The sequence below is a fragment of the Amia ocellicauda genome, chromosome 7 (genome assembly GCF_036373705.1).
Source record: "Amia ocellicauda isolate fAmiCal2 chromosome 7, fAmiCal2.hap1, whole genome shotgun sequence".
NCBI classification, from domain to species: Eukaryota; Metazoa; Chordata; class Actinopteri; order Amiiformes; family Amiidae; genus Amia; species Amia ocellicauda.
In genome coordinates this window covers 20,157,500-20,229,588 of record NC_089856.1, presented here as the reverse complement: position 1 = coordinate 20,229,588, position 72,089 = coordinate 20,157,500, and the positions used below count along the sequence as shown (strand labels likewise).

The following is a 72,089-nucleotide window of genomic DNA, read 5'->3' as shown; positions in this document are numbered from 1 at the left end:
TTGTTGTTTTCAGAATTTGTTGTTTTCTGTAACAGCACTTCTAGATCTTACAAAGAGACTGATTGACTCACAGTGTCCCCATTCACCAAACTCTCATTAGAAATGGGATAATACCCTATTTGTTTTAACACATTTGTCAAAACATGTATTTTGCACTGAACTGAGCTGCCATCAAATACGACATATCTTGCTAAACACCAGGACCCTAGAATCACCAGGGGTCTGTATGTCAACACAGGGTGATTGATTACATTTCATCTCTGTATCCCCACTAGTGGTGGCTTTAACAGAGTTTTTACCCCGTTTACCTCTTTTTACAGTAGCGGAGCTCGGTTGGTTCACTTTCACACATTGCACCCCCACATCGGTGGTGTAGTGTGCAGCCCGGTTTGTCTTACGCAGGGCTTTTCTGGGCTCTGTGTTTCCCCTTAGTGTTTTTGGTGGCTGTCTGCCCCACTGTAGAACGGACCTCCCCTTATCAGCACGATCAGTTCTCTTCAGCTGTTTACCTCTTGACAGGCCTCTCACGGGGCCCTGTTGAGGGACTGATCGTTCTGGCTGTGCAGCATTTTTAGCTATAAGAAAACAGACATGGTAATTACACTTTATACAGTGACTTTTCACTACATTTTGAAAAAATAAAAAAATATAATAATAATAATAATAATAACATTGGTAAAAACCAGTGAATGTTACATACCTCCATTAAACGTTTGCTCTGTGACTTGGGTTGGGTGGGGGAATGCGTAGTTATGAGGGTTAATCACGGTCTCGTTGACAACTGTCAAAACAAAAATAAACATGGTACCGTAAATTTACACATTATATTTTAGAAGATGTAATTAATTCATAATATGTAACAACTTGTTCTATGGCATACCATGAAATCTGAATAAAATGGGGGCATTGAACACATTGCTTTGGCATACCTTCAGAACACGTGTCTCCTGCGGTTTGGAATGCGCTGTTCAGGATGTAGGCTTTGGGAGTTGTGAGTTCCACTGTCCGTGGTGCACCGCGGGGTGCTCGGCCCAACAGTCTCGGGTCTGTTATTCTGTGCTGTAGTATCTCGGTTCTCTCCAAGTCCGGTGTTTCGCCTTAAATTATACAAACACCTATACATGAACTATGCATGATATATTAACACTTTTATACCCAACTCTATTACTATAAAAAAACATTCTTACCATCAATACATGATAATACATTTACTAGCTCTTCCTCATCAAATGTACACCAGTCAGATGCCATGATGATGAGTGTGTCCATTCATATATTATGTCTGCTGTGTAAAATTAACCGCTTGGAGTTTCTTATTTATCGGTGGGCAAAATGGTATTTCATATGTATTCTAAGAATCACACAACATTTTATTCCACAGAGCATACCAGGAAACCACCAAAAAAAAAAAGTTTTTCTCATAACAGAATTCAGTTGGGGCGGTATGTTGGTGTCTATTTCAGTCCAATAAAGTTTATCCCCGCAGACATCTGTATCTATGTGTACTATGGTCATGGTCTCTCGTTCAAAACAACATGTACACACAGGGAGAGATAAAAGTGTTATCACATATTTGTTCTGGACACTAACGTCATGGGTCCAAATGCTGACTGTACCCACGTGTCCCCCATACACATACCCAACTCCGCCCACACCCCGCCTCCTCTGTAGAGCCACTGCCCACCATTTACAGTATAAAGAGCACGCTGGTAAATGCAGAAAACATGTCACCCGATCGGGACAGAACAGATCTACGGTAACCGGTGGAAATCCCATAGCACACTATGGCTACACCTGCTAAGAAGACACCCCCTAGCGACCACACTTCTAATGAAGATGTGGGCGCGCCTAACTCAAAATTAAGACGGACGGACCCAAAAGAGTTAACACTTTATTTTACTTTGAAAAATGTGTTTAGATTTTTTACAAAAACTTACCCCCACGCATTTACATGTTGTTAGGCTGTATGTGTGTATATATGAATTTCAATGAAAAGTGAATTTAAATAAGTTTTCTTATTTGTATCTTATGAAGACGAAGGTGTCAACACTGGTGATGAGTCTGAAGATGATGACAAGGATCATGAACATGGCAGTAAGGATAAAACCTCAGACACTGATGGTGGAGTTGGACCATCAGCGGAAAGAGAGGTAAATATAGAGGTCCTAGAACTGTGTATAGTCATGTACTTCTTTACTTACCACCAACACTCATTACAGTTTTAAGTGTTATTTTCTTTTCTCTTCATTAGAATAATGGAGTACCTGACACCAGTGATATTGATTCCTCTGTCAGCTCTTTAAACCCCAAGCAAGATTGAACATTAAATGCTTATGTTCATGCCTTTCTAGAACCCACAAAAGTTTTGATTCAGACAGGGAAGTTGTAAGATATAATTGTAAAAACTATGATGAACATGTAAAACTAGTGATGACACATACCATACCTGTCACAGATCCCTAGCCCTGTCTCTCTTTCCCCACTAGAGGCCACCAATGTTCCCTTGCCATTTTCTGCTCCCTTCACTGCTTTCCTTTTTTCACTCTGTCAATTAACATTCCTCCACACCCTTGTGCACTTCTGCTCCTGTCCTGTGTTCTCATTGGTTCTGCTCCTGCCTTCCTAGTTTCTGCTCTCCTTTATAAATCCCTCACTCGGGGTGAAGTGTTGTCAGCTCTCCCTGCATCACCAAGCCTTGTCCTCCTTAGCGCCTTAAGCGCCTCCCCTCTCCCCTCTCCCCTCTCCCCTCTCCCCTCTCCCCTCTCCCCTCTCCTCTTGACCTCCTGGATTTTGACCTTTGCCAGTGACCTCGCCTTTGGATTCTCCTTGGTTTCTGTCTGCTCATTGCAGTAGCTCTGCACTTGGGTCCTTTCTCACACAGCTTTACGGTCCTCCCATGAGGCAACCTTGACAATACCAGTGTTGCTCTAGTGTTACAACATTGTATAAGCCGTGAATTAGTTGATAAGTTGTGAGGCTTCTCTAATAGGAGACCGCAGCCAAGCACAGCATCTCAGTATCATAAAACAATATAACCTAATATATATATATATATATATATATATATATATATATATATATATATATATATATATATATCTTATTCTCTTTTTATTTACTAAAATGGTATCATAAAACAATATAACCTTAAAAATATATATGTATTTAAAACTTTTCTTATTTTTAAATTTACTAAAACCGTATCATAAAACAATATATATTTAAAAATGTATATATATTTAAAACTTTTCTTATTTTTTAATTTACTAAAACAGTATCATAAAACAATATAACCATAAAAATATATATGTATTTAAAACTTTTCTTATTTATAAATTTACTAAAACCGTATCATAAAACAATATATCCTTAAAAATGTATATGTATTTAAAACTTTTCTTATTTTTTAATTTACTAAAACAGTATCATAAAACAATATAACCTTAAAATTATATATGTATTTAAAACTTTTATTTTCTTATTCTATTTTTATTTACTAAAACAGTATCATAAAACAATATATCCTTAAAAATGTATATGTATTTAAAACTTTTCTTATTTTTAAATTTACTAAAACCGTATCATAAAACAATATATCCTTAAAAATGTATATGTATTTAAAACTTTTCTTATTTTTTAATTTACTAAAACAGTATCATAAAACAATATAACCTTAAAAATATATATGTATTTAAAACTTTTATTTTCTTATTCTATTTTTATTTACTAAAACAGTATCATAAAACAATATATCCTTAAAAATGTATATGTATTTAAAACTTTTCTTATTTTTAAATTTACTAAAACCGTATCATAAAACAATATATCCTTAAAAATGTATATGTATTTAAAACTTTTCTTATTTTTTAATTTACTAAAACAGTATCATAAAACAATATAACCTTAAAAATATATATGTATTTAAAACTTTTCTTATGTTTTAATTTACTAAAACAGTATCATAAAACAATATAACCTTAAAAATATATATGTATTTAAAACTTTTATTTTCTTATTCTATTTTTATTTACTAAAACAGTATCATAAAACAATATATCCTTAAAAATGTATATGTATTTAAAACTTATTTTTAAATTTACTAAAACCGTATCATAAAACAATATACCCTTAAAAATGTATATGTATTTAAAACTTTTCTTATTTTTTAATTTACTAAAACAGTATCATAAAACAATATAACCTTAAAAATATATATGTATTTAAAACTTTTATTTTCTTATTCTATTTTTATTTACTAAAACAATATCATAAAACATAACCTTAAAAATATATATGTATTTAAAGCTTTTATTTTTAAATTTACTAAAACAGTATCATAAAACAATATAGCCTTAAAAATGTATATGTATTTAAAACTTTTCTTATTTTTAAATTTACTAAAACCGTATCATAAAACAATATATCCTTAAAAATGTATATGTATTTAAAACTTTTCTTATTTTTTAATTTACTAAAACAGTATCATAAAACAATATAACCTTAAAAATATATATGTATTTAAAACTTTTCTTATGTTTTAATTTACTAAAACAGTATCATAAAACAATATAACCTTAAAAATATATATGTATTTAAAACTTTTATTTTCTTATTCTATTTTTATTTACTAAAACAGTATCATAAAACAATATATCCTTAAAAATGTATATGTATTTAAAACTTTTCTTATTTTTTAATTTACTAAAACAGTATCATAAAACAATATAACCTTAAAAATATATATGTATTTAAAACTTTTATTTTCTTATTCTATTTTTATTTACTAAAACAGTATCATAAAACAATATATCCTTAAAAATGTATATGTATTTAAAACTTTTCTTATTTTTAAATTTACTAAAACCGTATCATAAAACAATATATCCTTAAAAATGTATATGTATTTAAAACTTTTCTTATTTTTTAATTTACTAAAACAGTATCATAAAACAATATAACCTTAAAAATATATATGTATTTAAAACTTTTCTTATGTTTTAATTTACTAAAACAGTATCATAAAACAATATAACCTTAAAAATATATATGTATTTAAAACTTTTATTTTCTTATTCTATTTTTATTTACTAAAACAGTATCATAAAACAATATATCCTTAAAAATGTATATGTATTTAAAACTTATTTTTAAATTTACTAAAACCGTATCATAAAACAATATACCCTTAAAAATGTATATGTATTTAAAACTTTTCTTATTTTTTAATTTACTAAAACAGTATCATAAAACAATATAACCTTAAAAATATATATGTATTTAAAACTTTTATTTTCTTATTCTATTTTTATTTACTAAAACAATATCATAAAACATAACCTTAAAAATATATATGTATTTAAAGCTTTTATTTTTAAATTTACTAAAACAGTATCATAAAACAATATAGCCTTAAAAATGTATATGTATTTAAAACTTTTCTTATTTTTAAATTTACTAAAACCGTATCATAAAACAATATATCCTTAAAAATGTATATGTATTTAAAACTTTTCTTATTTTTTAATTTACTAAAACAGTATCATAAAACAATATAACCTTAAAAATATATATGTATTTAAAACTTTTCTTATGTTTTAATTTACTAAAACAGTATCATAAAACAATATAACCTTAAAAATATATATGTATTTAAAACTTTTATTTTCTTATTCTATTTTTATTTACTAAAACAGTATCATAAAACAATATATCCTTAAAAATGTATATGTATTTAAAACTTTTCTTATTTTTAAATTTACTAAAACCGTATCATAAAACAATATATCCTTAAAAATGTATATGTATTTAAAACTTTTCTTATTTTTTAATTTACTAAAACAGTATCATAAAACAATATAACCTTAAAAATATATATGTATTTAAAACTTTTCTTATGTTTTAATTTACTAAAACAGTATCATAAAACAATATAACCTTAAAAATATATATGTATTTAAAACTTTTATTTTCTTATTCTATTTTTATTTACTAAAACAGTATCATAAAACAATATATCCTTAAAAATGTATATGTATTTAAAACTTATTTTTAAATTTACTAAAACCGTATCATAAAACAATATATCTTTAAAAATGTATATGTATTTAAAACTTTTTTTATTTTTTAATTTACTAAAACAGTATCATAAAACAATATAACCTTAAAAATATATATGTATTTAAAACTTTTATTTTCTTATTCTATTTTTATTTACTAAAACAATATCATAAAACATAACCTTAAAAATATATATGTATTTAAAGCTTTTATTTTTAAATTTACTAAAACAGTATCATAAAACAATATAGCCTTAAAAATGTATATGTATTTAAAACTTTTCTTATTTTTAAATTTACTAAAACAGTATCATAAAACAATATAACCTTAAAAATATATATGTATTTAAAACTTTTCTTTTCTTATTGTCTTTTTATTTACTAAAACAGTATCATAAAACTATATCCTTAAAAATGTATATGTATTTAAAACTTTTCTTATTTTTAAATGTACTAAAACAGTATCATAAAACAATATAACCTTAAAAATATATATGTATTTAAAGCTTTTCTTATATTTAAATTTACTAAAACAGTATCATAAAACAATGTGGTCAATACTAACATTTAAGATCAGTTATAAGAATTAATATGGCTTGTATTTATTGAATGCCTTGTAGTTTAGTTTTTTTTTTCTTTTTAGAATTGATCCAAGACATGTGTAGAGGAGATTCAGACATAAGACATAAGAAAGTTTACAAACAAGAGGAGGCCATTTGAACCATCCTACTTGTTTGGTGTCCATTAGTAACTAAGTGATCCAAGGATCCTATGTAGTCTATTTTTAAATGTTCCCAAATTTTCAACTTCAACCACATCGCTGGGAAGTTTGTTCCAGATTGTAACAACTCTGTGTGAAGAAGTGTCTCCTGTTTTCTGTCTTATGCCTTGAAGCCCAATTTCCATCTGTGTCCCCAGGTCCATGTGCAAATCTGGAAAAGCTCCTCTGGTTTGATGCGATTGATGTCTTTCATGATTTTGAAGACTGTGAAAAACTAGACGGAACCGGTGACCAAGGATGGTGGAAAAAGTGGCAAGGAGAGCAAAGTTTGTCACAATAAATTTGTCAAGGGTATTTTGTGTCTACCTGAGCAATCAGGTCTGTGCAGTAACTTATAGATGTGCAAGCACAAGAACAGGAACTTTGTACAAAAAACTCCTGGCTTACACCATTAAGACAGACATCAGAACAGCTACAATAAGCTTGCTTTGCTTCCTTGCACAGATATCACAAACTACACAACTACAGGTTGTGGTAAGGCCTATTTTATCCCCTTCCTGTAGCTCCTACCATGATTGGACTGGTCCACTTTCCTCAAACTATATAGGTAAGGCTATCCTGTATCATATGCATAAGCTTTTAGTAAAACAAAAAATTCTACCAGACATATACAAAAACAGACTATTGTCATACACCTCAATATTAGTTTGTGCATTATGAACAAATAGCCTTTATGCTCGATGCCCCCTGCTTCTGCATGAATGGCCCAGATCACTGTCTGAAGGCAAACACTGGGTGTCACTCCTGAGGGAAACACAGGGAAACTCAAACCAGGAAGCATGAGCTCAACTGCAGTCCTGCAGCGTTTATCTTTCCTAAACAGATAAAAAAAACAAAAAGAAAGACAAGGAATAAAATACTTTCACAAAGCGCACGTATAAGCATATAGCAAATTACTTTTACCAAGGTCGGATGTCTGGTTTGTTTTCCCCCATGGCTTTACACAGAAGCTCCGCAGATGCTGTTTGTGCAAGGTAAGGGTCTTAATTTGTTTATATTGAAGTTAATCGCAATTCTGCTGCAATGTCTTTAGCACTGAAGGACAGTGTTGGTTTAATACAACACAATCATCGCTTGTAATTTAAAAACACTAATGTGTTCGTGATGAGGTCAAGACAATCGCATCATCACACACCCCCTCCATTTCATGCAGATGTTTCTGATATTGCTCCCACGTCTTGCTGTAAATGACCACGTCGTCAATGTAGGCCACTGCATACTTCTCTGCTCCATTCAGCACGTGATTCATAAGGCGTCACAGTGAACTGATAAAACTCATTGGGAGCTTTGAATGCTGTCAATTCTTTAGCTGCCTCCGTCAGTGGGACTTGCCAATAGCCCTTACACAAGTCCAAAGTGTATAAAAACCTTGCCTTCCCGAGTCACTCAATGAGCTCATCAACCTTGGGCATTGGATAGGGATCAAAAGTGGAGATGGCATTGAGCTTGAAAAAGTTGATACATGAATGCAGCTTGCCATTCTTCTTAGGTACAAAGACCACGGGACTGCGCCATTCGCTGTGCGGCGGCTCATTGATGCCCATCCGCAGCATGATTTCGACCTCCTCGTTCAATGCCAGTATGAGCGTGGCTGGTACTTGATAGCAGGTTTGACTCAGCGGACCAGGGGACACTAGCTGAATGTGATGTCTTACTATACTGGTACGACCTGGGTCTTCCTGGAATAGCCCTCTCTGGTATAAGTTGTCCCAGAGTGCTTTGCTGCTGTGCAGACATGTTCCATGGAGGCCATGTTGATGCTCCCTCTGCGGTGGGGTACTGCTCCTTGAGCTCCTCTTCCTCCTGCACCTGATGAGCAAACAGCTGTACAGAACCAGATTCCATTTTCGGAACCCATTCTTTCAGCAGGTTAATGTGATAGACCTGTCTTTTCTTTCTCCTGTCTGGCAGCAGGAGTTCGTAATTCACTGGCCCCTTTCTACTCATGATCTCGTAGGGGGCCTGCCATTTAGCAAGTAGGCTACTGTCCGAAGTGGGCAGCAACAGCAGCACCTGCTGCCCTGGCACGAATGCACGTCTGCTGGATGATGCGTCATACCAAGTTTTCTGTTGGTGTTGGACCTTTATCATGTTCTCCTGAACCAACTCTGTTAGTTTATCCAACTTCTGCCTCATCCGGATGATGTAGGAGAGAATGTTAATTTGTGGTTCCATCTTCCCCCCTTCTGAAGAACCCAGTCTTGATGCACAGAGGATAATATGTATTTATTTAACATGCTAGGCCTGGAAGAGCCCGACATGGAAGCTCTCCACCTCAGCAGAGTCTCTCTCTGAACAGCAGAAGTTAACAGCTTTTTATACAATGCAGGACATGTGGGTCTGTGGGCAGGTTACCCAAAGTGTTGTCTTGAGGTCAGGTTTCTGAATGTTTGTGGTTGTCTTCCTGGGGGGAGGTGTGGAATACGGAATACCAGATGGCTTCCTTTGATATACTGGGAAAGGTCCGATCCCACGGATTGTCAGTCAATCATTAACAAAGACAGTTCCTGCCAATCTGGGGAAGCAATTTAAGTCAACAAACAGCTGTGGGCCCTCTCTCTCTCCTTTCTGATCCTTTTATTATTGACAGGAGTGTCTAGAGGGTATGCCCTGAACAACTGCCTTAGTGACTGTTGCTAGCTTAATAAATCTACTTTGCTCAGTCTGCATACTATTATTAATATAAAACATAATACAGTTCATATAAAACATTATCCAGGGTTCCTCACTTTCCCAGGGGACCTCGCACGGGACGATCATACAAGAGCTCAAAAGGCGAGAATCCCGTTGAAGCTTGGGGGACCTCTCGGTATGTAAACAGCAGGTACGGGAGCCACTGGTCCCAGTCGTATCCTGTTTTGGAGACAAACCTTCGCAGCATGTTCTCTAAAGTTTGATTGAAACGTTCAACCACACCATCAGTCTGTGGTTTTAATTCCCTTAATCCCTAAAAGTTGGTAGACCTGCTTCATTAATTTTGAAGTAAAATGTGTTCCCTGGTCTGTTATGATCTCCTTTGGTATACCTACCCTGGAAAGTAGCTGGAGCAAAACATTGGCCACCTGTCTAGACTTTTTTAATGGAACCACCTCTGGATACCTGCTTGCATAATCACAGACAACCAGTATGTAACGATTCCCTGTACTACTGCATTCCAAGGGCCCAACATCATCCATCACAATCCTATCAAATGGCACATTCACAATAGGCAGACTAATAAGGGGAACCCTATCCCCGCCAGTTTTCTGGCATTCTGGACAGGATTTACAGAACTGAGCTACCTCGCTATACCAGCCTGGCCAAAAGAAATGCATGGAGACTGTCCCTCATCTTTGCTTGACCCAAGTGACCTGCCCAAGGTACGGTATGCCCTAATCTCATGACCTCCTCCCTCAGATCTTTGGGTACCACCAGCAGTCCCCCCAGCTCATCTTTGTGAAATAGTTTCCCTTCTCTGATTATGAACCTCTCAGCCTGTCCTTATCGCTGTCCTTATCCCTCTCAGCCTTCTCAAAACAGGACTTCAAACTCACATCCTCCCTCTGCAATGAAGCTATATCCCCAGGCAACATTTCCATGTCATCATGCACCTCTGGGTTCCGAACTGTCTCCACCAACTCAGTGCCTTCAAACTTCTCTTTTCTATACTGACATCTTGTCTTTCGCCCTTGATTTTCCTCTACTGAAAAAGGCAGCACATCCCACATGTTTTGCGTCTTCTGCAAGGCCTTTCTTGGCCTGTGCTCTTGTCACAACTAGTACTTCGGCCTCTGACATCTTGCCCTCCTGTAGCAACTCAGCTAAAATTGATCTGCCACTTCCATTTCAATGTCTACCACTGGGTAAACCTTTTCATCTCCATGAATGCACCTAACCTTTATTATTATTATTATTTTTTATTTTTTTTCTTGGCAGACGATTCAGACGATATCAACATAAACAACATAAAGTTTACGTTTCTATCCCCACTCAACCAGCATGGCCCTAGCCCTAGGCACAAAGCACAGTTTTGACTTGCTTACTGCTCTCAGGGGACACTTAGGTTTTATATAACCTATCTGGCCCGACCCATAGCAAACAACCTGGTCTGCTTCCCTGCTAGACTTCAAGCACTTAACACTAGAAACGCCGAGCCAGACCAATTTGCTTATTAAAATTTGAATTACTCTGTGTTCCTAAATACACTGCGCATACCCCTTTGTGACTTTTCCTAAATATATGTATTAAATATGTTTACAGGATTTTAACTGCATAAACACGAAAAAAAAAAAGAAGTTATTTAAATATATAACACAAAATCCTGCATTCCCTTTACAATACAGTCAGTCTGGCGCTCAAGTGGCAATCTGTCTGCTGTCTTTCATGTGCTTGAAAAACACACGCATTGTACAGCATTACAACTGTAGTCAGATTAAGTTGATACAGTGATTACCCCACAAATAAACATGGATTTGAAATGGAGAGAGAGCTCGTTTTGGAAATGCCATGTATTATAAACTTGACTGATTTAGGGGCATCAGTGATACTGGGAATGACAGTGATGATTAATGGGTTTGTGCCAGTGTTGTGAAAACACTGTGCTTTTACTCTACTGATCAATATGCGATTGCTACTGCACGTAGTACAGAGTGCAATAGCACAGGCACATCACACGCAAATTAATGATTCATGGACATTATCAGTGGAGGAGCATTTATTGCAATGCTATATTTTCTTGGAGTAAAAGTGTTTTCAAAATACAGTATGAGGTACAAGCTCATGCAGGGAAAGTGGAGAAACTTGTCCTGTGTGGACTGTCCCAATCTGTAAGGTATGCAGGCTATATATATAGTAAATAGTTTATAAATACAAAGCTACAGTGAATAAAAGCAGTGTATGTTGGAAACAAAGTTTACACGATGTTGAAAATGTACTTTAGTGTACAATTATGTTTTGATAAATGCAATAGTTATTTTTGAGCATTATTCCAATATTTACATTTACACTTGTTTCATTCTCTTATTGTATGCCATTTTTGAGCTTTTTGCTTATTGTAGGCTATATAGTTATCCATGTTTTGACTGCAGTGTGTGCATTTAGAAAAAAATGCTTTGTTATTTATAGCAATAATATTAATGTTTTATGATCATATTTCAAATGAAATACTACATTTGTGCTAGGAGGGTTTCCTGGATGCTTAAAACCACGACCATAATCTCCCACAGACTTACCGGAACTTGGGACACTTGACCATGGCTGAGGATCCCTCCCGAACCGGTTCCCCATGTAGCTCCATCGGGCTGCGATGTAGGCCTCTGCCAACTCCGCCAACTCCGCCGCCTCCTTGGACGTCGTTGGTTGATGCTTCTTAATCCTAACCCGCACTTCAGGGCTCAGTGTTTGCATGAACTGCTCCAGGATAATGGTCTCTCCAATGTCCTCCTTTGACCAAACCTTTGGGTTAATTCATTTTTCATACAAGTCCTTAAGCCATGCTTGAAGCTCCTTAGGCGTTTCTACAGTGAGCACATTTGTAGCCCTCAATCTCTCATGGTATGGCTCTGCATGGATTTCAAATTTGTTTAGCACTGCCTTTTTTATCTTGTCATATGTCTGAGTCTCTTGTAATTCCATGGCCAAATAAGCTGCAATGGCCGTCTGTGTTCAGACCCATTAATTTCTTCCACGGCAACTTTATTTGGTTCACGCATCTCTGAACTTGCTGATAGATGTAATGTAATGTAATAGATGGTAGTGCTGTGCATTGCTACAACATCCAAAAGCTCTTCAATAACATTTAGATCTGAATTTACCCCCCAGATAAAAATAGATAACTGGGCTGTGTCCGTTATGTCAGTGCTGTCGTCAACAGAAAGTGAGTATTCAGTGAAATGACTAGCTGGTCTTTGAAATTAGCAATTAAATCATCTCTCTCAGCAATGGTATTTCGTGAGAGACTGACATTTGCAAACCAATGCTTTTTCTCTGGACACACTACATCGCTGGCTTTAGGCATACAGTTCTTTAAAAAAGCACCTTCAGAGAAAGACCTTGACGTTTTGGCAATTTCTTGGGATACGATGTAACTCACTTTAACGGCAGCATTGCTCACTGTTTTTGCCCTTTTGAACATGGTTTACTTTAGTTCAAGACTTTTTTTTTATTCAGCCACTTTGTGCAGCCTTTGCTCAAACACCCATACTTCTTTGTGTTTAGTCTCGCAGTGCCGCCATATATTGAATTCTTTCATCACAGCTAAACTCTACTTACAAACGAGGCATATACGGTTTAAACTCTGCTCCACAAACAGATATTCCCACTTCCACCTTCCTTGTCGATTGTTCTTTTCATGGACATTTTGAGTTGAGTTTACTGCAGATTACTGAAAGAACAGGAACGAACTAAGTAACTCAGCCTATGATTGGCTGTTTAAACCCTTCCTCGTGCCAGTGACATTCGCAATGTGCTGAAGGGAATTGTAGTTTTCACACAATTTTCTTAATTCACAAGCTGTGATACACCACCTTTACAGGGGCTGGATTAAAACCATTGGGGGGCCATATTTGGCATGCAGGCCTTGAGTTTGACACTATACAGGTAGGGCAAGATAATATGTTCTATACCCGTGCTTCATGTGCATACGCTTTAAGTAAAAACATTTCTACCAGACATGAAAAAAACTGACTATTGTCATACACCTCAATATTATTCTGTGCATTATGAACAAATAGCCTTTACTCTCGATGCTCCCTGCTTCTGCATGAATGGCCCAGAAGGCAAACCGGGAGCAAACACTCAAACCAGGAAGCATGAGCTCAACTGCAGTCCTGCAGGGTTTAGCTTTCATAAACAGATTAAAAAAAACAAAGGCATTGCAAAAAGACAGGGAGAACAATACTTTCAAAGAGCGCAAATCGCACATATAAGCATATAGCAAATTTAATTCAATTTTTATTTTTTTGCCCCAGTCTTTTACCAAGATCGGATGTCGGGTTTGTTTTCCCCCATGGCTTTACACAGAAGCTCCGCAGATGCTGTTTGCTCAAGGTAAGGGTCTTAAATTGTTTATATTGAAGTTAATCACAATTCTGCTGCAATGTCTTGAGCACTGAAGGACAGTGTTGGTTTAATGTAACACAATCAGTGCGCACATGTTGTAATTTAAAAACACATGTTCGTGATGAGGTCAGGACAATTGCATCATCACAAAGACTTGAATCAAGTCCACACATAGTCTCCTCTCTTCCAGGGTGAAAAGGTTCAGTTCCTGGTTGCTCTCCTCTGAACTGCCTCTAGAGCAGCAATATCCTTCTTGAAGTGTGGAGCCCAGACCTGTACACAGTATTCCAGAAGAGGTCTAACCAGTGCATTGTACAGTCTTAACATTACTTACCTTGTTTTAAATTCTACACTTTTGACATTATACCCAAACATTGTTTGTCAAAATTGAATTTCATCTGCCAGGTGTCGGTCCACAACTGAATATTATCTAAGTCCTTTTGAATAGCTTGTGCTGCTGAGATTGTATCTGCTGAGCCACCTATTTTAGTATAATTTGCAAATTTGACAAGTTTGCTAACCATCCCAGAATCCAGATCATTAATATAGATTAGAAAAAGCAAAGGCCCTAATACTGATGCCTGTGGAACTCCACTAACAACCTCATTCCAATTAGAAGCTGCCATTCAGTTCAGAAACTCAGTCACTGAGAAGCAAGATCAGACGTTTGTCTTTTTTTAATGTTTCATCAACTATTTATGAATAACATTGGTGCTTGTTATTCCTTTATAATGCCTTGGCTGAGTGATTTGAATATACAGTCTTACATGTCTTACCAGTGTGGGAAACGTAAAGTACTGTTGTGTTTTAATCTGTAATTCTCCAAGTGGCTACTGCACATTTATGTATTTAATATTAAATGCATTATTTAATTAGGCTTTCTGTTCAGCATGTATGTCAGCTTTTTAAATAACTGTGTATTGGATAATACTAATTTTAGAAATACTCTCAAGTTTCCCGCATTCGTACCTGACCAGGGAGATAGAAAACAAAGCATTGAAAAAGTGTGATTGTAGTTCTGCTCTTCTGCAATGTATTTCTACAAGATCAAGAACGGGTTCTGATAACACTGGGTTACAGGACGAGGACAGCGAAGGAACGAACAACACTGGATACAGGATAAGAGCAAAGGATACTTTTTGGGAATTAACATTTGTAAGTAAAAAGAAAGATGGACAGTCATTGGGCCACTGTCTTTTTGAACGTCAGGCCAACATGGGTATAATGAGCAAAACAACAATGGCCCAACGGCAGTTGCCAACATCGGTCTAACCATTTGTGATCAGTCTGGCTGACGTTGGCCCAACGTTGCTGTCTTATCTGGGTTACGTTATGGTGTTTGAGAATAAAACCACATGAAATATAATTAGTTTGAACAGGGAAGATATGAACGTTTTATGTTCACTAAAACGAACAAAAGTAGCTTTAGCCTACAAGCCACCATTAATCCAATGCAGTTAGTTTATAGCCTTCCCCAAATTAAAGTGCTCGTGCCACCTGGAACATGAGGGAAATTATCTATCATACTGTCACACTCACTATGCACTTCTGTTCACGACCACTAGATGTCACTCTTGGTCCAGCTTTCCTGTATTCTCTACTGGGTTTCTGTTTACTTTATTGATGATTATTGAATCATCACCTGCACCTGCTCCTCATTTCACAGCTCATTACACCTGCATTTATACTGCTTTGTTATGGGCGCTCTTCGTGAAGTCTTGGATTTCCTCTGACAGCCCATTTGCCTGATCCCTTGACCTTTGGACTGATTACTGACCTCAACTTTAGCCTTGCCCTTGTTGAAACAGTTTGCTGGCCCCAGACCCCTTGCTTGTTTTGGATCTGATCTTACACTCTGCACTTGGGTCCACCTTCCCTGGCCGTCCCTGGCGTTACACATACTATCTATATGGCTTGAAGACTCTGTATAGGAAGTTGAAGAAAGTGTTGTGATAATTATATAATGTTTTATATTAATACTAGTAGTTTTGTATACAGACTGAGCAGATTAGATTTAGCAGGGCAAGTAAAGTGTCAACAAGGTCGATTTGTTAGAAACTCCTGTCAGTAATGAAAGATTACACAGTGCTGAAATAGCCTACAGATGTCTGCTGTGAATTTGTTTATGACTTAATCGTTTCTCAAGATAGGCAGAAATTGTTTCTGTTAATGAGCGATTGACACTAGGTAAATGACGACCATGGGATCGCATCTTCCTAGTGCACATCAAAGACAGACATCTGCTTTTTGTATCCATCACCTCTTCACGGGAGGACAGATCGTAAACGGACCCGGACCTGTATCTTCTGATTGGATGAACGGCCATAAGATGTTACGTCATTTTCCTATAAAGCTGCACTCATGTTTGTAAACATTAAGTCCTCACTGAAGGAATTATTCCTGACGTGGGGCTTCCGAGCCTGCTTGATTAAAGTTCTATTTGCTTTATCTCCACGACTTCTCCACTTATTTCCGAGACGGTTCTACATGGCTGCTCAAGTTTTCCATAGTCATTATTGACTCGCCACATTCTTGTTCGACCTCTTGGTCCTTCTCATTCCTAACTTTTATCAAGTGGATGAAACTTGACTGATATACAACTAGAAAATTGCTGTCAACAATGTACATAACTGAAATTTGTCTCAAAGCATTCTAAGGTTTCCGTAGCTTCATGTGCCTGTATCTTCTTCAAGTAGTCATCTGCATGAAAGCAATATACTGAATAATGACACAATGTACACAAAACATAATTATGAATTGTATTATATGAAATACATGGAGTAAGAGTCATCCATAGTTACAGCAATACAGTATGTGCTTTAGAAGATGACCAGACCTGCTGATACACAGCTTAAAGTGTAACTATCACACTCACCAAAATAATTGGTTTATATGTAGCCTATTCAGGTGTTAGTAGGAGTGTATAAGTAAAGTATCAGTATTCCGTTCCACTGTATCATTTTAGTAAGTTTTAAAATGTAAAAATATAACTATTAACACAATAATGCCTACTGTCAATGGAGAGCTCTTCTGTGTTTTAGAATGTACATTTCAACACTTGCCGTATAGCAAAAAAAAAGACTACATCTACATTCCCCCAAGCACCTATATTCAGTGATACTAAGACCATATGCCTCTGTTCTCACTAGGACATTTTGAGACTGGATAAGATTTTAAATTAGCCTCTACACAGAAATACATTAACACTTAAATCAGGCATTATTTACACCATTGCCAAATTGAGTCCTTTTGCAATAACTGCATTTAATAAAGGGTCACAATGCAATCATATTTGTTGTCTTTATTTGTTTATCATTTTTAATATGATAAAGTTGCTCTTTGTCTCCCTTTAATTATTAATACATCATAACAAATGCTATATGTAATAATGATAATAATGCTTGTTTAATGAATTCACCCAACAGGAGATAACTGTTTAAACCTGAACCTTTATATACATTAACATACAACCTGATGGTTGTGACTCCCTTTCACGGCTGTTCTACGGTGCTGCCCCTAAACACGAACACAACATTTCCACCCCCCAACAAGATTTTCTTTCTTTGTTTAATGCTCAGTCACATAGTCTCTTCTCCATGCTGGAGAAACTCTAGCCCTTTGAGGTGCCCCAAAGGTTGCTGCAGGCGGAACTGGTGGAACTCCCTGTCCAGATTTCCCAGGGCTTGGTGGACGTTCATCTAGTATCTCCCACTGGTATTGGAGAAGGGTCAGAGACCCTGTGCAACCGATTTGCATGGCAACAAGACCTGTCGTGAATCTGATAGGTAGCTGGCCTCAACTTCTTCTCAATCTTAAATGGATTGGACCAGTGAGATTGTAGTTTGCGGCGACGACGGTCATATCTGATGTACACCCAGTCCGATTCCTTCAGGTTTGTATAGCCAGGAATTTTTAAGCTTGTTGCTTCATATGCTGCTGCTGGGCCTGTAAATTAGGCCTTAGCGCTGAGTAGGCACTTTGAGGAGGAGTTTTCTGACTGACCCTGAGGCGATCCAATGAGAGCTGCAGTTCTCTTCCCAACATAAGAAAGGCAGGCAAAACCCCTGTGGTTGTGTACTTGGTGGCCCAGGAATGTAGGAGCATTTGCAGCAGAGCCGTGTCAAGTTGACATCCGTGGTATCCCAGGCTGGTATATAATGTGCCTGGCAGGCTGATGCATCAGAAGCGATAACATCGAAGGCTATTATTAGTAGTATTTTTGTGAGCTATTCATCAGTGTACCTGTGCGTCTGGCACTGCCCTTGTCTGTATTCAGATCTAAAGCAGCCACTAATTGTGCTGTTAGCATTCCTGACTAGGAGGGCCTTTGCCTTCCTGTGTCATTCAACTCAATGCAGGTGTGTACCCTCCTAATTATTATTATTATGATTCCAGTCCTGCTCTCTCCTTTTCCTCAGTGTGCACCTGCTCGCCTTTGCCTAATCCCTCTAACCTCATCTCTCTGCCTCTCCCCTCTTCCTCCATCCCTTCCATTCAATTCTCTGTGGAACTGCCACTCAGCTTCCAACAAGACCGACTTCATCTCTGCTTTTGCCTCCCACCTCTCTGGATTTCCTTGCTCTCACTGAGACATGGATCTCCCCATAGAACTCAACCACCCCTGCTGCCCTATCCTCTTTGTTCATCCTGTCCCATTCGCCTCATCCTATTGGAAGGGGAGGAGGGACAGGGCTCCTGATTTACCCTTCTCTCCTTTTCTTTGTTCCCCCATTTCTCTCCTCTATCGTGACTAACAGCTTTGAATTCCATGCAGTAGAACTCATCTCTCCCTCTCACCTCTTCCTCCTTGTTCTCTACCACCCTTCTGGTCCACTCGCCTCCTTCCTGAATGAACTGGACTTCCTTCTCTCCTCCCTCACTTCATTATCCTCACCTACCATACTCCTGGGAGACTTCAACATCTACCTCTCCAACCCCTCCCACTCTGCCGGATTTCTTCCCCTCCTCCACTCTTTTAACTTCTCTCTCTCCCTGTCTCCCCCCACTCACAGGGCAGGCCACCAGCTCGATCTCATCTTCTCTAGAGATTGCTCCCATTTTATGCTCTCCGTGATATCCCTGGACATCACAGATCACCACTTAATTTCCTTCTCCCTTTCTCTCTCCTCCTTCCCCACCCCACCCACTCCTTCTGTCACCTACTGCCACCTACTGCCATAATCTCCGCTCCATCTCCCCCTCCACCCTGGCCTCCACTGCTCTGTTGACTTACCTTCCATTGACTGTTTTCCCTATCTGTCTGTTAACTGTGCTAACTCCTCTTTGTTCTCCTCCCTCACCTCCTCCCTTGATTCTCTCTGTCCTCTCACGTCTCATCCTGTCCATCCCAAGACACATCTGTTCAGACTCTACTTGTAATCTGGTAGTTTATTAACCTGTAAAATTGTACTGATTCAATGTAATGCTTTGACATACCCCTTGCTTGTATTACTAGTACTTGTATTACTTATTTTGTTTCCCCTATGCCTCCTTTCCCTTATCTCTTAATGATGCCTGCACTTACTAGCTTTTACTATCAATGATCTAGGACTTGTATTGTTAACTGTATATTTCCTATACAAGAGTGTAAACTGGAATTTGTAAATTGCATTATGCTTTGAACTGTACTGTATTTTTTCACTTTGCACTGCTCTTACGTTTTGTAAGTCACCCTGGATAACGGCATCTGCCAAGAAATAAATAATAATAATAATATATAATGGTGTCGATCTGCCTGGCAGGCTGGTATATAATGGTGTCGATCTGCCTGGCAGGCTGGTATATAATGGTGTTGATGCACCTGGCAGGCTGGTATATAATGGTGTTGATGTGACCTATATTGAGATATCTGTGACTTACTACAGAAATGCCTCACAAAAATGTAACTGTATATTTGAAATATATTAAGTTAAATCACATATTTAAAATGTAAATGTAGGCAGTTATAATTGTCTTTTTTTGTTTGTTTATCTAGTGAAAAAGCCTTTTTCACAGGATTTCATCACAGGAATGCTCTTCTGCCTCCAGCGATATACCTGTGGTAGAACAATTACCAGGTTATCAAATACCTGAACTTCACGTGTTTGCTGAAGTCTTGTTCCTTTATCTTTTAATAAGAGAATTAAGAGGTAATTAAATACAATTGAACATTGAATGTGATATTGGAACTTATTTTGTGATGTTTATTTTTGATGTCAATGTCTCAATACAGTGAACTGTAATGTAGAATATTGTGGTTACCTGAAAGACACGTTGTGGTATAATTGGTTTATGGCTATTATTTATGTTCTTATTCTTATATATTTCCTCCCCAAAAGATAGTTACCTAAACCTACAATTAAAAGAGAGAACTTAAGAAGAAGATAGAAGAGCACCTCAGCATTAGTCCTGCCCCAACAACCACAATAACCTCTCTGCTCCAAATTAACTGATGTCTGAAAATATTAATATATTTTGTGAAGTACTAATTTCAAATCAATATAATTTATATAAGAATTACATCCATAAGTTTGGTTAACTTTGTATTTTAAAACTCATAGCCTCTACTATCTATACTATATTTATGTCTGTTCTAAGGCACGTGTAAACACACATTTTGCTGTATTTATCACAAAATTAATCCACTGAATGAGATTGTATAAAAACGTAATAGCATACTTGAATATGAAGTGTTATTTGTTATATTACTAGTATTCTCATTTTGTCTTTAGGGGAAGCCTATGATTTAGGTCAGGGGATTGGCAAGTTGGCAGTCAATATGATTCCTTTTGAAGAGATCATCGTTTTGGCATGCCCAATCAGAAACAAGGAGGCTGCCATTGGAAAGCTTCATGACTTATGAGTCATGGTGCTTTCCAATAAGTATGTTATTATTTATTTATTAAAACATGTAACACATTAAATGCATAAAAATTGAAATAGCACAATTAGATTTTACTTTACAATATGATTATGGATTACCCAAATTCAACCTTGCCTCTCAGTAATGGTGTTTGTAAGGTGAACTAATGACTTGCTAATCAGCAATAAGTAAACCTATACAGTTAGGTCCATAAATATTTGGACAGTGACACAATTGTCATAATTTTGGCTCTGTACGCCACCATAATGGATTTGAAAGGAAACATACAGTCAATGACTGCCTGAAGTCTGGAACCCATAGACATCACTAGATGCTGGGTTTCTTCACTGGTGATGCTCTGCCAGGCAGGAACTAAAGCGGGAACAAGCAGGAACTAAAGACAGCTGCAGTACAGGCCTGGCAGCTTGCTAGTGTTTCAATAGGAATAGTGACTAAAGTCACATCTGCATTTAGATCTATGGGAAACACATCAGTAAATAAGGCTGGAAATTGTAATCACAAGCACAAATTCAATGACCGTGATGCTCGTGCATTACTGTGATATGTAAGGGAAAAAAAGAAGAGCTCTTTCCCAGGTGACTGAGAATGTCAATGCAGGACGTGATCAGACTGTGTCAGCAAGAACAGTCCCTCGAGAACTACACAGAGAGGGATATTATAGTAGGGTTGCAGTGCATAAACCCCACATTACAAAGACAAATGCACATTTGAGAGTTCTGTGGTGCAAAAAGTGGGGCTAAAACCATAGGCACTGGTCTACAGAGATAAGAAAAAGTGGTCACATGAGTCATCCTTCACCATATTTTCAACAAGTGGGTGAGTGCATGTGTGGCATACACCAAGAGAACGGTACAGGCCCGACTGCTTGACTCTTACAGTAAGGGGGTCTGGAGGCTCTGTTATGCTGTGGGGGGCATTTTACTGGCATTGGTTTGGGTCCACTTGTCCCCTTAGAGGGAAGGGTCACTGCAAATCATTACAAAGTGATCACCTTTATCCTATGGTGAAACATTTCTACCCTGATGGGAGTGGTCTCTCCCAGGATGACAATGCCCCCCCCCACAGGGCACGAGGGGTCACTGATTGGTTTGATGAGTATGAAAATTATATGAATCATATGATATGGCCTTCACAGTCACCAGATCTCAACCCAGTTGAACACCTATGGGAGATTTTGGGCCAACGTGTTAGACTGCTCTCCAACACCATCAACAACACACCATCTTTTGGAAGAATGATGTTCCATCCCTCCAGTAGAGTTCCAGAGACTTGCATAATCTATGCCAAGGTGCATTGAAGCTGTTCTGGCAGCGCATGGTGGCCAACACCTTACTGAAGCATTGGGATTACCACTGTCAAGTAACATTGAGTTCAAGATATTCCACTATAGTTCCACTATAGTTGCACTATATGCAACTGTATGCAATTTAACCTTCTCTGAAATTTGATTGCCTCATGGTGGCAATGTTGTTTTTTCAATCAACTTGCCTTGAACAAATCTGATAGAAGAGCTAGCCAAGGTCATGTGTAGAAAATGTCGTATCAATCGGACCAACCGTTTTGGAGAAGATTTTTGGCTAATCCAATATGGCTGCTAAACCATGTGACTTATCAACTTGTCTTGAACAAATCTGAATATAGGCCATAACATAACATCACACACCAAGTTTCACATCTGTACCATCTGCGGTTTCGGAGAAGAAGATTTTTCTAGATTTTCCTAAATGTGTCACTTAAGCCACTATGGCCACCAGACCATGTGACATATGGCCTCCATATTGCATATGGCATAGCACTACATAGCCATCTATCACTGTATGAAGTTTCATGAGTTTTGGTCAAGAAGTTTGGTTTTTATAGGCTTTTGGAAAAAACGGAGGAAAAATAAAAACTAGAAGTTGCATGCAACTTTTAAGGCTTCCATGTTGCATCAGTAGGTTTCAGATTTGAGCAGGCATTTGCAGTTTAAATGCATGTGTTATTAAATGTGAAATGTTCAATTTCAATCCAATGTAGTATACATTTGAGGTTTTAAATCTTTTGTCATTTGTAGTGCATATTTCGGTGTCACTGGACTATAATATTAATTTCTTGCTTACATGCATCAATATTGTAAGGTACCATTGTATTTTTCAATTAATTATAGCATATATGTGAAGTTTTCATTCTTGTGTCATTCAAGATGCAGAATAGCAGTGTTAATGTAATACATGCAAAGTTTCAGGGCCTGGGCTTTAGAGTTCCGGAGTAGTAGCTGTTTTCATTTTCGCACACAGACACATGTTAAATCCAACATTGCGGCTTAACCGTGTACCTCACAAACTTAATTATCAGGTTTTATGCTCAATCCACAGACATAGACATAGGTGCTGAGTTTCATGTGCGTACTGCATTCCAGTGTAGAGGTAATGTGATACATGTCTGAAGCGACGCATACGTTTTTTTTAATTGGCCCACAGCACCCATGATTTTCACTGGGGCAACTAGCCTTTAACACCCTTGGTAGGACTCTGTACTAGTGTCATGCATGCCAATTTGTGGCACAGTGGGTATAAATGGCATGGATTGGAAGACACCAAAGCTTGAATCAGAAAACGAAACATGGCGGACAAAGTGTGTGCCCGAGGAACTTCTGATGAACAAGCGTAATAGTGGGCCATAAGGTATGCATGTGTATGAAGCGGTATATGCATGGGTTTTGGAGAAGAAGATTTTGTAGCATTTCACAATTTCGACACTAATCGCAACATGGCAGCAGCACCATGATACCAGCATGTGCAGTTTTCACTGCATTTGTAGGTATAAGATGTGTCTTCGTGCATGGAAGCCTAATAAAAATCCTAACAGAAACAATAGGCTTTGAAGACTCTGTATAGGAAGTTGAAGAAAGTGTTTTGTGATAATTATATAATGTTTTATATTAATACTAGCATTAGAAGTAGTTTTGTATACAGACTGAGCAGATTAGATTTAGCAGGACAAGTAAAGGGTCAACAAGGTTGGTTTGTTAGAAACTCCTGTCAGTAATGAAAGATTACACAGTGCCAAAATAGCCTACAGCTGTCTGCTAAGAATTTGTTTATGACTTAATCGTTTCTCTAGATAGGCAGGAATTGTTTCTGTTAAAGAGCGATTGACACTAGGTAAATGACGACCGTGGGATCGCATCTTCCTAGTGCACATCAAAGATGGACATCTGCTTTGGATCCATCACCTCTTCACGGGAGGACAGATCGTAAAACGGACCCGGACCTGTATCTTCTGACTTCGTGCATGTAAGCCTAATAATAATACAAATCCTAACAGAAACAATAGGCTTCCAGCACTTTGTGCATGGAAGCCTAATAAGAATAATCCTAACAATAACAATAGGGTTCCAGCAACTTCATTGCTTGGCCCCCTAATAGTAATAATCCTAACAATTACAATAGGGTTCCAGCAACTTCATTGCTCGGCCCCCTAATAATCCTAACAATAACAATAGGGTTCCAGCAACTTCGTTGCTTGGCCCCCTAATAGTAATAATCCTAACAATTACAATAGGGTTCCAGCAACTTCATTGCTCGGCCCCCTAATAATCCTAACAATAACAATAGGGTTCCAGCAACTTCGTTGCTTGGCCCCCTAATAATCTTAACAATTTTAATAGGGTTCCAGGAACTTCATTGCTTTGCCCCCTAATACAAATCCTAACAGAAACACTTCGTGCATGGAAGCCTAATAAATATAGCTGCAAGTAGCAATGTAGGGGGGCAAGCATATTTAGATGGATATGGCATGTTTATCAGCCACAATGAGATTCAGGTTTCATACAATACAGTGCTGTGATCTAACCACAATGCCAAATGGCCCAGGCTTCATAGTAGGTCTTCAGATCTGCTAAAATATGATAATGCTAGTACATGAATATTTAAACTAATAAAGCCATAAGCAGCCAAACACATCTGTAGGGATATATCATGTTTAACATACTTTTCAGTTCTGGCCATGGTGGGATTTGAACATAGATCCTCTGTGGTTTAGTGCAGTGACCTTACTGTCTAAGCCATATACAACATAAGTGAGAAGGGAGTGCTTAGATTATAACTTCATCGTTTGTAATATGAGTGTGATATAATATGTGTAATATTGTGGTGGAATAGTGTGTAATATGAAAATGTATAATATCAGTGTGATATGTTATTCATATAACATATTCAAGATTACTACTAGTTAAATTTGTATTGGTAGTACAGCTCCCTCTCTTTTTCAGGTCCGCATGAATGTATAACATGTATCACTTCATAAATGTACTCTATTATAAATCCAAGCTTTAATAGCAAGCTCCCCAGTGGTGCATGAAATGCAAAACTAAGAGCTGTTCTTGTATATGTCAACAACTGCATGTGTCTAAGTACCTATGATCAAAGCTTGATTTGATGGTTGAGTTTCAGAGGATGTGGACTGTACTGGAAATCCTTACAAACTTGGCATGATGGATGAGTTTCAGAGTATGTGGTCTCTACTGGAAGTCCCTACAAATGGTGGCATTGTCTGTGATTGATAGATGTGGGTTAGATAAAATTTTGGCTTTGTGAAAGTACAGACAAATTTAGTTTTATAAATCTTTTTTAACAATTTACATTTACAAATCTGAATATAACACAAAGTCATGCACCAGGTTTTGCATCTGTCCCATTAGTGGTTTTAGAGAAGAAGATTATTGAATATTGTCTAATTTTTGTCATTAATCCAATATTGGCACCAAACGATAAGGCGTATGACCTCCAAATGTGTTGAGGGACAACATCATATAGGCATCTACCAGCATACCAAATTTGGTGAGATTCTGTCCAGTAGTTTTCATTTTATGGCCATTTGAATTATATGGCGTAATAATAATAATAATAATAATAATAATAATAATAATCCGACCAATTACAAAAGGTTGTCCAGCAACTTCATAATAAAAATCCTAACAGAAACAATAGGCTTCCAGCACTTCATGCATGGAAGCTTAATAATAATATTAAAAATCCTAACAGAAACAATAAATATAGCTGCAAGCAGCAATGCAAGGGGCCAAGTACACATCTACACAGTATCATTGAGTCTAACACATTCTAATGTAGTTCAATACTGCAGAGTACGACACTTAATGCAATTTAAACATTGTTGAATGTTGATTGGCTTATGGCACCCATGTCGTTTCATCAAACATATTACCTTTAACAAATCTGACGGAGAACCTAGCCAAGGGCATTTGTGCAGAAATCCACATCAATCGTACCTGTGATTTCTTAGAAGATGATGTTTGAAAATTGTCCAAAATGAGTCACTTAAACCAATCTGGCCACCAGCCCGTGTCACATATGATTTCCATATTACATATGGCATCACTCTACATGGCCTTCTATCACTGTACAATGGTTATAGTTTGAAAATAATGGTGGAAATATTATGATATTAATAATAATAATTACTATACGTTCCAGGCAACTTTTGAGGCTTCTAGGTGCTTGCAGTGTATATGTATAGTTTCAGCCTGTCATGCTTCCATCACCCAATTAACATGCCAAGTCACCGTCTGCACTTCTTCCATCACTCTCCTCTCCCATTGGTTCTCAGTCCCTACCTGTCCTTAGTCTCTTTCTTCCATCTGCCCCTGTATATATGTCCCTCAGTTTCCTTAATTTATTGTGAAGTTTTGCCTTCTTCTTGATAGCCAACTCTGAGCATTATTATCTATGACCTCCTGTGTTTTGACCTTTTTATTCTGTTCCTGTGACTACTCTTCTGGATTCCCTGGTTTTGTCTGTTTGTCTCCTCGATTGACCTCTGAACTGTTTTATATTTCTGACTTCTGGATTTGCCCCTTTTGGAATGTTTGCCCTGGCTCACAGCTGTGAATGAGTCCCCCTTGGGTCCCCCTTGCACTGCCCTGGTAAGTGTGCAGTATTCATGGTCAAGTTCCCCCTCTTGTGGTCAAATATTGTTTTTAATGGTCAAGCCAGTTACGATCTCAAAAAACAAGTACACTTATTTAATTTAAATAGAGCAATTTTAATTAAGTTAGTAATAGCATGAATACCTCTAGTATCATAATATATTAGTAAACATTTGATTCTCTCAGTTTTGTTTTGTGTACTTTTAAACACAAACTAAACATTTAAGTGGCTATAAAGTGCTTCAGCTCTTCAATTTGAAGTCAACTTTTCAACCTTATTTACTTACCTGATGTTTAATTTGGTTGTCAAGATCATTTCTGATATGTGCATTATATATTTACAGCTGGAAAAGCAAAGTATATCTCTAAGGAGCAAATGGCAGTAATTTGTTTTCACTATAACGCCTTACTGTTTTTCCAGGTGTAGCTCACACAGGAAATGTTATGTATAGAGCTAGCTATTCTGCACAGTTCAGTATATAACATGTTACCATAAGTTAGGATTTCACTGAGAGAGAAGAGGACAAAGTTGTGCCACCCCGTGCATCATTAACATTTAAACAGGAAGTCATGTACTCGTGGTGGCACTCGATTTGTTTGAAATGATTTTCAATTGATAACAATAAGCCACCACTACAGATTCGGCAACGTCATTGCTGTTGTTCACTGTTATTTCTCATGTATTTCTATGTGTTGTGAATCACATTTAATTATATATTTTGTTTCACTTTCAGATTGTCTTGCTGTTCTTCACGATTTCTCTGCAACTGAAATAAACCCTCACTATAAACACATCTCGGTTTACACTATTTGTATTTGCATGCAGAAGTGTCTCTTCCTGCATGGAAGCCTAATGAAGCTATTTAAATAGGTGTTACAAATAGAGAAATTAAAGTAACATGTTGGAAATTGAATTAGAGCAAAATATAGAAATAGAAATCTGAGGAAACTGCAATCATTCGGTGAAGGTTTCCTAGATATGAATAAATAGATAACCAGTTGCTCCAAGAAATTAAAAAAAGTTGTCATTTAGTAACTATAAGTTCCACAATGAAGAGTTTTGAAATCCCCAGAAATGACAAGATCCCTAAATACACTGAGTAGGTAAGAAATAAACTGTTGATCAATCTGGTTTCAGGAACGGTTCTTCTGAACCCTTACCATTGTAGATTGGACTTCAATAGGAGGAAGCTGAAACAATAAAGACCTATGAGCTGCGCAGGCAGACACATTCTTAGTGCCCATGCTGACTCTTCCTTGGGGAAATAATTGACTGGACGCATTTAGTGAACATTTACTTTCCTGAAGTACCTGGAAATCATTAATGGTATCAAAGAAAAGGCTTATGTTCCCAAGATTAAATAAATTAATTAGCTAAAATAATGGAGTGACATATGTATAAATATAAATAATACACATTGATAAACCTGAATATATTTATGTTAAGAAATTAGGAAGAGGGGGGCAGGGGGCGAGGGCAGTGATATTGTGTTCTCCTCTGCTCCCCCTGCTCACCTGTCAGACAAGCAGCCTGAGAGGACAGAGAGAGGCAGAGACTGTAACTACCTGTAAGGGTTCAAAACCTACTACAAACAGAGCAAGAGTGTCATAAATGGTAATATACACTGGTTGCATTAATAATGATAATAACATTGATGTTGATACAGACGAATAAGGCACATACTAGATGAAAACTGCATAAAAAAAAGCAACTGGCTGCTGCACCTTCCATAAGAGAGCTCAAATATTTGCTAAGGCATTGGTTGCCCCACAGACACTCCTTCCCTGGTTTGCCCTTCTGGTGGATGTTGTTGGCCAGACGGGCAAAGGGGGATGTGTGTATCAGTCTTTTAAATTGGTTTGCCCCAGGTTTTATAGTAACAGATATATTGTAGAACTTGCCACATTTGTCAAGCTCATAATCCTGGGAAGGGAGCTAAAATCACAAAATCATGCATTTGTTCATATGCAAATATATACTTGTAATAGAGGTTATGTTTTCTAAATGGGTTGAAGCCTATCCCTGTAGAAAGGGTGATGAAGTAACAGTTGCAAAAATACTGTTAAGAGATGTTATATGTAGATTTGGCATTCCAGGAACAATTTCCAGTGATAGGGGCACTCACTTCACTAGGAAAATAGTGCAGGAACTAAGTAAAGCCCTGCAAGTTAAGCAACATTTTAATTGCCCCTATCACTCTCAGTAAGCTGGAGCTGTAGAAAGACAAAATAGGATATTAAAGAATAAACTGGCTAAAATATGCAAACAAACAGGGCTCAAATGCCCTTCCTATAACCCTAATGAAAATCAGATCGTCAGCAAATCGGAAAGATGGCCTTCCTCCGCATGAGATTTTTATGGGACGACCCATGAGACTTCCTGCCTCTCCTCCTTTGTCTGTAAGAGAGATAGACATCCACTTGATGGATGATACTATGTTGTCTTATTGTATGGGACTAACACATGCAATCGAAGCTGTCTATTCACATGTAAAAGCTGCCCGGACTGAACCAGCCCAGCAGGATGTCACCCATTTCAACCAGGTGACTATGTGTACATCAAAGCACCCTGGATAAGGGCATCTGCCAAGAAATAAAATAATAACAAGAGAAGGTCCTCCCAGCAGCCCAGGTGGACAGGGCCTTACCAGGTGCTCCTGACCACTCACACAGCTGTGAAGTGCCAAGGAAAGACGACATGGATACACTCCTCCCACTGCAAACTCGCCCATTAAAGCGATCAGCACAACACTGGTGGACACCAGAGGTATGCTCCACCTTTGTCTGCATCCTCATTGCCTCCGGGACCATCGTCTGCACCATAGCAATCTGGGAAAAGGGGTGCCTTCAACTCCAAGCTGACAGGATCATCGCTGACTGAGGAAATCAGTCCAGAAGAAGCTGACATCGGCGTCACGCTCCAGCTAGCAGCACAGGGCCGGAGCAGTGGCCCAAAAGGAGCAACAGGATGCACAGGTCCATAAATACTGGGTGACATGCTAGTAACCTCTCCATTTTCGTATATTGACACCACAAACACTAACATGTAACATCTCACAGCAAGAACTGGCAAATGTGGTGCAGTCCATGAGGAGGAGATGCACTGCAGTACTTAATGCAGCTGGTGGCCACACCAGATACTGTTACTTTTGATTTTGACCCCCCTTTGTTCAGGGACACATTATTCCATTTCTGTTAGTCACACATCTGTGAAACTTGTTCAGTTTATGTCTTAGTTGTTGAATCTTATTCATACAAATATTTACACGTTAAGTTTGCTGAATATAAAAGCAGTTGAAAGTGAGAGGACGTTTCTTTTTTTGCTGAGTTTATGAATGATTGTCCTTCATACAACAAAATGGGGGAGTGTGGAAGAAAAGATAGACATTCATTTTACTTCATGTATACTTAAGAAAGATAAGGTCATGCCAGAAGGTAGTTTGACCTCTGTTTGTTTTTTATGATGAGCATCTTGGAGAAGATCCCAAACGGTATGATTTGAGTGTCTGCTCCCTAATCCTTGTATTGACCTATGAACTCAGTCCTCTAATGATATATATTCTGCTTAGGTAGCTTTTAAGATATCATAGTAATGATCTTTGACTTCTGTGTGTATAAAAAGCTCTGACTTTTAGTATGGAGTCAGAGCAACTTTGGAATCTACTTGATTCACTGTTGTTCTCCACGCTGCATGTAATAAAGGCATTGCCATGAACATTCTAACCTGAGTGAAGACTGAGTTTGTTCCACACATCATATCCCAAGAAATTGCCAAAACATCAAGGTCTAACACTGAGGGTGCTTTTTTAAACAACTGTATGCTTAAAGTCAGCAATGTAGTGTGTCCAGACAAAAAGCATTTGTTTGCAAATGTCAGAAATACCATTGCCGAGAGAGTAGATGATTTAGCCGCTAATCTCACAGACCAGCTAGCCGAAAAAGCAAGTAATTTAATTGTATACTCGCCTGCTGTTGACGAGAGCACTGACATAAAGGACACAGCCCAGCTATCTATTTTTATCTGGGGGGTAAATTCAGATCTAAATGTTACTGAAGAGCTTTTGGATGTTGCAGCAATGCACGGCACTACCACAGCAAATTACATCTTTCAGCAAGTTGAGAGATGTGTGAATCGAATAAAGTTGCCGTGGAAGAAATTAGTGGGTCTGACCACAGACGGAGCACCTGCGCTGAGTGGTGAGAAAACAGGTCTCCTTGCTAGGATGCAAAAAAAGCTACAGGAGGAAAACTGTCCTGGGACATTGACAACTTATAACTGCAATCTACAGTGAGGGAAAAAAGTATTTGATCCCTTGCTGATTTTGTACGTTTGCCCACTGACAAAGAAATGATCAGTCTATAATTTTAATGGTAGGTGTATTTTAACAGTGAGAGACAGAATAACAACAAAAAATTCCAGAAAAATGTATTTCAAAAAAGTTATACATTGATTTGTATGTTAATGAGGGAAATAAGTATTTGATCCACTATCAATCAGCAAGATTTCTGGCTCTCAGGTGTCTTTTATACAGGTAACGAGCTGAGATTAGGAGCACTCTCTTAAAGGGAGTGCTCTTAATCTCAGCTCGTTACCTGTATAAAAGACACCTGTCCACAGAAGCAATCAATCAATCAGATTCCAAACTCTCCACCATGGCCAAGACCAAAGAGCTGTCCAAGGATGTCAGGGACAAGATTGTAGACCTACACAAGGCTGGAATGGGCTACAAGACCATCGCCAAGCAGCTTGGTGAGAAGGTGACAACAGTTGGTGCGATTATTTGCAAATGGAAGAAACACAAAATAACTGTCAGTCTCCCTCGGTCTGGGGCTCATGCAAAATCTCACCTCGTGGAGTTTCAATGATCATGAGAACGGTGAGGAATCAGCTCAGAACTACACGGGAGAATCTTGTTAATGATCTCAAGGCACCTGGGACCATAGTAACCAAGAAAACAATTGGTAACAAGAAAGCACATTTACAGGCCCGTCTGAAGTTTGCCAGTGAACATCTGAATGATTCAGAGGAGAACTGGGTGAAAGTGTTGTGGTCAGATGAGACCAAAATCGAGCTCTTTGGCATCAACTCAACTCGCTGTGTTTGGAGGAGGAGGAATGCTGCCTATGACCCCAAGAACACCATCCCCACCTTCAAACATGGAGGTGGAAACATTATGCTTTTGGGGGCCAGGACAACTGCACCGCATCAAAGGGACGATGGACGTGGCCATGTACTGTCAAATCTTGGGTGAGAACCTCCTTCCCTCAGCCAGGGCATTGAAAATGGGTCGTGGATGGGTATTCCAGCATGACAATGACCCAAAACACACAGCCAAGGCAACAAAGGAGTGGCTCAAGAAGAAGCACATTAAGGTCCTGGAGTGGCCTAGCCAGTCTCCAGACCTTAATCCCATAGAAAATCTGTGGAGGGACCTGAAGGTTCGAGTTGCCAAACGTCAGCCTCAAAACCTTAATGACTTGGAGAGGATCTGCAAACAGGAGTGGGACAAAATCCCTCCTGAGATGTGTGCACACCTGGTGGCCAACTACAAGAAATGTCTGACCTCTGTGATTGCCAACAAGGGTTTTGCCACCAAGTACTAAGTCGAAGGGGTCAAATACTTATTTCCCTCATTAACACGCAAATCACTTTATAACTTTTTTGAAATTAGTTTTTCTGGATTTTTTTGTTGTTATTCTGTCTCTCACTGTTAAAATACACCTACCATTAAAATTATTGACTGATCATTTCTTTGTCAGTGGGCAAACGTACAAAATCAGCAGGGGATCAAATACTTTTTTCCCTCACTGTACACCAGGAAGCGTTGTGTGGGAAGGTGCTGAATATGAATCATGTAATGCACACAGTAACAAAAACTGTAAATTTGATCAGGGCTAGAGGTTTAAATCACTGTCAATTCCAGGCATTCCTTGAGAAGCTTAATGTTGAATGTGGCGATTTGCCTTATCACACAGCTGGCTGAGTCGTTTTGAGTTCTCAAAACGTTTTTTGAGCTACGGGGAGAAATCAGATTTTTTTTGGAAAACAAAGGGAGACAAATATTGTACATTGACAAGCTAGTCTCATGAAAAAGCTGTCAGGTCTCCTCAACAAATGAACCCCCTCAGAGCAGTAATTAGGTAAGATGTGTTTTGAATAATCGTAAGTGTTAAAGATTAAGTATAATTCTAACTAAATAATTTAAATTTAGAGTGTTGCGAATTTTGTTGAAACGCCAGTGAATTATAAATGGGGACAAGCAAATATTTATGCGGCCCTCGAGTGAAACCTGAAATTATCATATGGCCCATGGTACAGATAAAGACCAGCCCGCCGACACTGATGCCAGTGAATCTCACCAAAGCACAAGCCTCTGCTGCCGCTCTCGCTGGCGCAGGACAGATGAGGATGCCACGCTGATAGATGGGCTGATAGAGTCTAACAGCACCTCGGTCAATGAGAATAGCACAGGTGAGCACAGGCCCCTGGGAAACACACCATGCTCGTGTTTCATAACATACTGACAGGTCAAGCTGCCCAAAGTATATTATATTTCTCTCTTCACTGGGAATTGGTCAAATCCAAAAATGCATTATCATTTAATTTCCTTTTATAGATTAATTGGAAGCTACATCCCAGTGGTGTAACCGTAGCTGCAGGAGGCATTTCCAAATGCAGGTTATTATTATTATTTATTTCTTAGCAGACACCCTTGTCCAGGGTGACTTACAAAATATAAGAGCAATACAAAGTGCAATAATACAGTGAAATATTACAGTGCAGTTCAAGGCATAATACATTTTACAAATTTAGAATTTACACAAGTGTATAGATACAGTAAGCAATATATAAGGTCTTACATTCAAAGTGCAGACAATATGTTAAGTCAAAGTTAAGGGAGAGGGTGCATAGGGGAAATCAAAATAAAATAAACAATACAAGTCCTAGTAATGCAAAGGCAAGAGTATGGCAAAATGTTGTATACGTGCAATCTTATAGGAGACTGAATGAATGAGGTCAGAGACTCTGCTGTTTTGACTTAATTGGGATGGTCATTTCACCACTTAGGGGCCAGGGAGAGGAGGCAAGGTTAGTCTTCTGGTCCTGGAAGACCGCAGCAGGTCAGGAGGGGATGTATGGAGAGATGATGGTCTGAAGGTAACTTGGTGCAGTCTGGTCGAGACAGCGGTAGGTGAGGGTCAGTGTAATGAACTGAATGCGTGTCCAGTATCGGGAGCCAGTGGAGGGAGTGGAGCAGTGGAGTAGCGTGTGCAAATTGGGTCAGAGAGAATACCAGGTGAGCCGCAGATTTCTGGATGAGCTGGAGTGGGCGTGTAGTTGTTGCAGGTAGGCTGGCCAGGAGGGAGTTGCAGTAGTCCAGGCGGGAGAGGACCAGTGACTGGACGAGAAGCTGAGTCGAGTAGTTGGTGGGGAAGGGTTGTATTTGGCGTATGTTGCTCAGGAATAATCTGCAGGTGTGTGTCAGCATGGTGATGTGCTGAATGTAGGAGAGCACAGGATCGAGGGTGACTCCTAGGTTCTTAGCGGAAGAAGAGAGAGAGAGTGTCATAGTTTCCAAGGGGATTGAGATGGAGAGGTCAGCAGAAGGCGAGGAAGAGGGGGGAAAAAAGAGGAGATCAGATTTGGAGAGGCTGAGCTTGAGGTGGTAAGAGTGCATCCAGACAGAGATAGCAGACCAACAGGAAGAGATGCGAGAGGTGATAAGAGTGTCAAAGGAGGGAAATGACAGGAAGATCTGGGCATCTGCCAGGTGTCAGCCTACACCTGAATATTATCTAAGTAAAATAGGTGGCCCAGCAGATACAATCTCAGCAGCACAGGTTATTCAAAGGGACTTATAATATTCAGGTGTGGGCTGACACCTGGCAGATGAAATTCAATGTGAACAAGTGCAAGGTATTACATGCAGGTAATATAAATGTCCACTATAATTACACTATAGGAGGAATAAAACTAGATGAAGTAACGCATGAGAAAAACCTAGGAGTCTACATGGACTCCTTAATTCCCCCCATCCAAACAATGTGGGGAAGCAATAAAAAAGGCAAACAGAATGTTAGGGTATATTGTCAAAAGTGTAGAATTTAAAACAAGGGAAGTAATATTAAAACTGTACAATGCACTAGTTAGACCTCATCTGGATTACTGTGTACAGTTCTGGGCTCTACACTACAAGAAAGATATCGTTGCTCTATAGGCAGTTCAGTGGAGAGCAACCAGATTTATTCCAGGTTTGAAGGGAATGTTCTACTCAGAGAGACTGAGGGAACTGAACCTTTTCACCCTGGAACAGAGGAGACTACATGGGGACTTGATTCAAGTCTTCAAAATCATGAAAGGCATCGACCACATCAAACCAGAGAAGCTTATCCAGATCAGCAGGGACACAAAAGGAAACTGATCTTCAAGGCATTAAAGACGTAAAACAGGAATTTTTTCACACAGAGTCGTCACAATCTGGAACAAACTCTGCAACAATATGGTTGAAGCTGAAAACTTTGGAACGTTTAAAAATAGACTAGATGGGATGCTTGGACACCAACCAAACATGATGGGTTGAATGGCCTCCTCTCATTTGTAAACTTTCTTATGTTCTTATGTTCTTAAAGCTCGCACTGCTGCTTCCGCCTTGATTTCCCTTCGTCCCTAGTCCTGCCCCACCCAGTTGAGTCATGTGAACAACCAATATAGTGTGCATGCAAACCAATACAATACATACACAAACCAATATAGCGTGCATGCAAACCGATATGGTACACACACAAACCAATATACACCCATCAGCCATAACATTGTGACCACTGACAGGTGAAGTGAATAACACTGATAATCTCGTTATCATGGCACCTGTCAGTGGGTGGAATATTTTAGGCAGCAAGTGAACATTTTGTCCTCAAAGTTGATGTGTTAGAAGCAGGAAAAATGGGCAAGCATAAGGATCTGAGCGACTTTGACAAGGGCCAAATTGTGATGGCTAGACGACTGGGTCAGAGCATCTCCAAAACTGCAGTTCTTGTGGGGTGTTCCCGGTCTGCAGTGGTCAGTACCTACCAAAAGTGGTCCAAGGAAGGAAAAGCGGTGAACCGGCGACAGGGTCATGGGCGGCCAAGGCTCATTGATGCACGTGGGGAGCGAAGGCTGGCCCGTGTAGTCTGATGCAACAGACGAACTACTGTAGCTCCAATTGCTGAAAAAGTGAATGCTGGTTCTGATAGAAAGGTATCAGAACACACAGTGCATAGCAGTTTGTTGCGTCAGTCAGGGTACCCATGCTGACCCCTGTCCACTGCCGAAAGCGCCTACAATGGGCACGTGAGCATCAGAACTGGACCACGGAGCAAAGGAAGAAGTTGGCCTGGTCTGATGAATCACGAGTTCAAGGTGTTGACTTGGCCTCCAAATTCCCCAGATCTCAATCCAATCGAAAGATTCATTCAGCAGTCTTTTGTGCAATCAATCCACGGTTGAAGTATTCCCCCACCACGCCATCTCATTCCTCTTTGTTCTTCTTCCCTTTCTCCTTTTATATCCGTTCCATAAATTAGGTAATCCATAAAGAGAGTCCACCACATCCTCACCTGGCACCATGTATGCACCACAGTGCCACCGGGGGATAGTGGTCACCGCAATACACACTTGTAACATGGACAAACAAGTCCGATCCATGGAGGCCCCACCTCGCAACTTAAAGGATCTGCTGCTAACGTCTTGGTGCCAGATACCACAGCACACCTTCAGAGGTCTAGTGGAGTCCATGCCTCGATGGGTCAGGGCTGTTTTGGCAGCAAAAGGGGGACCTACACAATATTAGGCAGGTGATAATGTTATGGCTGATCGATGTAGTGTGCATGGAAACCGATATAGTACACACACAAACCAATACAGTATGCACGCAAACCAATATAGTACACACACAAACCAAGCGGGGAGTGAAGGCACGAGAGGAGGCCGTAGCCATTGAGCTCCCTTTAGAAACTGCTCAGCCAGGAAATGAGACCCTGGGGCTTGCCATCAGTCCGGTCATGACAAGCGGACATGGCCACCAGATATACTTTGAGCATGGACAAGGACTTGCCGTGATCCCCAGTGGGGCAATTAACTGGGTCATGACCCCCGTCTTGGAACCAGGTGCAAAATGAATAGTGGCTACGTGTCTGACGGACCCCAGGTTATCAAGCCATCCTGCTCAGGGGCCAGACCCAGAGCTGGAGCAAGCCTGGGTTGGGTTGGTCTATAGAGGAGACATCACGATCATATGAGACAGCGCGTCAGTCCCCCAGGTAAAAAACACATTCTGGTCGCCCAGGAGTAAGGACATCAGTAACACTCTACTGGGAACAGTAATGCAGAGAGGGGTGGGCCAATATCGCCTAATACTAAGACCATATACAGAGCAGGGTTGACAGGAGATCTGCTCGAGTACCCTCCGCTGAACACAGAAGCACTCACCTTCTGTCAACTAGCAGCTAGGGGTGAGGCGATAACAACTGTACTGTGTAATAGTATACAAAGTGGGGCAACAAGAGACAGCTCTTGTGACTCACACTTAAACTGCCAGTGCTGACGCTCTTGCAACTCCCACAGGGGCTAGTCTAACAATTATATATATATATATATATATATATATATATATATATATATAAATTGACTTTCCTTATCAACACATAATTTGCCAAAGCGAAAGCGAAAGTAAACAGTACACAGTCAGTACAGTCTGTTTTCCAAACAGTAAGACAATCTTAAATTACAGCAATATGTAATCTAAGAATAAGAAAAAGCTTTCACTGACATGTCTGGGAGCTACACCGAGGACCGCCGAGGTGCGCCGAACAGAAGCCTGTGTATCCAACAGCAGAGTGCAGGAATACAAGCACTGTGTAGGCCCGTAGGCTTAACCACAACGTGTGTGCCGGGCTTCCGGGGACACCGGGTGATGCGGATATGTGTTAATTTATAGATTAGCTCTTGTACCTTAACTGGAAAGGTAATGGTATTTGTTAGACGGTCCCTAGTTGAAAGGGAAGTTGAAGAAAATGGCTGTTGTGTTCTTAAATGTGCTAAAACTGTATCAATAAAAAATAAGTTCTTTCATTTCAAGAAGTGTTTAATGAACCCAACAACATATCACAACATGGAGTCAGAAGTGGAGAAAATAAAGGAACAGTTCGGATTGAGGAATCACAGTGAGTAAATACATAAATAAAAAGAAAGCTAGTCAGTTCTCCCAATACAAATATACAATAACAGAAAAATGGAATAGCTACAGCCACCTCAAAGCCTGCAATTATCGGCGAACACTGCTGAAAACTGGAAGAGTTTCAAACAGTGATTGCAAAGTGAATTTAGTGGCAATTGAGAATTATGAAAAAAGTGATAAAATAAAAGCATCTACCTTTTTACATATAGTTGGGGAAGAAGCACTAGACGTATACAATATTTCTTTGTTTGAAAAGGGAGAAAACTGAAGCTAAATGTAATAATGGATAAATTTGAAAACAACTGCATTCCTAAACAAAATGTGACTTACGAAAGGCACAGATTTGTGTGAAAAAAAACGTGAGAGATGAGAATTCGAAGCAAAAAATGCGAATTCGGAGAACTTGCAAATTGCTAATTAAAGACAGAATTATCTGTGGAATCCCAGATAACACACTGAGAGAGAGGTTGCTTTGTGAGCAAGAGCTTAATCTGGAAAAAGCAATAAGAGTATGTAGGGCAGCAGAAACGATCAAATCACAGGTGAAGAGCTGTGTAATTAAGAAAATAGCGCTGTTCATGCAGTAAATAGACATGAAACAAAGAAAGATTCCAAAGAGAAACCAGCCATGCACAAACCTAAAAACAAGTACAATCCAGAGAAGTTTAAACAGCAGACTTGCGGGCATTGCGGAACACAGCATAATCCCAGAAATTGCCAGTATATGGAAAAGCAAGCAAAAAATGTGGTAATAATAATTTTGCACATTGCTGTAAGTCACAAACACAGCAAAGTCAAGTACATGCTGTTGAACAAGAGATTGATGAATTCTATGTAGTTGTACTAACAAAAGAGACAAGTAATGCAAGAGAATGGATGCTTCCATTGAATTTTATGGCATTAATGTTACGTTAGACACTGGAGCTCAAGTGAACGTAATTTCCGAAAAGGACTACAATAGTCTTACGCCTAGATCAAGACTGCATGAGGCCAGGGTGAAAGTAAGTGGATATACCGGCTCAGAGATACCAGTGAAAGGAAAATGTATCGCTAACATCACATTCAAGAACAAAGTGTACAAGTTGTCATTCGTGGTGGTGCCAAAAGATGTACAGGCAATACTTGGCTTATCCGCATGTGAAAAAATGGAAATGGTAAAGAGGGTGGTTGTGGTTGAGAGTCAAAGTGATATGTTTAATGGCCTTCCAGGTGATCACAGCATCAGCACAGACAGACGAGTACCTCCAGTAATTCATCCATGCTGAAAAGTTCAGTTTGTGCTTCAGGAAAAACTCAGGGCAGAGCTGAAGAGAATGCAGAAGATGGATGTGATCAAGAAGATAGACAAGCCAACAGAGTGGGTGAGCTCACTTGTGATTATTGACAAGAAAAATGGCAAGTTCCGAATATCCTTGGATCCTAGAGATTGGAATCGTGCAATAAAGAGGGAACATTTTAAACTTCCAACACGGGAAGAAATCATTGCACAATTTGCTAATGCAAAATACTTTGGCAAATGATATGCTTCTTCAGGATTTTGGCAGCTGAGACTAGACAAAGTCATTTCCAAACTCTGCACGTTCAACACTCCATATGGAAGATACAGATTCCTAAGACTACTATTTGGAATTGCCTTTGCACCTGAGGTGGATAACAAGACCATTCATACGATTTATGAACACATTGAAGGTGTCGACATGGGAATCCTCTAAAGAAGAACATGATGCCAGACTAAAGGAAGTGTTTGATGCAACAAGAAGAGCAAACCTGAAACTTAATAAAGAGAAATGCTTACTTGGTATTACAGAACTGACTTTTGTAGGGGACATTATTGGCAGTAAGGGCATTCATCCTGACAAGGTGAAAGTTTCAGCCATCGAGAATATGCCATGTCCACAGTGTAAAAAGGACATACAGAGATTTATGGGCATGGTCAATTACATTCCCAATCTTTCAGAAAGGATATCTTACTCAGACAACTTGTAGAGAAAAACACTGAATGGAGTTGGAAACATGAACAGAACCAGACAGAGGATGCAGTATAAAAATGTTATGACCCTAACAGACAAATCATAATTTCATCAAATGCATCTCAGTATCGCTTGGGGCAGTGCTTTTGCAGAAATATGAAGATGACCGGCAGCCTGTAGCATATGCTTCCCATTCTCTGACAGGGGCAAGATATGCACAGATTGAAAAAGAGCTTTTGAGCATAACATTTGCATGTGAGAGATTCCAACAGTATATTACTGGACAGACAGTTAGTGTGGAAACTGATCATAAATCCGTAATTGCTTTCTTTCAGAAGCTGTTGAATGACTGTCCACGTAGGATCCAGAGAATGATGATCAAGTTACAGAGATATGCACTGGATGTAGCATATACTCCAGGTAAATTAATGTATACAGCAGATACCTTGTCAAGAGCAGTAGATCTGATGGCACAAGTAAAAGGGAAGACTGCAGAAGAAGTACAAGCATATGTGGACATGATCATTATGGCTTACCATTGACTGACCAGACAATGCAGGTGATTTGTGGGGAGACGGAGAAGGATGAGACACTAAAACACCTGAAAAATACAAATACTGCAAGGATGGCCACACGATGCTGAGGACTGTTTCCTAGAGGTATGGGAATATTGGAACTGCCGAGCAGAATTATCAGTAATAGAAGGGATTGTATACAAAGGCAGCAAAATTGTGATACCAAGTTGCTTGAGGAAGGAAATGCTGAAGAAGATTCACAAAGGACATCTGGGCATAGAAAAGTGCAAGAAAAGAGCATGTGAAGTCATGTATTGGCCCAGAATTAATCAAGACATAGAACAAGAAGTCATAATGTGTGCATTATGCCTCAAATACAAATCAAGCAACCCAGCTGAACCTTTGCACCCTCACCCTATACTACATCGACCATAGCAGAATGTAGGCACAGACCTATTCATGTGTCAAAGAAAATACTTTGTTACTGATTATTACTCTCTCTACCCTGAAGTGTGTAGGTTAAATAGTAGTTAGAAATTCTTTCTCTCATACCTGTTTTTCTCTCTTGTATACTTAAGTAAGATAAGGTCAAGCTAGAAGGTCAGGCCAGAAGTTAGTTTGATTTCTGTTTGTTATTTACGATGAGAATCTTGGAGACAATGTCAAACAGTATGATTTAAGTGCCTGCTCCCTAAATCCATGTGTTGATCTATGAACTCTGTCCTATAATGATATATATTCTGCTTAGCTAGCTCTCTAAGGTAATATAGTAATGACTTTCTGATTCTAACCAGATCTTTGTTTTTTGTGTATAAAAGCCTCTGACTTTTAAAATGAAGGCAGAGGGATTTTGGAATCTTCTTGATTCACTGTTACTCTCCACGCTGCGTGTATTAAAGGCATTGCAACTAACGTTCCAACCTGATTGAAGATTGTTCTTCTTCCACAAGCCCTTGTACTTTAACTGGAAAGGTAATGGTATTTGTTAGACGGTCCCTAGTTGAAAGCGAAGTTGAAGAAAATGGCTGCCGTGTTCTTAAGCGTGCTAAAACTATCAATACAATTTTTTTTTTTTAATTTCAAGAAGTGTTTAATGAACCTAACAAAATATCACAACAGAGCCTAGAACCGAGGCCGCACACACGCAGAAAAATGGAACAGCTACAGCCACCTCAAAGCCTGCAATTATCGGCGAACACTGCTGAAAACTGGAAGAGCAGCAAAGCTCGATCCCAGCAAGCTGAGAAAGCGAGATGTCCTACAGCTGCAGCTGTAGTGCAGGCACAAGCAGGCGGAGGAGCAACACACACAGGCTAGATCTCTTACAACAGACCGAGGTTTAGGCCGGGCGATAAGCCCTGCATGATGTATTTTAAAACTGAAGTGCAGCCGAACCTCCGTGGTGCAGACGGCACAGAATGTTTTTAGTTAATAACTAAAAAATAAACACAGAGACAGACAAATGTGGTGAATCGGTGGGTGAACAGCACTATTTGTGCAGCCAGCTAACCGAAAGCACAAGTTTGTGTTGCAAACACACACAGAGCTCTCATGACTTAATGTTCTAAAGGCAAAATGGCAAAAGAGGAAGTTCCTGTGCAGACGTCACCTCTTATACAAACAGGAAGTAGGAAGGGACCTGTTTTTAGTGATGGGCACAGGGGCCAATGGCAGCTTTGATATAGAGATGTTTAAATTAGGTTCCAACGGAAGTTCGTTGAAACCCCTCCCCCTTGGGCAGTGCTTCCGACTTGAAGATAACTCTACTTAGGGCTGAATCATCCAAAGTGTTTTGATTAGACATGTGCACTATAAGAAAAACTTAAAACACAAAGCATAACACTCAGGTTTTTTATACTGATACTCTTACTGCTTCTTAGAAACTAAAGCTTCTAATATACATGATTATTATATTGTTTGTACTATAACTAATGTGTTGTCTTTTTTGGCAATTATGAGAGCAACATCTTATGTATTTGTAACCATTTTTTTTGCCTCTTAAAGATTTTATAAACTCTATCTTCAAGTAGACTTTTATACTTTAAGTTAATATATTATGTATCTAGATACAACAGTTATTTATCAGTTCATGAAAACAAGAAAAGGCTAGATGATCAGTAATACCTTCCTGATGTATCACTGACTAATCTTTAGTAGATCAACTGTTTTATAATTCTTTGTGTTCCAGTTACAGTAGCAGATTATATATTACGTGCTGAATCACAGAGCCGACAGAGAAAACCAGCTAGGGATAATCTGAAAAATAAAAAATAAATGGTAAGGCTTACATCACTGATTGAACATAAATAGTTTTTTCATAGTGAGTAGTTAATTGTACCTTGTCCTTTGAAGTGACATGCAATTTGTAAGGTTTTAATTAAATTATGCTGAACAAAAATATAAATGCAACATGCAACAATTTCAAAGGTTTTACTGAGCTACAGTTCATGTAAGGAAATCAGTCAATTGAAATAAATTAATTAGACCCTAGTATGTGGATGTCCACCAGAGCTGCAGTCATGTCAAGACCCTGGTGAGGATGAAGAGCATGCAGATGAGCTTCCCTGAGATGGTTTCTGACAATTATTTTGTGCAAACCCAGTTTCATCAGTTGTCCGATTGGCTGGACTCAGACAATCCCGCAGATGAAGAAGCCGGATGTGGAGGTTGTGGGCTGGCGTGATTACATCTGGTCTGTGCTTGTGAGGCCGTTTGGACATACTGCCAAATTCTGTAAAATGACATTGGGAGGCAGCTTATGGTAGAGAAATTAACATTCAATTCTCTGGCAACAGCTCTGGTGGACATTCCTGCAGTCAGTATGCCAATTGCATGCTCCCTCAAGATTTGAGACATCTGTGGCAATGTGCACCTGTGTAATGATCATGCTGTTTAATCAGCTTCTTGGATTATCTTGTCAAAGGAGAAATGCTCACTAACAGGGATGTAAATAAATGTGTGCACAAAATTTGAGAGAAATAAGGTTTTTGTGCATTTCTGGGATCTTTCATTTCAGCTCATGAAACATGGGACCAACATGTTGTGTTTATATATTTTTTCAGTATAATTAATCAGAATTGCCTTGAAGGCACACTGTAGCACATAACAGAGCACGTACTACACTTAAGAACATAACATAAGAAAGTTTACAAATGAGAGGCCACTAGACCCATTGTGCTCGTTTGGTGTCCATTAATAACTAAGTGATCCAAGGATCCTATCCAGTCTATTTTTAGATGTTCCCAATTTTTCAGCATCTACCACATTGCTGGGGAGTTTGTTCCAGATTGCGACTACTCTTTGTGTAAAGAAGCGTCTCCTGTTTTCCGTTTTGAATGCCCAATTTCCATTTGTGTCCCCGGGTGTGGTACTTCTTGTAGTACCATCTGGTGCTGGTACTATAGTTTTACTTCTTCAAATGTTAAGATATGTTTTCATTATATTAAAAGTAGAAACTCACATTCAGTTTTATATTGTTTCCATTTATCAGGGACAGGATGATTTTAAATTATAGAACACAGCAGGGACGTGCAGAGTGGGGGTGTGGTGGTGAGGGTTAGGGGTGGCGTGAGCCACTGCTCCTATTCATTCCCCTGCCCTTTTTTTCTGAAGAACCCCATTTGTCCCGATTGCCCCTCCCCCGATCCGCAACTGGGTAGTTGGACCGAAGTGCCCCTTCATTTGTTTCAGCGAACACAGTACACCGTGAAAAATGATTAATGGTCCTAGCCATTCCTCTGGTGCTGATACTGGAAGTAGAAAGTCACGACAAACTCCCATGGGGAGAACACAGAAAGTAATTCACCAAGGGGAAGGAAATAAAGAAGCAGCTGTATTGAATGGCATCTCCTAAATACCTGCTCAATTTAATAGCAACTTTTTGACAGTTTTAACATTTTTAACGTTTAAATCACAACATGAATTTGTTCCTTTTCCTGTCACTGCCTTTACAACCAGTGAACTAGTTATAATCCAAGGTTGCTAGTTTTCAGTGATAACATTTTTTAAATTGTTTTAAGTCAGAAGCACTGCCAAAGGGGGAGGGGTTTCTGCGCACTGCTGTAGGAACCTGATCGAAACGTCACTCGTATCAAAGCTGCCATTGGCCCCTGGGCTCGTCACTCAGAACAGGTCCCTTCCCACGTCAGCACAGGTTTGTCCTCTTTTGCCACTCCCCCTGGGCCCGAGAACGTGAGCTCTCTGTGTCTTGTCCGTGCATTAAACCTTATTATTGTTTTTATAATAATAATTCTTATTATTCGGTTGGTAGGCCTCACGGCTGTGCTGTCACCACAGTTTACTTCCTCCGCTGGCTTGCGCCCACACTACAGCCTAAACTGAGAACGAGCTCTGCTAGCCCTCCCCATCCATGTGTGCACGTTTTCCTGTACACGCACGTGTGCACTCGGTGCTCTGTGATGAGCTCCTCTCGCCCCCCGCCACTGTGCCACTTGCGCCCAGTGTACCTTGCCCGCCTGGAGTGGGTAAGTCATATGCCCCGTTTGTCTGGGCACTAAGAGCGGGTGCAATTTGGGTGCAACTTCCGGGTCTGGTACAGCACGCCTGGAGTTCTGCCGTTCCACCGGGCGCCGCCGCACTCACCGCCGCGCCCGAAGATCCCCCACTCCGGCAAGTAACAGGGGGGCCTCGGGGGCGGTGGATCTCCGCCTCTCCCCAAGACCCTCCGTCTCCTCCTGCAGGGTTGCAGTGACTGAGACAGCCACGCCCCCCGCGCTTGCATCTCCTCCTGCTTCCACTGCTGTGCCAGCTGCCGTTACCACACCTGCCATGGCAGCCGCGCCCCTCCTGCCTGCAGTGCCCGCGGTGTGCGCCGCTATGGCCACACGCCCCCCCCCCCCGTGTGTGCACATGAACGACAAGGAAGAGCGGCAGAGTGACACCCCCGGGCTCCCTCCCCCTCTTCGGCGTCATCCCTCCCCACCCCCCCGCCGGGCTGTCAGAGGTCAGGCTCTTCGGACAGGGAGCAGGATGGACCAGATCTGTGCTCTCCTGGCTGTGTAGGCACAGCAACAGGTGCCGCCCCCCCACACCATGACACTTGGTTGATGGTCAAAAACTGTGAGTTCTGAGTGATGTGCGCAGGGGCCAATGGCAGCTTCAATAGAGTGACGTTTCGATCAGGTTCCTACGGCACTGCACAAAAAGCCCTCCCCCTTGGGCAGTGCTTCCTTTATCAGATAACTTGGGTTGCATACGCAACCTATCGTTTTAAATTGATTCAAATATATTAAAATTAGGTATTCCTAACCAGCATATACACAATACATTGAGTTAAACAAAACTATTTTATTCAAAAGTTAACCATTAAAAAATATATATTTTCCATGGGAAACATTTCTGGGAACCTTGGTTATGTGCAAAACAGGTGTTTTTTCTTTTCCACAGACCATAATAAATCAAAACAAGCAGGTGGTCAAACAGAATGCAAATGTCTTCATTTTTTTTTTATTATAGTTACATCTCAGATAATAATTTCAACTTCTTTGTGTTTTGTTCTTGATCTTTCACATCCATCCCAAGTTATTCCATAGGCTTCCTCTACTTCTTGGCTTGCCCATCAAGTAAGTCCTTGGCTTCATTAATTTTTGCTGCAAGATATGGGGATCCACCTAAAAATGTAAGTCATCCATTAATCATTAATCATTAAACATTAAACATTTTAAAACTATTCTAAACTATAAAGCTGCAAAATATATTTTAAGAATGTAAATCTCAGAAAATAAAATCAGAATGCAAAGAATAATCAGAAAGGCTCACTTACAATTAAAATAGTTTTTCTGACCAGCACATTCATACCACAATCCCAGAATAAGACGTAATAAGAAATATAAATTCAGTACCCAACAATCCTTATGCCTACCTCTATCCGGGTGATTCAGTACCATGATTTTTCTGTGTGCTTCCCTGATCTTCAGTTTGTTAGCAGTGGGACTAAAATAAATGAAAACGTATTTATTAGTAAATATTTATTATGTAGTTTAGTATACAATATTAGTCCATTTGCTTGCAATTTAGTCATTCGGCCAGAAGATGGAAGATGTCAAAGTAGTCTCCACAGTGAGTAAACAATTGGAGGTCATTACACATTTATCCCATTACTATTATCAGCAACATGCCATCAATTCAAGGTCCTGGCATTCATTAAACCTTTATTCCCCTGTACTTACTTGTTATTTTTCTCTTGGAATGCATGTATATTAGATAACAAGTTATAATGTACATACACTCTGTATATGTTGTACAAAGATGTATATGTCTTTCTTTAAACTAATAGCCAGCTGCCCTGCAGTGTTTTACTTGATTCACTAGTAACTTCTTTTTATACCCCATGGGGGTTATTCAAACAATGGAAAAGGTATAGGTTTTTAAGACTCCTCCATTCAATGTATTTTCTTCTATTCCCCTAATTTAATAATTATAATTAACCTTTTATATAAGCATCAATCATTCAACCATTTGAAAAACCTATAACAAAAATGGCTCAAAGTTGGCCTATAATATGGTTTCCCCACCTTCCTCTCTTATAAACCAATAATCTCAAACTTTAGTGGCAATAAAAGGAAAACAGTTACTGTTAGCAAAAAGCTTAATTTAGATTTTTTGTGATATTGTTTCCCTCTTTCCCTCTATTATTTCGCTTCATAATACAATCTGCTACATCCCCCTCAAAATCTTTAACTTTAAAGGCATTTGCATGTGTTTTAAAGTTACTCGAGACAATAACACGAGTCAAAGTTGAAATGACCCTCTACCTCTCGGGGTTTACTAGGTATATTCCACTTGGGATGAGTAGCTGTTAACCAGACATCATGCAAATTAAGGGCAAATGAGTGTGTTAATATGTAAATTATCTCTACGTACAGCTTTCATGCTATTTTTGCAGGAAAATCACAGAAAGGGTGGTTTATATGCGCAGAGAAAAATATCCGAGACACTACATCACAGAATCCATGGCTGTCATGTGACAGCTTATTCAAATTAAATAGTGTACAGCTGTGGCTTGTGCCTTGTGTCTACTTGTTTAATACTTTGTTTTACTGATTTTACCCAAGTTGTTTTTCATGTCACTGATGGAACTAGCAAGCCGTGAATATAAGCATTTAGGTTTAAGTTTAGGATTACAACACAGTACACAGTACTGAAGAGTGCACAACAGACCCACAACAATATAGAGAGCATAATGATAATGGGGGGCGGGAATATATCAGTTTTCTGCATTACTATTAACATGAAATACACCATTGATAACCATGAAACCTCCATCATAAACTTACTTCACCTTGAAACTATTTTTTAAGTCACCCTGGACAAGGGCGTCTGCTAGTAAATAAATAAATAAATAAATAAATAACAACTCACAATAAACTGACCAATAAACCTTCCACTTTTATAATGCGGCCATTTAAGGATATAAACAATTATTTCTGTAGCATTTACACATGAAATGGAGGTTTACATGAGGAAATTGGCGTGTTTTTCATGTTTTCATCATTTTTACATAATTTACTCAAGTATCTGAAGTTCCTTTTTCTATACTTGCACTCACACCTATGCTACCCCTCAAATTCTTATTAATAATAAATGGTTAAATAAAAATAAAAAATAGGCAAAATGTATGTCTGTGAAGAAGAATTTAAAAAAACCCTAATCTTGTGTTCGTTAGATCTCCTGTCTTCCTAATTAATACTGTCAGCAAAACTAACAAATCATCCTCATATCAGATATGTTTTGTATTATACAGCTGCAGGCAGGTTTTTATGCAGGTTGAGTATATAATAACATAAGAAAGTTTACAAACAAGAGGAGGCCATTCAACCCTTTGTGCTTGTTTGGTGTCCATTAATAATCCAAGGATCACATTCAGTCTATTATAGTATATAGACATCACAACCTAGTATCTTTGTAAATTGTGTTCATATAATTTTAACATATGGACACACCAAACATTTAAATCTTTCACTTATACATGTAAATATTTACATTACATTATTTGTCATTTAGCAGATGCTCTTACATTTGTACCCATTTACACAGCTGGGCATTTTACTGGAGCAATCTAAGTGAAGTACCTTGCTCAAGAGTACAACAGCACTGCCTGTTATGAGTCCAGAGCCCTAACCACTACTACACAGTGCTGTCTATTTACAAATTCTCAGTGAAACAGAATGGTTATCATTATGGAAAACAAATTCTTATTTGAATTTGAGAATATATGTGCAGAGCAGCAACCATACTCTTCCTTTATTTCTTTAAGGAATCCCACTCAGATTACTATATATATGTTCTAAATAATTAATATTGCTTAAACATTGAAATGTCTATTGTTTCCATTGGGATATTAAAGATAGACAGTCAAATTAAATAATTAAAAACTTAAAGATAAAAATCAAAGTTATGTACCTGACTCCTAAAATTAGTGCAGCCTCTCTCTTGGTCATTTTTGGCTCAAATCCACCTCTGTAGTATCCACCACTGAAAGCCTGTAAATATCAGAGGTAGTAGTTACACAGCAAGACAAATCGCCAGACTACAACATAAATATTTTGCATACACTACAATTTGGTTTATACTTGTATTACCTTAATGTGCGTCAATTTTCAGATTTGAACTAGGGACACAAACAGGAATTTTACCCAGTCCAAACTGAACCATAAATTACATGTATTACATTTGTGTTTAAATAATGAAAATTCCTGCAGTGAACCATTGAAAGAGCTGATGAAAAGATCCCCACAGTGCATCCCCACTTTACACTTGCTGGAGCAGAGTTTATCACTATAGTTATGTAGTCCAAAAGCAAGTAATCTAAATTCACGGTCAGCTTTCATCCTATATGTGTACAAAGCAAGGCTTGAACTCTTAAAGATAAATCAGATAAATTGCAACTAACTGAAAGCAACATACTAACTGGGGATAATGCCTTGCTTAGTATGCAGCTCTATACTAACCTAGTACGCAAGTTTAATACCCATTGCAATGAACTTGGTCCCTGAAGTTAGTCCCCAGCTGCGGACTAAAAATGGTCTCCATTGCAACAAACCCCCAAATCACTGCTGCTGCCCTCTAGAGAAGACTAAGTATGGGACTAACTTAGTCCTACTCCAGCTAACTAACTATGGATAGTACTAAGTGGAGCAACATTTTAAAAATCACAAAATGTATTGATAACTTTGGTAACTGAACTATTCATAAAACCCAATTTTATTTTGTTTTTTACATATAAAATACAGTAATGCATTTGTTTATGATAATGACAACATATTTGTAATGTATTAGTTGCAGCATAGCTCTGGTGTACATAGGTGAAATTGAAGCCACAGCTAACAAAAATAAATACATTAAATATAACAAGTGTATAAATCAAATACTATGAAATAACTGAGAATATATTGAAAGCTCTACAGGAATTATCCATCTAGAATTGTAATGCAATATAATATGAACAATATGAAGTTATATAGTGGACTGTATATAGCCTATAGCTGACTTGGTATATATGTCAATATGGTATATTAGTATACCATGTTTGGGGCAGGGCTGTGGTTCAGTGCTAAGAGTGTGGTTGGAGATGCAGGTCTAAATCTTGTGCATTAAGGAAGTTATTTTCTTTCAAATAATTCAAACCAACATTTTATTAAATGTTTAGTGTAGATCAGTGGTTCTCAAACCAGTCCCGGAGTACCACCTATTAGAGGTCGACCGCTAACAGCTTTTTGAAACTATAAATGACCGATACGTTTTTTGGGGTTGTATACATGAATATCCTTAGTTATAGGGCACAAACGGCCTCTAGTGGTGAAATGAAAACCATCATTGTATATCATATTTTATATGAAGTTATTATACACGCAAAGCAGCGTGGGCTTTAAATCAGGGCATTACATTTTTTTACATTTGGATCTTTTCTCACTCCTACTGAGTTATTTGCACTTTGGGGTCTCTGGGGTCCGCCCTTTGCAAATTGTCCCGGGGGCGGGGCGAGCGTTCTACGTCATATTACTCTAATCCTGTCTCCCATAGGTGCTCAAAGCTGTCACTCCCGAAAACCGCAGGTCTCTAGCTTTCCAATGAGCCTAGTTACGCCATTTCCGTATAAGCAGCGCTGAGCGACCTCCCCTTTAAGAAACGCGTCTGTGAAGAGAGAGGGGGCCGCACTCCATGCCTGTTACCCGAGTCCTGTCCCTCATTGGCCAGTGGGTCTGTCATTCTCTTACAGGGCAGGGCTGTAGCTTTCCAATGATACCAGACACACCCATGTCCGAGCAGCTGGGTTTGCGCTGCGCTGTCTGTTTGTGTGAGAGGCACAGAGCGCACATGGGGAAGATGTGGTGCTTAAAGAATAGACGCGATCAATAGACAGAGCGGAAAGACTCGATACAGCAAGAAAAACAAATACAAAGTAGAAAAATTGAATCTGACAAAAAATAAAACACCTTACACCTTCAAAAACAAATCATAGATGTGGAGTCTGTTTACAGCACTATGAAAGCCACTGACATTGTGCTCTGTGCAAGAATAATACGCCAATGCAGCGTGGTGGCTGGGATGAGTTCCTGTATCAACATAGACAGGAGCTGTTGTAAAGAATAGCCTGTGTCTATGTAAGACCTAAAGTGACAATATTCAAAATCCAAATGTTTGGAATTCTGTTTCCCTGTTTAGTATTCTTCTTTACTTGTATATAGTTATTCCAGTTGTTGGTAGTCTAATATAAATGTCTGTAATTTCTGTTCTGGAGGTCACATTTGAGTTTTATTTTTTACACAAGTTCATAAGACTTTGAAGTTTCAATATTCAGTGAAAAGCCTGCCTGGAGCAATAAAAAGGTGTTATACTGACCATAAATTATTTTTGTTCTTATAAGCGTTTGATTTTCTTCACTTGTTTGATTTCTGTATTAACACTGGTGGGACAAACACAATTATTTGTTATTTTCTGAATCTCCATTTTGTGCCATATAAGAAATTTGACTCTAGCCCTTGTAGTAACAGAGTTATAAGAACAAAAAGGACAACAGTAAAATCAAGCAAAAATGGGGGGGGGGGGGGGGGGGCTCAGAGGGTTAAAAAAAATAAGTTGACTTGAAAGTCACTTCAAGTGCATAACTGTATTAGTCAAGACATATTTCAAACTTGTATTAGCACAACAGTTCCTCTCCTATGCAATGGTGAATGAAAGTATTACATAATAAATAAACAATGCTGTCAGGGTCTGTGAGCAGAGATGGATAGTACTGTGCAGGATTCTGGAAAGGCTTGACTACACCACCACCTCAGGAGAAGCATGGAAGACATAGTGGTATAACTTGGGTACAGAGATGAGCATGAGATAGGCTACTATCTACAGTCACACACCTGCAACATGCAAGCATTAAATAACAATTATTGCAAATATCTGTAAAATACATTTCACAGTCTAAAATGCATGCAAAGTAATGTAGATACAAATGCACATATCATATGTCATGAGAACAAAACAAAAAAAAACACCACTTTTGATCATTGGTAGACCAATTGAAATAACTAATCAAGCAATTCGTGTTGCTAAGCAAAATTATTTTTGATTAGCATGAACTGCTATGCAAATTTGAGACAACAAAATGTACGCTGAGCAGCCACCTTTATTACTTGCAAATGCAACACGGAAATCTATAAATAAAATGCGTGGTGCAGTCACGTTTATTTTATGTTTACATCTACATGCATTTTTGAGAAATAAGAATGGAGTTCTACTAAACAAATCTACAAATGGAAAGCGTGAAATACTGTCTTATGTCTCTGTTTTAGTAGAGCCAAGCAGCTCTGCCCCTAGGTGCACAACTGACCACACCTCTGTGAGCCTCTCAGGTGCCTGCAGCATTATTTTTATATCTACACATTCTACAGCTAGGAGTTATATCTGAAAATAAGTTCCCACAGTTTGTTATTACTAGAATTTCGTTATTTGTAGTTTATTTTCATCAATGATCTAAAAAGGGTACTGTTGAATCAAAAACTTTCCAATAAATTCATTCTTCATAACTCCCGACGCTGTCTTGGCATCAGGTGCTAAACGTTCGCCAGCAGTAGGAAAACCGCGACCTTGTAGAGGGAGCTCTCGCCGACTGAATAGTGGCTACTACCGCGTCTGATAGACCCCAGGCAATCAGTCGCTCCCGTTCTGTTGGTCCCGTGGACTAGGGACCAGGCACAGATCTAGAGGAGGCCCGGATTGGGGTGCCAAAGCATGCCCTGCACCTGGGACAACAAGTCCCTAACACCGGGAGCCGCGGGCGCATGTCGGCGGAGGAGCACCTCACGCGGGCGAGATCTCTTCAGACACACCGAGACTCATGCCGGGCAGCCAGGCCTCAGATTTTAATGCCGCTGCTAGCGCTCCTGCTGTGGAGGAAAAGGTCCTGTGGACAAAAAACCAACACAGCAAGCAGTCGGAATTTATATAGCACTATTATTTTTTAAAGGCTCTTCTTAAACCGAAAGCGCAGACGGACCTCCGGAATTGGGATTAGCTATCAATAATAACTAAACACACACAAGACAGAGATGATGTGTAGCAAAAACAGTGGTGAACAACACTATGAAGTAAGCTAGCCAGCCAAAATACGCAGTTTGAATAATTACAAACACAGACACAGAGAACTTACGTTCCTGAGTCCAGCAAAATGGCAAAAGAGGACGAACCTGCACTGACGTCACGTTTTATAGAACAGGAAGTGGAAGGGACCTGTTCTGAGTGACGTGCGCAGGGGCCAGTGGCAGCTTTGATAAGAGTCACGTTTCGATCGGGTTCCTACGGAAGTGCGCAGAAATCTCTCCCCCCTTGGGCAGTGCTTCCGACTTGAAAGATAACTAATTTCCTAACTCAGTGCCTTTTCATTTTTTGTAACAGTTGCAGTTTGAAGTTAAGTATAAAACTGTATAAGGAAATTATGATGATCTTATTAAGGAACCAACTTTTTATCAGTTACACGATTTAAAGAGTCAAATGTAATCAAATTACTTCAATGAAGAGTTCAATTAAATAATTGAGAGCTTGGTTGGAAAAAAACCCAGCAGGGTAGGTTGTACTACTGGTCTAGATAATAGGTTTGGGTTTAGTTTGTAAAGTGGTAAGGTCGCTGCATTGTGGCGTGGGAGACCAGGCTTCGAATCTCACCATGGCTGGAACCCCCAGCTCATTACATTGGTGTTAGAAGTATGTGAAACGAGATCCGAGTGAGGAGATGGAAGAGCAGCACAAGGGTGTGCTGTAATTACTTGGAGGGGGACAGGGGACGGGGGATAGTGTAATGATCCTGAGGCCTTGAAAAGGGGTTTAATATCAAATTGGAATACATTTGCATCTCATGTTTCCAATTACCACATGTTAATAAGCCACAGCATTAAAAGAACAAGACTCTGCAGGTGGATGAATGAAGGTAGTGTGCTAAACAGATGCATCGTGGGCATGGTAGTTTTCTGTAGGAAGTCTGCTTACAGGCATGTAACCAGAATTATCGAAATATAGGGGTAAGATTCAAGAGCTGAAAAATGATTGCAACTGCCGTGGCTAACTAGGATTTAATAAAAGGCTGTTTTGGAATCGTTGTAGAAGTGAATTTAGAAGTATTCGATTTAAAATCAAAAGAGACCGTAAGTGACCAGGTTTTATTTAGCTTTTGAATTGAATACATATTGTATATGTTATTTATTATTTACAAAGCTCTATTGGGCTTTTATGTAATTTGTAAGTGACTATGTACTGTCTGCTCCTGTGAACAAAATAGTGCAATAAATGACATGCTTGTATTTTGTTTTTTGATACAGTGTATTTAGCATAAAATCTGTAATATCACTCGACTGAAATTTTGAACAAAACAATATAGACTTAAATGACTCATGAATTTAATAATGTATCACGGTATCCAAAATATGACAAAATCCATATCATGGCACAGTGTCATGCCAGTATACTGCCCACCCCACTATGTTTAAATTTAGATCTTAAGAGAACACAGGTACTATTGGAGAACGGCAGTGGAGTGGCAACATTTTTCAAAATCTAATAAAGCTGTGACCATGTTATGTAGCAGTAAGTAATGATGGTTGTTCAAGCAAAAGCTGTCTAAATGAGACAATGCACTGAAGCATTGTTTTATCATAAAATAAAACCGCACTATACTTAAAGAATGACTACAAAACCTAACATGTTAAAAACAAGCTATAAAACTGGAGCATGGATGTGGGTCAGTGACAAATAAGGATTTTAAAATGGTAAAAAAATGTAACTAGTTTAAAATACAAATCAAAGCTATATCTACATTCATTTGAATGTTATTTCAAAAAGTTTTATTTCTGAAAATAATCATTTCGACTTTTTTTTGAGTCTAGTATCAAAAATGTCATACCGGATAACAATGATAGATTTCCAAAGGATTTGACTTTAGTTTTTTTTGTCAGCATAGAGTGGGTTATAAGTATTCATAGTTTGATCTCAACAAACATTCAGCCCAGGGAAATAAAAAAATATATATATCACAATTACTCTCACAAATTTGGGCTTTTCTTTTGACACCGGCAATTTTTTTGACGTTAGTCACCCAAAACATAACGCTGAATACTGAAAAATGCTGGGAAATGTCTGAAAATGCTACGGTTATATGATTATTGTTGTATCCCTCAAGGACACTGACTTATGTATTTTTACAAGAATAATCTGTGTTGTTCTACCTGACTGATATTGTTACTCGGAATGACATACTGTGACATCTCATATGGGATGATATCTAAAGATTATCTCAGCAACAAAGATGTACTTTGAGATACACTCATTCTGTATTTAACCGAGAGTAAGAGTCACTAACTTTTTTTTTAATTAACAGTAAATAATCAGAAGTGAGCAGTCACTTTGATGCAATACAATTCCACTCAAGGCATAGGCTCTTTGATAAAACAGCAGTAAAACATTTTAAGATTTAAAAAGCATTAACTTTTTATTACGCTATTTGTTTTACTTGGATTTATATATTCTCTTAAAACTTGCAAATGGCTTCTTGACATTAAAAACAAAACAAAACAATGACCATGTTGCAATCTTATTTGTTATTTAAGGACATCCAAATTAAAACTAATGTAATAAATATGTTAGTGTTGTTAATACAATATGACAATGTAAAATTGATGCCTACACACTTACAAATACTCCTAAAAACCATAAAAATATAAGCAAGTCACTCCAGATAACGAGTGACATTGTTGGATAAGTAATCGTTTTCTGGTATGACAAAATGTTTTAACTTATAAATCAGGCAATTACTTGACCACTTATGTAAATGTATTACTTTGACCTACAACTATTCAATTTCATCTTTCACATTAAATATACTTTTTGTTTTAAAAACACTTATCAAAGCTTTTAAAATGTTGTCCTGTATGACACAGAATTGTGTACCATAGTGTAGCAGTGATCAAAAAGGTCAAATTATGAACATTTTAGGACAGACTTACTAAACTTTCTGCAGTTTTTTTTTTTTTTTTCAACTTCAGAATGGGGATATTTTAAATTTTATATATTTTAAAGTTACATTTTAAAGACTTAATGACATTTAGATTGATTTGCATGTATATTACTCTTAAGAAATGTTTTATTACAGGTGCAGCAGTGCTGAAGACTAATTAATGAAACCAATTTCACAGTCCTAAGCCAATCATTGTTAATATTAATACACAACTCATTTTCATGTTTGTTTTTTTCCCCTCATACTTCCAAGAAATAGATCACTGTTTATTATTAAAGGAAAAAAAAAAAAAAAAAATCTTGGAGGTTAGCCCTGATATTGATTTTAAAATTAATATTTGAATGATGAAAAATAACACCCACATTTACATATTATTCACATTTTGTGACGTACAATCATTTTGCAGAGAATAGGATGTTTTCAGACGTGGCAATAGAGCAGCTTCAGTTTCATTCAGCTGCCTGTCTGCAGCGCTGTGGGCTGATCACTAAGAAGTTACTTTTGCATTCATATTTTGGTGATTTAATATTTCATAAAGGCGTCATTAAGATCACCACCTGCGTTTAACAACTCTCTACCAACCGCATCACTGATCATCTAAACACGACAGTAACGCCGGGCTGCCGCTGAGCGCCAGCGCGACCTGCCTCAGTCCCAGTTACAGGACCTGCATGTGGGGCTGTCACTATGATACCCACACAGCAAATACACACTTCTAACTCATAATACAGTTGATCAATCATATGTTGTTTTCCATATTGGTGAATTCAAATCAAAACCATCAAACAGAAAATACAACAAAAACATGTTATTTTTGATAGAAACAGATACTACTACTAATACTACTACACTACTTAAACACACGACATACAGCTCTGGAAAAACTTGAGAGACCACTGCAATTTCTACATCTCTACATGTATGGCAGCCATTCCATTCCATTCATGTTTTTATTTGGAATTTAGGATACATTTTGTCAGTAGTTTATAGAATAAAACAAAAATGTTCATTTTACCCAAATACTTACCTATAAATAATAAAACCAGAGTAACCGATAATTTTGCAGTGGTCTCTTAATTTTTTCCAGAGCTGTATTTACACAGAAAGACATGTATATACTGACAGATATATCCAGTGGGGAATCGTCAGGGCCCTCTATGCCCTCAGAGAGGGCCTAAGGATAGATACAAATCTGTATATATTTGTATATGTTATAATTTGTAATTTTGTTTTCATTGATTTAATCTTATTTGTCTTAATTGTAATGATCTTCCCATTGAATTTCTTCAGTTTGTGTTGGGAAAAGAAGGGTTAATATCCAAGAGAAAACAATATCCAATCAGAATTTTTCTTTGGTAGTCTCTTGGAAGAAATTAACATAGCTGGGCTCAACGCTCATTGGCTAGGCCCTCAGGCTTTGAATAGAAGGCACCAGTCAATGTCTGACTTCAATTAGAGCAGCATTTTGGAATGACAGTAGAATCAACCAATCACACATTGTCTTGTAATAGGTGGGACAATTGTATGATGCCTCAAGGCCCTCTACAGGGCCTAAGTATACGTCACTAATTCAGAGCCAATAGCGAGCCTTATCTTGTTTTCTCACGCTTCAGCCTAGCTAGCTGGCTAGCTTTTTGCAGTGAGTGTATGTAACGATGGAGATGGCAACTGCAGAGAGAGTAATCAAGGACGATGTGGTGGCTAAATTGTTAGCATCAGTAGAAACAACATTTTCTGCACTAAAAAGGATGAAGACATATTCCAGGAACACCACTGGACAGGCCCGACTGTCAGCCATGGCTTTGATCTCAATTGAAAAATAACTTCTTTCGGATTTAAAATCAAAGGACAAGCTATATGAACCTGCCATTGCCCATTTCATAAAGAAGGACAGGAGAATGGATAATCATAATGGTGAGTGGACATTTTGTTTTCATCTACAGCTTGCTTTTTGTTGCTCTCTCGTTCATATCATTTTGAATACAATGTGTAAAATATTATTTCAATTTTAGATCACTAACAAAGCTAATGACGTTGCAATTGGAAGTACTGGGTACATGACATTTCGTGTTGTGGTGCATTTTTTTGTTGTTGTATGCTTGAGATAGAACATCGAATACAGCACAACTTTTTTTCTCTCTGACAGCATACAGTGAGGGAAAAAAGTATTTGATCCCCTGCTGATTTTGTACGTTTGCCCACTGACAAAGAAATGATCAGTCTATAATTTTAATGGTAGGTGTATTTTAACAGTGAGAGACAGAATAACAACAAAAAAATCCAGAAAAATGCATTTCAAAAAAGTTATACATTGATTTGTATGTTAATGAGGGAAATAAGTATTTGATCCACTATCAATCAGCAAGATTTCTGGCTCCCAGGTGTCTTTTATACAGGTAACGAGCTGAGATTAGGAGCACTCTCTTAAAGGGAGTGCTCCTAATCTCAGCTCGTTACCTGTATAAAAGACACCTGTCCACAGAAGCAATCAATCAATCAGATTCCAAACTCTCCACCATGGCCAAGACCAAAGAGCTGTCCAAGGATGTCAGGGACAAGATTGTAGACCTACACAAGGCTGGAATGGGTTACAAGACCATCGCCAAGCAGCTTGGTGAGAAGGTGACAACAGTTGGTGCGATTATTCGCAAATGGAAGAAACACAAAATAACTGTCAGTCTCCCTCGATCTGGGGCTCATGCAAAATCTCACCTCGTGGAGTTTCAATGATCATGAGAACGGTGAGGAATCAGCTCAGAACAACACGGGAGGATCTTGTTATTGATCTCAAGGCAGCTGGGAGCATAGTCACCAAGAAAACAATTGGTAACACACTACGCCGTGAAGGACTGAATTCCTGCAGGCCCACAAGGTCCCCCTGCTCAAGAAAGCACATGTACAGGCCCGTCTGAAGTTTGCCAATGAACATCTGAATGATTCAGAGGAGAACTGGGTGAAAGTGTTGTGGTCAGATGAGACCAAAATCGAGCTCTTTGGCATCAACTCAACTCGCTGTGTTTGGAGGAGGAGGAATGCTGCCTATGACCCCAAGAACACCATCCCCACCGTCAAACATGGAGGTGGAAACATTATGCTTTGGGGGACAGGACAACTGCACCGCATCAAAGGGACGATGGACGTGGCCATGTACCGTCAAATCTTGGGTGAGAACCTCCTTCCCTCAGCCAGGGCATTGAAAATGGGTCGTGGATGGGTATTCCAGCATGACAATGACCCAAAACACACAGCCAAGGCAACAAAGGAGTGGCTCAAGAAGAAGCACATTAAGGTCCTGGAGTGGCCTAGCCAGTCTTCAGACCTTAATCCCATAGAAAATCTGTGGAGGGAGCTGAAGGTTCGAAATAACACCTGTTAAAATACACCTACCATTAAAATTATAGACTGATCATTTCTTTGACAGTGGGCAAACGTACAAAATCAGCAGGGGATCAAATACTTTTTTCCCTCACTGTATACTGTCCATGGTCTTGAAACAATGTGAGCAGCTGTGTGGTTGAATTTGTGGGCTCATGTGTTCACCTAGGTCAAAGGTGGAAGTAGAAATAAAAGGAAAGAAAAAGGCCATGTTGTTCTCATGTTGAGACTTGCTGAAATGCTGTAACGATTCCAGATGAAACTATAATCTAAAGCTAACTATTCCCAGCGTGGTGAGCAATACTTTCGTTGTTATAAGTATATTGATGATTCTTGATGCAAACAATGTAGATATCAGATTGCAACGACCACAAACTACTTGTCGATTTTGTCCTCGCTAGAAAGGGTGAAACCTAAAGACTTACACAACATTACTCTACTGGAGGCGAGGTATTTTTAGCTACAGTCACATTTAGGCTTATCCATCGCTGACGCATCTAATTGTCTAGCTATTGATAGGAATCTCTCTCGCTGCCTAATGTTAAAACACTTGTTTTACCATTTGTGTAGACATCTACTGTTTTAAATTACATGTTGAAATATTCTTACAATATATGTTGCATTTGATTGGTAAAGAAAGTTTAAATATGTATTCGTAATACAGAAACTGTTTCTAGAAATCTGTATTGATTGTCGATTACTTTGTGTAAGATTTAAAGTTTATAAAAGATATATTTGTTTATACCTTGCTAGATTTAGTAATGTAAGACCTAATTAAGTGTTTATGTGAAACAACTTGGATGTTAATTTGTCCATTTTTTCTTGATCACAATTACAAAGATAAACAAAACAACAAAGACCAACTTAAACTACACTGTACCCATCTGATCAGTGGAGTTTTACAGCTGGACAATTGACTAAGTCGACTGTATACGAAAGTGTCAGTCATTTAAATAGCTATTTGAGTCTTAAGAAACTTGACCCTTGGAACCAAACAGGGCCCTGCTTTCCTCAAAGACTTTGTCTTCAAATAAGTACAGTGAGAGACCCTGCTTGCCAAGAAGATTTTGTGCACAACCTTGGAGCCTTCAAACCAGTGGAAAATCTGTTTGGAAAAGACTCTACATTCGCAAAACCCCAACTTCCAGGTGCATTGACTGAGTGGAAGTTCTTGGACAAAGCCGAACCGGACTGCCTTTGTTCCAAACCACACGGACCTCGTGCCGTGTGCTGTTATCTGAGCCCGAAGCCAGAGAGGCCTCTCTGTGACGAAGTTCAGATAAGTTTAACAGTTTGGAGTTTGTGATTCATGACATTTGAGAAATCAATTAGAAATGTTAATCTGTGATTCATAACTCTAGAATGTGTAATATCATTTAGTTTTCTTAAATATAAATGTGTGTTGCATTAAACTGTTTTGTTGATAATTTTAGAAATAAAATCTGTCAACGCCGAGAAATATCTTCTCATTCCTGTTTAACTGTTTAGTCTGAAATTGACACAAGTTAATAGACACCAGATTATAGGTGGCTCTGCCTATCCTTAATCATTGAATAATAATCAGTTAAGGGAAATTGTGGTAACAAGTAATGATAGGATCTATCTCGGCACCTAAACGTAAATGAGACTGATATACACTCACCTAAAGGATTATTAGGAACACCTGTTCAATTTCTCATTAATGCAATTATCTAACCAACCAATCACATGGCAGTTGCTTCAATGCATTTAGGGGTGTGGTCCTGGTCAAGACAATCTCCTGAACTCCAAACTGAATGTCTGAATGGGAAAGAAAGGTGATTTAAGCAATTTTGAGCGTGGCATGGTTGTTGGTGCCAGACGGGCCGGTCTGAGTATTTCACAATCTGCTCAATTACTGGGATTTTCACGCACAACCATTTCTAGGGTTTACAAAGAATGGTGTGAAAAGGGAAAAACATCCAGTATGCGGCAGTCCTGTGGGGGTCGAAAATGCCTTGTTGATGCTAGAGGTCAGAGGAGAATGGGCCGACTGATTCAAGCTGATAGAAGAGCAACTTTGACTGAAATAACCACTCGTTACAACCAAGGTATGCAGCAAAGCATTTGTGAAGCCACAACACGTACAACCTTGAGGCGGATGGGCTACAACAGCAGAAGACCCCACCGGGTACCACTCATCTCCACTACAAATAGGAAAAAGAGGCTACAATTTGGACAAGCTCACCAAAATTGGACAGTTGAAGACTGGAAAAATGTTGCCTGGTCTGATATGTCTCGATTTCTGTTGAGACATTCAGATGGTAGAGTCAGAATTTGGCGTAAACAGAATGAGAACATGGATCCATCATGCCTTGTTACCACTGTGCAGGCTGGTGGTGGTGGTGTAATGGTGTGGGGGATGTTTTCTTGGCACACTTTAGGCCCCTTAGTGCCAATTGGGCATCGTTTAAATGCCACGGCCTACCTGAGCATTGTTTCTGACCATGTCCATCCCTTTATGACCACCATGTTCCCATCCTCTGATGGCTACTTCCAGCAGGATAATGCACCATGTCACAAAGGTCGAATCATTTCAAATTGGTTTTTTGAACATGACAATGAGTTCACTGTACTAAACTGGCCCCCACAGTCACCAGATCTCAACCCAATAGAGCATCTTTGGGATGTGGTGGAACGGAAGCTTCGTGCCCTGGATGTGCATCCCACAAATCTCCATCAACTGCAAGATGCTATCCTATCAATATGGGCCAACATTTCTAAAGAATGCTTTCAGCACCTTGTTGAATCAATGCCACGTAGAATTAAGGCAGTTCTGAAGGCGAAAGGGGGTCAAACACAGTATTAGTATGGTGTTCCTAATAATCCTTTAGGTGAGTGTATATATAACGAGAAGTTACCTGACATAAATACTAACCTGCGTAGTTATTTAATGTCTGACTAACAATACTAATGAGAGACTCACCTTCGTCTTACTAACCGGTATTGTAGTCAGTGTGTTTATAACCTTTTCTGTTTAACGATTTGTGTGTTATCATATGCAATCCCATGGTCTTTGATTTGGTCACGGAAGTGATTTGTCTTTGATTTGTTGATATAGAGTTGAATTTTAATTAGTTTTTTTTTCCTTTGTATAATTAGTGTAGTGCTACATTTAGTCTTTGTTTTTGAATAAATTTGACAATTTATATCTTTGGAATTGGTGTCTGCGTCCAATTATTACAGAAATTGAGTTCTACAAGATTCAGGACTCGTGATAAAGTGATACTATAAATTCACTTCTTTAATTGAAATTTATAAGTGTACCTTACGCTACACAGGCATCCGAGTTCTCTATCTATATGTATGATGTCAGATCTTTTTCCACAACTGAGGGCCTAGCTCCAATAGTCACGGTTCGCCACTGGATATATCTGATGTTTTGTTTTGTATTTTAAACAGGTTTAAAACAGGAATAAATGACAGGGATCGACATGAGTGTTGGACTATCAACAATTAAAATGGGAATATATAGATTATACTTTTTCCACAAATCATCACAAATCCGATTGGGCAGCCCTGCTAAAGTATTGCATTAAACAGTAGGGATATGACAACAAATGGACAATTATATTGTTAGAATTATTTGGTCTCTTTTCTCAATCGTATCACACTTCACTCAAACACTAAACCCAATCATAGCCACACACCAGAGCCAGCTCTATCAATATTAAATTATTATTAAACACATGTATTATTAAACACATGTGAAACGGGATGGAGTGTGTGTTTAAACCTCTATAAAAAATGGCAATACATTATGTTACGTTAGGACTCATCTTTTTTAGAAACTCCCGTAAAACAAACGCTGGCTTCTCCGTATTACTTACCAAAACATCTGTCAGTCAAATATGCTACTGATTCATTACAATATCAGTATGTAGAGCCACTTATATTTAATTTAGCCTATAAAAACAGTTACATGAAAAGTCATATGAATGTTTGACACAGTGAAAAGCCCAGCACTGTACAACTAGCTAAACTAATCGGTAACAATTCTGCAGATTCCATTAAAATGTATAGCTATTAAAATAATGGAATAACCTTATTTGTAGAGTACAACTGTGATGTGGTTTTCAATGTCACTATACTCCCAAAATTGTCTTTATTTGATTTCTAAAAACCAGGCTGGACTCGCTTACAGACAGCAGTCACAGCTCTCTGGCCAATCAGTGGCCGGCTGTGTGTGAAGCTACAGTTCCAGCTCCAGCCTACATGGGCAAAGGGAGTAGGCGGCACCCACATAACACACACACACACACGAGTCAGACAATTGTGGTTTAGAGTGACTTTGCAAAACAGCAGAATCCGCTGTCCGAATTATGAGGACACTGGCACTGTCCTCATAGTGTCGGTGTGTATTCAGGTTTTTGGACTCCATAATCCACATATACCAACGTGCGCACACACACACACGCGCACATAATTAGAAATCACATCTGGCATCAGTCCACAGTGTGCAGTGTACTCGAGTCTGGACACATCCCAAATGCAGACCTCCTCTGTAATAAAGTACTGCACACCTCTATGACATTGTCCTGACAACGAGGCAGATACGCATAGTATTGCAGTACAAACACAATATTGCGGACATAGTAGTAATAAATATTACCCAATACCCATAATTGTCTGTATGCATATAGGTCATCACAGAATCAAACATAATAGTATGTACATTACTGCTGCTGTGTGTCCAAAACAGGTGTGTGGCACCTAGTGCTGTGTAGCCACCATATCCTTTTGATTTTGATTTGAACTAAACTTGTATTTATCTTTTGAAAATATATTACTTACACTCCACAAAAGGGGTGATTTGCTTATTTATTTTACTTAAGCGTTGTTTTTAAATTCAGTGCATATTCTTATGATGATGATGATGATTATTAAGTTATTGTTTTAGATTTATTTGGCTGAATTCAATTAATGATCCACTCTAACTGGATATCAATTAGTTAATTTTCCTTGCATTGTCATTAATTTTCTAGGAGTTAACGTTCCCTGAACCGTGTTATTGAAACAATTCTAATGAAGAGAAGCTGTATAAAAGCCTTATTAAATCGCCTTATAATTGTTCATTCTCGTTTAACTTAACTGAAAAAAAAAAAATATATATATATATATTATATTAACTTAAAGAAAAACAAAATCAAATAAAGTACAGCCCATTTGGGAATTTGAACCAGCTACGCCTGCTTCATAGCCCTGTTCCTTAACCATTGTGCCAATGGAGATTAGTGTTGAGCCCTGAAACCTGTTTTAAGTAGCCTAGAGCCACCATAAATAACTCTCTTAATTAGTTGTATATGGCTCCACTATTGGAATTAGTCACAAATAAATTTGGAAATAGTAAGAATTTAGAACAAATGTGTGTGTATATGTATGTTCTATGGCTCTATGATAAGTGAATGCACTCATGGTTACATTAGCTCATGTGGAGAACATATAAGGTGGCGAATTGTGTCTGTGTGAGCCTGGTCACCCTGCAGCATCTTCACCTGTGTCGGGGTTGCTATTGCCGGGTGTACAGTGCAACATCACTGTCCAAATTATTGTTATTATTATTATTATTATTATTATTATTATTATTACTTAGCAGACACCCTTATCCAGGGAGACTTACAAAACATAAGAGCATTATAAAAGTGCAATACAGTAAAATTACAGATGAAAACAGTACCAATTACAAGTTCAAAATTACATAAGTGCATAAGAAAATATACAGTTAATACAAATCCTACATTTGTGAGCTAATAACTGTAGACAAAATATAGTCATAGTTAATAGCTATGGGGAAGGGGACATAGGGACAATCAATATGAACACCACAAATACTAGCAATGACCACAGACACGCTGCATGCTACCAACTATGTTTCATATGTATGCATGCATGTATGTATTGTCATTCTGTCTAAAAAATAAAAAATAAATAAAAAAAACTGTTAGGAACTTGTTCTGGTGCAGCACACATACAACCATAAATAAAAAAAGACATCCCCATTGTTGACTGTGCACTGGAATGACACTGTCCAGTCACTGTCCCCTAAAATAGGGATGTGTGCCATGTTAACGCCATGGTTTTCAACATTATTTTCCACGTCGCAAACCTGTTTTTTGTGCAGCGCACAGCTATGAAAATAGCAGAAATCACGCATAATTTCACCCACTTACCCCCATTTTGCTACGTGCATACAATTAAAGGGTGAACGGGGCAGAATGGATTGCACCATGCAAAACGGGGCAAATAATGCGCATTTTTGAAAACCACTCTGCATGATGTACAAACCCTACGAATATCTAGCCCATAGAATATAGCCATTTTAGATCTGTGTCTGGCCCTCTTCACTGACCTCACTTCCTGTTTGGTAGCATAACAACAAACTCAATCCTTTAATACCATACTAAAGCTGGGTATTAACTAGTCTCCAACTTTGTTCCACCTTATTTTTTACTTAGTATGAAGCTAGGGATTATCCCAAGATAGTGCCATACTAGCTAGTAAGCAGCTCCGTACTAACTCTGCAAGTTTGTTGCAACTGACCCATCCTGACTAATAAGCAAAAACAGAACAAAATGGCTTACAGATTTCGGTAGACCTTGAAGAGCCTGTTTCACTTGAGGTTCCATGCGTTTCATTGCCTGTACAGCATAGCGGCCTGAAACAGGAAGGAAGGCTTTGAAATAAGACTTAATTGAGCACAACAGATTGAAAACAGATTTACATGATCTGCATTTGAGAAAATTATCCAATCTTTATGTTTGATCAAAATATGTCTTTTACACAAGTCCTGTTACACAAAGGCATATCTTGAAACATGCAGATACAGCTGAGCACATTCACACTTTCTAATTTCTTAGAGATCCTTAAGTACAGAACATAGATTTTATTTTGTAATGATTGTTTTATTTTAACCTACAATTCAGAATTAGACAACATGTAACACTTTCAATCACTTTACACACAAAAACTGTTATGTATGTAATGTAAAACACCAAATTACCAACCTGCAAATCCTGCAGCCGCTATTGTTAAGCCAACTGCTACAACAGTACTGGCCTGCCAATGGAAAGAAAACAAAGCTCCTTGATTACACATTTGCTTTAATTGATAGACGAAAAAATAATTACAGTTTCATCCATGCACTTCAAAAGATGTGCAGAACAGCTACAATAACCACTGGCACTTCATCAGTATGAAATTATATGTTGCACTTCTTAATTAATATACATTTTTTCTTTAATTATTTTTAAGATTTTTTTTTTTTTTTTTTACTAGATATTTCAGGCAATTCATGCTGTATCTCATCACTCCCAAACATGGTCAAAGTGTGTTTTAGATGACTGCTGCTGTTTTACCCCCCATGGTGAACAAAAGTGTTCCTGCAGATATGACAGAAAAACAATATAATTTAAATACACATATACATACAATTTTGTAGTATTTATGGGGGTAGCAGCCACGATGAGGAATCAAGCCCTGTTCTCCCGTGCCACAGTGCAGCGATCTAACTGCATCACTAAAAGGCCCAGGTCTCTTAGCGAGGCTTGAGATCACTACACTACCCTCTGGCATGCTACACTACTTATTCTTTGCATTAAAAATAATGCTTACTTTGAACAGTTTGGCCTGTGATCTCTGCTAGAGTTTGTAAAATAATAATAATAATAATAATAATAATAATAATAATAATAATAATAATAATATACTGGAAATAGAATTAAATTAATGCATTTTAAAATTGAGAGCTGTTGGTAAACATGAACATGAACTATTGTAACATGGTACTTCCTTATAAGTGTTATTTGTTTATGACTAATATACAGGAGCTAAATGTGTAAAGAAGGGTAGCCTATTTATAGCCTATTTTAATAATTTGAAAAAACAAACAAAACATTGAAAACTGTTGTACTAACAGATTATCTGGATAGCACTTGATGTCAGTGTTTGACTAAAAAAATATTTTCATTTAAGTACCACACTATGTTCATACGTCTTTTTATATATATATAGCCCGTTCATGTTAAAGGAATTGTGATTTTAATTAATTGAACTGCTTAATTAATATGACTAGTTCCATTGTATGATCAGTTCATTACCTTTTTTGTTTAAAGCGGTGACTAACAAATGTCTCTTTAGTCTTTTATTAAATACACCAATGTTGTTAATTTTAATTAACGAGACAAACAGTTCCTCACACTTTCCTAACCTGTAAAGTTTGACGTTATACAATACCCAAAATAAAAGAGATTAGGGATATTACTACGATTGTATTTTTTGCAAAGAGAAGCACATCCCTTCTGGGGGAATCCATACTTTGGAGCCCATCTTTGAAGCAAATTGTAAGTTTCACTAAACTTGTCATACTGTAGTACTGCAGACCGGGGTTTAAAAATGTTATATGTGAAGTGTTTAAAAAAATGTGCTACACTCCTAGACAATACAAAATTATGGACGATATAATGACGTTGTTTGTAACCACGTCCACAGCTGCCTTCATGAGCATGTCGCTTCTGATATGTTGCAGGCCTCAGTGTCACGGTTGTTTGCTAGAGTAAACAGGGACAGAAGGAAATGATGCTGGAAGTTTAAACACTCCCAGAATGCGTGCAATTCATTTTGCTTAGGCCAGATTGTCAATGCTGTTCCTAGAATTTAACCGACAAATGGCAGGTATTGTACAGAGAATAAAACCAATTAAAGCCCTGCCTGACTGAAGTTATTTAGCTACATAGAAGATTACTGCATGCTACATCATAACCAGTAAACGAGATAAAGATCCTGAACCTAGTGAAAATGTTCAGTGAACGACTAGTGTTGTTTTTAACTTAAAAGGTGAGGACTGAACCCTAAATAATATTGTACAAAGTACAGTTTGACTTCGTGCTGCTAAGGTGAACCCTTTAATAACTAAAACTATACAACTTTTAACTAAAGCCTTCTCAGCATTTCAAGATATATTTTATACGGGTGGTCGCTAATCGATCATCACTTTACGTTATTTTACTTATATAATTAAACAAACAAACGATAAGCGGTTGCCCGACCGTACAATCCATAATAACAATAATTGAATTGAGTGCCTGTATTTCCGTATTGCATTTGGGTTCGAATTAATAATTGTACTTACCATCTTCTGCGCTAGATTGTGTTCCCCTTATCTACGGTATATATCACAGTTGTTTTCATTTTAAGTATGAGCGGACATCAGGCTAACTTCATGTTTTGCACAATACAAGGTAACTTCTGCCTACTGCCGGAAAATGATTCAGTTTGTCGCACTGAAATGGATAGACGTCACGTTGCTTATTCACTGCGAGATTGGCGATGGATCATACATCAAAACTGTAAGAACAACAACAAAATAATAATAATAACAACTATAATATAACGTATTTTAAGGTACTTTGTGGCTGTACATTTTGCATAATACATTAAATATGTATGGCCTATTTAGTTTGTTTGATAAAGCGAGGTTAGAACTGGTGTTAGATAATTTTAACTAAACTGAAAAATGTTTATAGACAGAGTTCTCGCTCTGGAGGAACCCTTTCAAATAGGTTACATGTAGAACCATTAAACATAGTTTTCTAATATACATTTGAAGTCAAAACAGCAGAGTCTCTGACATCTCTTTCAAGACATCTTTTCAGACAGTAATTTAGTCATTTACTCTCCTGTAAGATAGTACTTACACAACGTTTTACTAGCTGTCGTATTGTTTATTTTGATTTCCCCAATGCTCACTTTCCCTTGGCCCTTGACTGTGACTTAACATCTTGTCTGCACTTATCAGCTTTTACAATCTTGGATGTAAGACCTCATATATTGTTTACTGTATATCTCGTATACACTTGTGTAAATTGGAATTTGTAAAATGTATTATGCCTTTAACTGTACTGTATTTTTGCACTCTGTATTGCTCTTATATTTTGTAAGTCGCCCTGAACAAGGGCGTCAGCTAATAAATAATAATATACATAACCCTTAATTTAAAAAAGTTATATATAGAAACCTTTCAAAAAGGTTACACGTGCTATTTCTTAACAAATGTTTCGTATTACATATAATATTTATATGATACATATTTAACATTACGACTTTCGACCTGATCTGGCCACTTTTAATTTATTTTTTATTCTGTTTACTTTAAAAGGGGCTGTCTCCCTTCTTAAATTATATTTTTAAACAATCTGGAGTGCATCCTATTAGAAAAAAATACATCAAATGCACTAGATTACAAATTAATTATATTTCAATTATCAAATACAAGTTTAAGTAGGTTTCCTACTAGGAATTGTAATTATACATTGCCACATACACTGATCAGCCATAACATTATCACTACCTGCCTAATATTGTGTAAGTCCCCCTTTTGCCACCAAAACAGCCCTGACCCGTCGTGGCATGGACTCCACTAGACCTCTGAAGGTGTGCTGTGGTATCTGGCATCAAGACATTAGCAGCAGATAGGCAGTGGATATGGGTCAGCATGGGCACCCTGACTGGTCTGCGGCTATGCAGCCCCATACGCAATAAACTGCGATGCACTGTGTGTTCTGATACCTTTCTATCAGAACCAGCATTCACTTTTTCAGCAATTTGAGCTACAGTAGCTCGTCTGTTGGATCGGACCACACGGGCCAGCCTTCGCTCCCCCCGTGCATCAGTGAGCCTTGGCCGCCCATGACCCTGTCGCCGGTTCACCTCTTTTCCTTCCACTTTTGATAGGTACTGACCACTGCAGACCGGGAACCCCACACAAGAGCTGCAGTTTTGGAGATGCTCTGACCCAGTCATCTAGCCATCACAATTTAGCCCTTGTCAAAGCCGCTCAGATCCTTATGCTTGCCCATTTTTTCTGCTTCTAACACATCAATGTTGAGGACAAAATGTTCACTTGCTGCCTAATATCCACCCACTGACAGGTGCCATGATAACGAGATTATCAGTGTTATTCACTTCACCTGTCGTGGTCATAATGTTATGGCTGATCGGTATATCTGTAAATGTGTCAGTGTATTTGAACTTAATTGTGAGAGAAATGTATTGTTAAATTCAGTAACTGTGGGACATTAACCTTCTGTGTCCTGTGCATTTAAAAACATACACCAATCTAGGGGTAGGGTGGGATGCAAATGCAGCAGAATATTGATTGTTTTTCACTATTCCTGAGTGTTTAGGTTACTTAATAATAGTTTTTTTTTTTTTTTTAATATAGAGTATGCTAACATACCCTAAACATAACATTACTGCAAAAAACTAAAGCAAATCAAAACAGATCTACATAGCCCTATCTTATTTTGTCCCTAATGAATGGGAAAGTTGTGGGAAGGGTACCTGAAAAGAAAACGCTTTTATTAGTTATTTTTGTAAATATGATCATACTGTATTCATGCATTAACATATACGGTCTTTTAACTTACATTGTGAAATGACTGAGGTGATCAAACAGCACTTACAGCAATGTTTTTATTTAGGTTTATTGCAAGACTTAAATTCAGCATCCTGATTTTGCAGGGCAGTCCTCAGCAGAGGTGGGAACTTGGGCAATGCTCCTACAACTTTCTACATGGACCGTGCAGTGCACAGAACTAAAATGGCTATATTCTATAGGCTAGATATTAGTAGGGTTTGCGCAGCGCACATAGCTAGCACGCAAACATGTGCCTTTGCTATATTCAAAACCCCATTTTGCACGGCGCAATCCATTCTGTGTTGTTCACCCTAATAATTGTATGCAATGCGCAAAATTATGGAATGCCGTTTGAGTCAATATTAAATAAATAAATATGGCTGAAATAAATCATGAAATAAATAAATGAGACAATATATAAATAAATATATAAATGAGTCAATAAATACTATTTTTTGAATTATGTTTTTTATAATTCCACATTTCTGTATTTCATGGCACTATTTTTAATGACACATTTCAGTATTTCATGGCACTATTTCATGATGGTTCATTTCCGTTTGGTATATTCAAATAAATGGGGCGTGGTTTCTCACAGATTCAGACCAAAGCAACAGCACATTGAGTCTATGTGCTGCTGTGCGGACAATATGGAGGACAGCGGAGGCTCTTAGACGCCGTGCTGTTCTTAGCACATGAAATTGATTAACATAGTTTATCGACGGATACTATTTTGGCCCGTATTGAATGTTTTTTTGAAATACTCGGGCGGATAAGTGCTCTGTTCGCAAAAACACTTATACTACAGGTAGACACCTGTAAACATTAAACATAATTAAACATGACTGACATTAAACAATCATGAAATCTGGTGTAGCAATATGATATACAAAGCGTTGGGAGAAACGGAGCATGAGTGGCATATTTTCCACCAGAAAATCGATACGACAGGAGACAAGTGGATAGCAAAGTTGTTCGTCAGCAGTTAGCTAAAACGTTAATGTCAAAGTCTTTACACATAAACTTGATCAGTCCACAATACATGGTATATACTACTCCCTTGATAACATCCATCTAATTACGTTTTCTTCAGTTATTATTTTCATAATGTATGTTTCAGTAGTTTCACAACACGGATTAGCGTTGAGGCGGGGGATGCGATTTGATTTGATTTCAGCTGATTCTCTTGGCTCCGGGAATGACGGTGTGGAGGCACTGAGCGCAGGCACCGGGCAGGATCCCCGTGTTACGTGAGCAGCAGCTGCTGGCAACACAACGCAACCTGCGATTTGGGAGTCGAAGAGGGATGAACGACGGTCGAACGCGCATTAAAATAAAAGTATAAGGATTAAGTTGCTTTTTAACCATAATTTGCGGTGATCTGTACATATCTACTTAT

The 72,089-nt window shown here is 38.4% G+C and overlaps 1 protein-coding gene across 4 annotated transcripts; it reads right to left on the bottom strand.

Annotated features, from left to right (window-relative positions):
* Positions 1 to 45,811: 45,811 nt before the first annotated feature.
* On the bottom strand, positions 45,812 to 68,556 carry dnajc19 (DnaJ (Hsp40) homolog, subfamily C, member 19). Of its 4 annotated transcripts, none has more exons than XM_066708833.1 (7): positions 68,405 to 68,550; positions 67,742 to 67,823; positions 66,282 to 66,333; positions 65,859 to 65,932; positions 48,789 to 48,868; positions 46,249 to 46,319; positions 45,812 to 45,997 (listed from the first exon to the last, which is right to left on the bottom strand). In XM_066708833.1, the coding sequence occupies exons 2-7, from the start codon at positions 67,778 to 67,780 to the stop codon at positions 45,927 to 45,929; spliced, it is 387 nt and encodes a 128-aa protein (XP_066564930.1). In that variant the 5' UTR covers positions 67,781 to 67,823; positions 68,405 to 68,550; the 3' UTR covers positions 45,812 to 45,926. The 4 variants fall into 4 exon arrangements, with proteins under 4 accessions (XP_066564930.1, XP_066564931.1, XP_066564932.1 ...); XM_066708834.1 differs by having other exon boundaries at positions 67,754 to 67,823; XM_066708835.1 differs by having other exon boundaries at positions 67,757 to 67,823.
* Positions 68,557 to 72,089: the final 3,533 nt, after the last annotated feature.

What these genes read in the sequence shown, in the direction of transcription:
- dnajc19 (XM_066708833.1), bottom strand. Translation starts at nt 67,780, where the DNA reads ATGCTCATGAAGGCAGCTGTGGACGTGGTTACAAACAAC. An exon ending in TGGACGTGGTTACAAACAAC is followed by an intron (nt 66,334 to 67,741) that starts GTCATTATATCG and finishes TTCCATTGGCAG; the next exon opens with GCCAGTACTGTTGTAGCAGT. An exon ending in AGCGGCTGCAGGATTTGCAG is followed by an intron (nt 65,933 to 66,281) that starts GTTGGTAATTTG and finishes TTCCTGTTTCAG; the next exon opens with GCCGCTATGCTGTACAGGCA.